The sequence below is a fragment of the Aphelocoma coerulescens genome, chromosome 2, assembly GCF_041296385.1.
Source record: "Aphelocoma coerulescens isolate FSJ_1873_10779 chromosome 2, UR_Acoe_1.0, whole genome shotgun sequence".
NCBI lineage: Eukaryota > Metazoa > Chordata > Aves > Passeriformes > Corvidae > Aphelocoma > Aphelocoma coerulescens.
In genome coordinates, this window is record NC_091015.1 from 117,652,248 (window position 1) to 117,724,336 (window position 72,089).

Genomic DNA, 72,089 nt, shown 5'->3' on the forward strand with positions numbered 1-72,089 from the left:
GCACAAATTGTTATCCAGCTCAGAACTAAAGGCTTGCATAGGCATGCACTGCTGTACATTGGCAAAACCAATGAGAAGGGTTCCAAAAGCCTCATACAAGTAAGCTGAACAGACACCGCAAAGTTAAAGCCTTAGCACACTCAGGTTGCCCCAGGGAAGGTTTAAATTGGCTGTTAGGAAAAGTTTATTCACAGAAGGGGTTGTCAAGCATTGGAACAGGCTGCTCAAGGAAGTAGTTGAATCACCGGCCCTGGAAGCATTTATAAGTCATGAGGATGTGGCACTCAGGGAGATGGTGTTGTGGTGGACTTGGCAGTGTTGGGTTAATAGTTGGACTCAATGAACTTGGAAGCCTTTTCCATCCTGAATGAATCTACATGATGCACTCAAGAAATACTCCGAAAAAGAACTATCAAGTTCTTGACAGTGGTGAGAGTTTCTGACAACATAATAAGAAAAAACAACATACCCCAGGGAAAAGAAGAAAGCTATAGACAGAGTTCCAGCATGCTTCTACAGCATCAAGTGTTATTTTTTGTAGCTAAATTAAAAAAAAAAAAAAAAAGTAGATGCAAGAGTGGTCATGTAAAGGAAATAGTAATTTAATATTAAGATAACAAAATGTTGGTTGGTGAGATTATTGCCAAAAGAATACCACATCAAACATTGTCAAAACAGCTTGGCACTATGTTCCTAAGAATTTTTAAAAAGCCATCTATTTTTAAAAAGGTTAAAGCAATTTTTATTCCTCTAAAACTTGCAGGAAGAAGATGTTTCTGTATTTTATTTTTCCTCTACACAATGCATGTTCAACGTTTATTATTTATTTCCTCGAGGAAAGTCAGATTAATTGGGTTCTTATGTCAAATTTCTACACTTCAGTAAGAATCATAGAAAAATGCATAAGAAATTTTATTGAGTATAAAAATACAAAACCTTGACACATGAAACTGTACAAAAGGTACACTAGCACTAAATGAGGTGACTGTATCCGTACAAAAGCCAAAATTTACAAATGACTCATACTACTGAAATGTACAGGTGCCATGGTACATTCTCATTCAGATTTATATTCCGATAAAGAAACAGAACCAAAAGCAGTAATTATGTTCTAGTGCCTACTGCCTAAATTTAAAAGCTGTATTCCAGAATACAAATCAAAAATAACTTCCAAAAATAACTTCCAACAGAGGACACATATTCAACAAGGATTAAAAAATTCCCTCCATTTTTAAATTGTGAAAACACACTACCTAGTAAACATTGGCTGATGTTGATCTGTTAGATTAAAACAGACATCCCTATAGTATTTTACAGAACCTAGGCCCAAGCCTGCAGTGGTTCTAAAGGCAGTTTAGCTTCACCAACATACAGACCAATAACAAAAACATGTTGCCAATGTTACAAACATGGAATTTTTTGGGACTACTTTAACTTCAGAATGTTACATTGGCCAGTGCATTAAGGGAAGGCATTGTGACTTTGATTCTTTAACCCATTTTCATTAGGGTTAATATTAAGTCCTTGGAAATGCCATTTATTTTACTTTCATTTAATCAACTGAATATTGCACATGGCAAGGAACCTACAGCTGTTAAGAAATACAAGATCAGTTATAGAAGCAAAGACAAACAGGTATGGGGGAGCCAAGAGAGAGCATAGCCCCTAAATAAGCACATACTTTAAAGGAATGTGGTTCTCCTATATGGGTCATAGTTTTGCTACATTAAAAGAACATTGCTTTAGGTAACAAAAATGTTAAAGAGATCACAAAAGCAAAAAACTTCTGAAGAGAAGGAATGTAGTAAAGACTAGTTTGTTACAGAAAACAAAAGGAAGAGTCTGTAAAGATAAAAGAGGACAACAAAAGAAAGCATAAAAACTTCCCACCTGTCAGAAAACTTTTCTAGCTGTCAAATCAAAATTCTGGAGTATGAAAAAAGAACAGAAAACTAGAAGCTTAAATAATGTCATCATTATCATAATATCTGGAACAAAATACTCATAACCAGAGCCAGAAGATTCACACACTATATTAAGGACAACTGAGTTTTAAACTCATTCTGCAAAAATAGCCTAGAATTAGACAATTCAGTTTTTAAATTCAAATATTGTAGAATTAAGGAGCAACTTCCGTTATCAGCTCTTAAAATCTAAGCAACTGCAAAATTGTTTCTCTTTATATATTTAAATGTCTGAACTCTAAAAACAACCCTCAAATACTTCAATGCTTTTATTAGGATACACCATCATAAACTATCCAAGAAACAAATGCTGGGTTTTATTTATTTATTTTTTTAAACACAAAATTATAGACAGAGTAGATAACAAGATACTACTTTCACATAGCATTGAAAACCTTTCTTCAAAGTATTTGGATCAGAGCTCCCCATATACTAATTTTACTGTTACTTTCCTGAGGAAGAAAAATAAAACAGCGTCTGTCCAACTGGCCTATCAAGAACAATACAGACATTTTAGACCATTTTGATGTATCTAACATAAACCAAACCTACAACTGATTATATACACAGCCAGTATTCATCTGATGTCCTACTTAGAGCTTTCTCTGGCACACATATTCAAGAAGTTCAGTGAAGCTTCATCTGGGATTATGAGCACCTAAAGGCAAAACTTTTTTTCAAACTACTATCTTTCTTTTTCTGGACTATTTACAAGACTGCTCTCTAAGGACTAATCATCTTTTCAAAGAGGTTTTAATTTTAAAAAGAATTGCTTACTTATGTGAGAGGGGTCTCTAGGCAGTTTCATAGGTAACTAAACAAGCAGGAGACAGACATTCACATTTAGTCTTGCTAGTAAAACAAAGGCTTGGGGAGGATGTGAACTGTCTGTTATGCATGTGCCCTAAATGCATACATATACTATGAAATGCACAATCTATACTCTAGAAATGAAAGCATAGCTGTTATCATTTAGGAATCTTGCATATTTACAAAAACCATAGCAGTATTTCAGTTGTCAGTAAGCTCTGCATTTGTGTTATCACTTGCTGTTCCATCTTGGTGTTCACTCTGCCTTATTTTAGCAGTTTAACTGTGTGCCTGTTTGACTGATGTTCCTGGAAAGTGATTTGATTATACAGAAGGAACAAAATGCAGTTGTTCCACAGTCGTCCTGTCACACTTTTTTGTAAGCATGTATAAGATATTGAAAGTATGAATGTAAGCAAAGCCTTTTTTTAAGAAAATGCAAATATATTGCTTAATTCTTTAACGTATTTGTATCAACAAAACAAAGAATGTTCATAAATACTTCCTTACACTTAAAACCAGTTTCAGTGCTAAACACAGGTAGTACCCATCCTTTTAGAAGGCACCATACCAGAGCTTCCGAAATGCAAAATTTTCATCTTCACCTTTCTAGTAATTAGAGACTTTCAGCCTTCTTTTTATAACTGTCTAGGATGCTGGTCAAGTCTGACAATAGATCTTCAGACATGAATTCTTCATAGTCTCTGTAAATTTTCACATTCTGTTCATCAAGGTATTTCTAGAAAATAGGTACAGAAAGCTTTATTAGCTCTATCATGGTCTGTATTGTACTGATTCTGCTAAAGCATTTTAAATAGTCATTGCACAGGTTAACTGATTTCAGTTAAACACTTTTCTGAAAGACATCTACCAGAAGCAGGTTTAACCTGACAGGATGTTACTGCTGAAACTTAATGATCAGTTCTGATTATTTATACCAAAGGTTTTGTCAACAAATTTAACTAGAATCTATGGACTCAGTGCAGCAGCTAAATACTCTTTCTAACGAAGTATCAGTTAAGTTCTAATTTCCAACTGCAAATGTCTCTAGAGAGATTTAACTCTGAATATGAAATTTTAGCTTACCGCTATGGATGCTACATGAGTAGCAATTGTTTCTATAAGACGACTCAAGTTACCACCAACTTTTCTGTTCTCTTCTGTTGTTGCTTGCAAAACAACTTGATATCTAAAAGGTAAAGATACTCAGAAGATGATATCCATAATTAGAGAATTCCTGGCATTTAAAACAATCACCTCAAGTCTAATTTATCATCGCGTTTGCCATACTTTTTTCTCTATAAGTATTAATTTGAACCAAGTTAAAGTATATTAATATTCAACTTAAAAAAAAAAAAGACTGTGTTGTGCTAACTGATAAGAAACAATGCATCTTAGAGTCAGAATACTCTTTCCAGACTTTGAGGTATAAAATGCAGTTGTCATGTAAGTTGGAAACAAACTAATTTTCTTGCTACAACCATATATATATATAAAAAAAAATTACATGGAAAACAGGAGTTCTGATATAGCAGACAAATATTCTAGCAAAATACTGTTGAGGAAAAACATCTTTCAGTTGTTAACTTGTGAAATTAATATGCTGAGATGGATACATGCTGAAACAATTCTATGTTAGGTTCAAGAGAATATCTTTAAAAACCAAAATCAACAGGGCAAACATTGAAGTTACGAGTCTTACTGTCGTTGGAGATCATGTAATTCATTTGTGGCTTCACTGAGACCTTCATTGACACCACTCTCAAGTAATTGTTTATGCCTTTTTAAGGATTCCAGTTCATTTGCACATTTTTGCTCTTCCTCTTCTGTCTCCTATAGTCACAAGGAAAGAGAGGGGAAAAGTTGCATAGCTCATGAATAGTTTGGATTTTTTTTCTTCTTTCTATTACCCGATTACATCCTAATGCTTGAATTCAAAATTAACACAAGTAACTCCAAGTTCAGAACTGAATAAAAAATCCCCAAGGACATCCCTCCCAAACCTAAAGTTTAAGGTATTTTCTATATCATCTCCCTTCCTGAATAAGCCTAACCTTCTCTTTATGCCTTTAACCATATTTAAAGGCCTATGTTGCAGGTATTTTCCCTTCAAAGTTAAACTCAGGAAGTATTGTTTAGATAATCTAAATAGCTTAGAAATGGCACATCATGAACAACTGTTTCTAGATTAAAAAAATAAAATCCCATTTGAGTAAGAACATGGCTTTTCCTTTTTGTGTCAGAGAGAGTAAAATTCTAAGTAATTATCTCTTCAAGGAGAATGACACTGTTGACGCTATACAATCCACAAAACCAAACAAAATTCTGCCATCAATTCAATATGCAATTCTGGAAGATTACTGAAACATCATCCTTCAAAAGTAACTTTAATACTTAAGGCTTACAAACAGCATTTTAAAAATTACAAGAGGAATTACACGACTGTGTCTTATTATAAACATCCAGTGGCAACTGTGTATTTTACAAGCTTACTTTTAGAGAAAGGTACATGCAAGAGCACAGATCAAAAGCTAAATTTCATGTGGTTTGAAAAAACTAAACTAAATTAATTGCCTTTAGCCAACCCAGCAGGTATTAGCAGTGAAATAACCCTGTTTCATGGCTATAGCACAGGATTTTGGATTTACAAGAGCATTTATGGTAAATGCTATCTTAGTTCAAAGAACATTTTTCTGGAGGCACCACAGCCCCACCAAAGCTGTGCTGTCAGAGAAGTTTGGAGGTACCAAAATAGCCACTCAGTTTTTAACAGAGAGGGCTATGTTTTGTTGCTGAACTACAAGTGAGGAAAATGATAGGGACTACTCCTGTGCTAGGAAAGGAATCTAAAGCAAGCCAACAGTTTCAGAACGTTAAAATATTTAACATGCTTTTGGTCAATCAATATTTTCCTTAGTTTTTACAGAAGCTGATTAAACATGTTTACTAAAAACTGTAAATGTATTTATTATATATAAATTGATTAGACAAGGCAGATTCTGTTAATCCTAAAATCTCCTTCAAGCACATGCTCTGAGATATCCTGAGGTCAGATGATTGCTGCTTCTTTTATTACTAGATGCAGTAATTTATGATTTACAGGATCTGCTACAGTATGATGCCAGATTCTCTTACAAGAAAGTGAAAACTGATTCAATTAAGGTAGCAGTCAAATTGGTTTCCTGAAAAGAATGAAAAAATCCTGTAAGAGGAAGGGAAGAAGGCAAAGGCAGAGGCCCAAACATGCAAACCAAAAACTTACCTATAAATACAAAGATTAAGGATAAGGATATCACTAAAGATAAGCTGTCATCAACCTGTAAGAAATTCTACCTTAAGCTTCTGATGATAAAGATCATCCAGCTTTTCAGCTTCTTCTGTCAGCATTTTCACACTGCGTTTCTTGTCCTCTACCATTACATTCACCTAGGATGAAAACATATACAAGGAAATATAGTTCAAAAAGAATTCTAACATACAAATCCATGCCATCAGAAACAAAACCTGGTAGCTCAGAAAAAAAATTAAACCAGGCTATGTGGGATATGCCCAGCCCCTGCCCTGGAGAGAGGCCTGCTGATAATGAGGTTGCACAACCTCCCAGCAGAATCCCCTTGGAAAAAGCAGCACTCTTCAGTTACGGCAAGAGAGGACACAGACCCACGATCCTCTGGGAGACCCTATGTAGATCCTTTGTAACCCATTGGCTTTTACCCTCTCACACCCACCTCTGTATCCCCATAAAAGAAGCCTGGCTAGCTCAGTCGGGAGAGTGAGCCTGTCACTGGCCACCTGTCACGGGTGCAAGACAATAAAGCCACCTATGCGGGAATATCACACGGCCCTCTCGTCTCTCTCCTCCTGGTCTGGCCTGGAGACTGCCTGGCAGAGCAGGAGCTGAAATCACCAGCTGAAAATCACTAAAGAGCTGTTAGCCTCTCTGCAAAGGCACTCCAGTGGCTGAGGGAAAGCTGCACAGGCCTCGGGAAGACAGCTCCTCGCAGGGCCATCTCTCTGGACCGGTTACAGCTTCCTGGGTCTGAGCTACAGACCCCACAACCAGCCGCCACAAGGCTAGGCTGGGATGGCATTAACTGTCTTCATAGCAGTCTGTATTGTTCTTTGTTTTGGGTAAGGGGCTAAAACAGTGTTGGCAACACCAGTGTTTTGGCTGTTGCTGAATAGTGCTTGCACAGCATTCCAAGGCTTTCTATCCCTCCCAGGGCCCCTCACTGAGTAGCGCAGGGATAGGCAAGAAATTGGGAAGGCGCACAGCCGGGCCAGCCAGCCAAAAGGACATTCCATACCACATAACATCATGCACGGCAATAAAATCCAAGGTAAAGATAGAAGAATGGGGAAATAAAATTCTCCCTCTTTCAATCCATCCCGAACCCAATATTGCTAAAAATCTTCCTGACGACAATTTGTCAGTGATGGTAAGCCACACAATCGACTGGAATGGGCAACTTATGAAAAACAAGTATTTCCCATGTTCATGGTCAATTATATGTAAGCTACATAAACTTTAATTCACGGAATACACAATATTAAAACCAACAAAGACACCAATTCTTTGAAAAACTTCTAGGTCTCATCACAATTAAAGCAGTTTTCTCACAGTTTCTCCCCCTCTACTTGTCCTCAGAAAAACCCCAACCAATCCAACAAACCAACCCAAACAAAAACCAGCCCACCACACCACTCTTCACCCCTGAAAAAGGTTGAATGAAAGCAGCACATCAGGTTTTAGGGTTGTTATCGTAGCCCTAATCTTCATTAACCAACACACCTGTTCCAAAGTATCTTCCAAAGTAATTTTCCGTTGAGTGGCTTTACTAATTTCTTCCTCAGTCTGGTTGATGATCTCCATGAGGGGAGCCTGTAATATGCATACAAGAAGACCTGGTTAATGCAATTTGCTTATTTGAACCAAGATACACCCCAGTACATCTTTTCCTTCTATTTTTATTTAGGCTACTGTATTCTCCAATACCAAATTTCTTTCATATACTAAAATGTCATTATGGTGACTCATCACACAAGCTTTTCGATGACATTTCATTGTGAGATTGAGAGACCTTTCCAGCATTTCCAAAGAAACACATTTTTTTTTGTGACTGGTAACCAAAGCCTTTAGTGTTGACTTTACTTACCTTGATCTGAGTTCTGTATTTGACTAGGCAATTTGGTCCTGCCTCAGGATTAAACTGAATCTCAAAGTCGTGGCCTCTGGAATTCTCAGCACTTACTGGAATTAATTTCAGCTTTCGCGCCAGTTTATGATACTCTGCCAGTTGCATTTCAATCTGCTCAGTGGAGAAGAGGGCAGAAATCATAGAAGAGTTACGAGTGGAAAGCTTTGCAAAAAGTATTCATACAGTACTTTAAACAAGTTCCTGAGTTGCTCTGTATAGACGTGATTCCTAGTTACACCACAGTATTCAAGAGCTGTATGTAATGCCATTCCAGCAGTTTGCTGGATTGGATACTGTTTTATGATTCTTTCAGAGTTTGCTCAGCAAAGTTTCTCAGTGTATACGGCTGACACTGGATGCTTTCACCTGTGGTTTTCCATATTCATCTGCCATAATTTTACCTGCCTCAACTTTCTGAGATTTAGCTGATAGGAAAGTAAAAACATGCTGGACAATAATACTAAAACAATCATCCAACTAAACCAATACTAAACCAACCATCATGTCAATATGCCTTCTCTCATTAGTTTTGACAGGAAACGCCACACAGCCACATATCCTTATAGCAAACTAACTTGAGCATGCCTCTAAACAAAGCTTATTAAATGCTCTGATTTCTAATTCATGAGTGCTATTTATATGCAAACACTAAAGAACCCTAGGTTTTTTTCCAGTTTTATGTGCTTCTTACTTGAACATGAGGAATTTAAGTTAATACAAGTGCTTGATAAAGGGTAACTTTGCCAAATACCAAATAAATTTGAGAGTATTTTTCTTTAGTTCTCCATCTGGCAAAGCATCAGCTTTTAAATCCCATCACTTACAGGACTATATCTTATTGTTCTGTTTGAAGCAATTGAACTTGGACCTTGAAAGATGTTACCACTTCTACATAAATGACTACTCTGGCCCTAAATGCATGCAAAGCAATTGATTCAAAGTCACTAGTTTTGCCATACTTCCTCGCTATGAAATATTAACATCAGCCTGAAATTTCTTGTGTTATCAAAGCATTGGCATGCTAATGTTATCAAAGCCCTTAATGCTATAGCAGTGAGAGATGACAGTGCTGCATATTCTAGCTACATCTCTTATGATCCAGAAAAGAAAAGAATACATTTCCAGTAAGCACAAAACAGAAAAAGGGGAAAAAAAACAAAAAAACAAACCAACATTTTTTAGAGATATTATAAACAGAGGCCATTCTTGCCAGTTTTGCCTGGTTAGATACATGTATGGTGTTGTTAGATTATTTAGGAAAGAAGTTAGCAATACTCCAATTTTAAGCTTTCATGATGAAAACTGACAGCCACCTCAGTGTAGTGGGGTTTTCACATACCGCTTCTTTATTCCTAGCATATTTTAGCTCTTCATTCCACAGCTGATGTTCTTCTGCTTCCACTTCCTTAGTCAGCTTGTTAATGGTTTGCTGCAACTCATTTCTCTCATGATTTATTCTCTGAATGTCCGCAACGGAGTACTTTTGGTTATCAAAGATGTGCTGGAGCCGGGCATTCTCCTGCTTCATTGCTTCTACTTCCATTTCTAAGTTCACAAAACATTTGTGAAATGGACATAAAATGCCAGCCTATATACTTCAACCTAACCTCCGTATTTTATGAGTAAATAATGTAATTATTTATTACATATCATTATCATTTCACTACTCTAGTGTACTAACAGCTATTAGACAAGAAAAATCTTTATTAGCAATTCATTCTGGAAAGTTTATTTGTAGCATGATCACACCCCAAGTATCTCGCTCTGTCCTCAAGCTAAGAATTACAATTATTTTAGGACTATTTCTAGCTTCACTGTCCTGACTGTGATCAAGGCCTTCTTACCTGTTGTCTCAACTTCATCATTAACACTTTCCATTTTTTGATCAAGGATGGCTATATGAGATTCCAGATTAGCCAAATAAGCCTGGTATTTCTGGACATCAGCTTGAAGAGATGATTTCACGTTTCGTAGCGTTACTCTACGATCCTAGGAAGTGAGTGAAAAGAACAACCACTCTTAGATTAATATAAGCTAATGACTTCACTTTCCAGACAAGACAGTAGAGTAATTGGTCAATATCAATAGCACAAATATAAAACTAAAGAACTTTAATAATTTTTTATCTCTGTGACAGCTGAGTCAAGTCAAGCACCTTTAAAATAACAGCATAGAGGTTAAAAAGATTCTTGCATTTCAGCATTAAGTCTCTCATTTGCATTAGACCCTGCATTTAGAAAATTCTTATTACAGGTAGTTCACAACTTAAGTATAATAATATACAGAGGGCAGATAAAACTAGGGCATGGAAATCTGGGAATAAACCCAGCACACATTTTGCTCAGTTGGCAGGAGTCTCAGTTTGCCACCTGCACAGCCACTAACCCATTTTTAAACTCATGATGCATTAAAAGCAGAATCCAGCTTTTCAAGCAAAACATTTTCCCTAAAGTATATTGTTACCACTGAATCCCATGCCTCATACCAACACATTTAGAAAAAATAATTTTGAGATTTATATTAAAAAAAAAAGTGGTTCAAGTATTTTATTAATATTTCAGTCAATACAAAACCTTATTACCTGGAAATATCTGCATATTATTAAACAAATATTGACTGAAGACTCCACAGAAAATGCCTTGTCCTACAATGGTATAGAGTCTGTCCTAATTAAACCTGTCCTAATTAAAATCTCAAAGCACTGAAAATAATTTTCCATGTGTTATGTATCATAAGTATCTTCATTCAGAAATGGTCAATAACATAAAATTCAACTCCACCATAAAAACAGAGATATAATTTACTAACCGGCTCACTTTCCTTTTCTTTTTCTAGTCTTGCAATCTCTTCTTGAAGTCTTTTGTTTTCAGCTGCTAAACTTTCTATCTGGAATTCATCTATATTAAATAAATCCTCTGGGGGAGAGGAGAAAAGAGAGTGGGGTTACAAATTAATCTCACTTAATATCACCACCCGAGTATCTGAACATTAGCTTCAGCACAGTAAATACCCATTATCTGGACAATTCTTTTACACTAAAGAAATAACTAAAAACAACCAAGAAACCCATCAGAAAAACCCTTCATTAAAATCCAACCAGGCAAAAACCCCAAAACAAACAAGAGAAATGGATTTCTCAGTCCTTATGTCAAAAAGACTCCAAAGTCACTCCTGTGAGTTAAGAGTTTCCAAACTCTCATACAGCCCACACCACAGGATAGTATACAAGTCAGACTACCTTGTGATCAAACTTATTTAACAACCTCTTTCTTATCCATATACTTCCTTGCCTCTTGAGAAATCTTCTCCCTAACTTCACTTAGCCTTTGCCAAACAATGGGGTGATTATTTTTTCCTACTAATATCCAGTAGCATTGTGGTAGCTTGTTCCCTCTCCAACTGATGACTCTAGTTTGCAAACAAAGTGTCCTTATTCTGGCTTTTCATAGGAGAGCAAAGAAAGCAAGAAATGTTTTTCTTCCATGTTCTCAAATTCTGTTTGTATTTCTATAGGTGGTGGAATGAGTGAGTCAAAAAAACCTAACAGTTAACAGGAACCCTCACAACACAGTTTGGAACTCTTGCAGACTGTTTTAGAGCTTTAAAAGCTGAACTTACTTTCTTTCTTATTAGGTGTGCATCCTCTGACAATATTTTTCTTTTTTTTTTAACTTGTTAACTTTGTCAGACAGAAACAAGAGTCATCTGCACAGATGGAATTTGCATCTGAAGAATTGTATACTGGTTTTCTGCCAAAAAGCCATTAAAAAACCAGGTGACACAGCTACAGCTGATAGCAGATCATGACCCATCCATCTGTACTGGTAAAAAGTTGAAGTAACTGAAAGGTACTTAGGAATTTAGAGTTCCCTTATCTCAGATCACTTTCACTTGTAAACTGAACAAACTGATGCTAGGAGAAAAGAAACCAGTAACACAATTGAATATTAATTAAAACTTGAAAACTTACTTAATTTTGACTGCACTTCGGCATCCAATTCTTCAAAAGTATCTCTCCCTTTCATGAAAAGCTCGTAGCATTTCACAGAGTAATCCATGAAAAGCTGCAAACAATTTAAAAATCTTTCATTTCAACAATTCCAAGGCCTGTAAAATATCTGGATAGTCTAAAGCTATTCAATCAGTGGAATTTAAGACACCAAAAATACCTTTCACTCTTTTGATTGTACTTCTGTAAAAGTCAACTTTTTTCCTCCCTTTGAACACAGAATGTCAAAAGATTATATTCAGGCAGAAGGAGGCACCTATAATTCACATTAAGAAAGGTCTGGAAATGCTCTATTTTTCTGGGATATTTTACAAGGATTGTAGGTACAATATTAAAGAATTTTTTATCTTGACGCATATGATTCTCTCAGGCTAGTTTATGGAAAACGTAGATCTGTTTAACAGACCTCTTCAGGAAATATGACCATTAAAATTTCAATCTGCAGATGTCAAAGAACTAATCTAGAATTAAAGAAAGGTTACCTAAAAAGAATTTGCTAGACACTAAGTTACAGATGTTTCAGAAGCAATTACACCAGTACTGTGAATTTTGTATCAACATATAAGTGTCAGTGTAGAAGAACATATTTAGTTTAAAAACATTTTTACTTGCCAGCCATCAGGTTGTAACCTTAGTCCAAAATTATGATTTAACTTGATTTTTGAAATTCTCTAATTAAATGTTTTAGCTTATAATGCAACCCCTTCCAAACACCTGTTGTGAGTTAACACTGAGTTAAATCTGAGTAGTACTAATAATCTATGATAAATTAAAAAAAAAGCAAGCTATTGGATTTTTAAGTGCCTGAATTACATTGCCACCCTATTTTGTGTCTCAGAAATAAAATTTTACAACCAATTTTTACATAATAAACTGAGTGGATATTGGCAGAAACAACTATATTTAGAAGTCACTGTCTTTACACTGCACTGCTATTAACCTCCAAAGTCTTGAGCGCTAAAGCAAAATATACCAGAAACTCTACTAAAACAATAAGCAGCATAATGATTCCCTTTCTCCACAAAGGAGAACTGGAGAATGAGGCATTTCTGTTTAATACTCTGTCTTCATCAACAGACAGGCCATGATGCCTGCTCAGGAAATAGTTCATCAGGCTTTTTATAAAATGCTACTCTACTTCCTAGAAAGCGCTGTGAATATAAAAGGGAACAGAATCTATAAATACATGACACAACAATCTAAACTGTATTTAAATTGTGTCATTACAGCACATGGCAAAGTTCAATTGAGCAATTCTGATTCTCATTTACTTTTTATGGTACCTTATTATGTACAATTCCATCATCTGTCTCTCCTCCCCAGTTCTGTCCTTCATCAAACGGTGGCGCATTTTCCCTCATGGCAGTGTACAGCTGAAAAGCAGAGGGGGACACACAAAGAGCAAATGTGAAGACATCCATTAGTTTTCATATTGGTTTCATGATAAGAAGCAGAGTAACACTGGATTAGGATTTCAGCAAGCAGGTTGTAATGAGCTTGTGCTTAGTTGACTAAACACACAGGTAAGGAGGCATGAACTGGACAGCGAACACTGCCAAATTGTCTTGTGTCTTTTCAGCAAAAAAGGACAGGATTTTCATGGGTGCTCAATTCAGCACTGGTGAACTTCTGTCACAGATCCCAAATTTTGCTCAGACCTAAGCTGGCAGCAATGACAGTTACCACTACTAAAAAAAAAAAAAAGCCCAAACCAAACAAAACCAAAATTAAATAAAAACACCCCACCCAAACACAAAACTTGCCACTCTGTATAAGAATTACAGGACATCTGAATAATTTCAATTGAAAATTCCATCCTTCAACTTTAAATTTAGGGGAGAATGGCAGATGTCACAACATTTGCACTGAAGATACCAGTTCTATTCAGTGATTATACCCATTAACTTCTCACATTTAATGTATATATGTCAGCACTTCCCCACCTTTTTTTATACATTAATTTGTCCAGTGCATACATTTAAAGAAAAGAATTATCATAATATAACATGAAAAGCTTATTTTAAAAGTTACTAAAATATAAGGCTAAGGGTCAGCTCCCAGATGACAGCTAAGAACACCTACCTTTTTCTTTACATATATGTTAAACAAGGAGATCTGCAGAAAATATTTACTACATCTGTATTGAAACTAACATTCCAGCCTGCAAAGGGAAATATTTATCTTAAGACAAATGTTACCTTGACACAATCAATTAACCAAACCAGAGCTGCCACAATCTGAGGCCAGGTGTGTGGTGCTCCCACAGTGTACATGGAGCTTTTTGACAGAGGAAAGGGGTACCTATAAGGCCAAAGAAAATACATTTTTAATAGCTGTGGCAAACAGTGATGAAAACAAACTAGTACATTTTGAGAATAAAGAAGCACAATGTAGAAGAAGGCACAAAAGGAAGAGCAAACTCAATTGTACTTTATACTGTACATCAAAGGAAGTAAGTTGAGTTCTTACAGCACTATTTTATTCAATTGTCATGGGTTTCTCATTTTGTGATTCATAGAATATCTTGATTTGAAAGGGACCCTTAAAGATCAACAAGTCCAACTCCTGCTTCTCATAGCACTGCCTACAACTCAACCATATGATTAAGAATGTCATCCAGATGTTCCTTGAACTCTCAAAAGACAACTTAAAGTGAGTTGTCAGAATTAGTCATTTTATCCAGAATTACACTCTTGGCACAGCAGAGTATAATCCTTTTCAACATTTCAAGCTAGGTCAGCAGTTTCAGATGTTACAGATTAAAACAAAATTTTATTGAAGTGCTGAGAACAAAGTGAAGTGAGCAAAAGAGATTTACACCTACATTTATGGAGCCCCAGCACTTTCACACCATCATGGGTTCAAATCTACAGGAGTAAAATACACTCCTTTGGGTTTTTTTTTTTGTTTTTTTTTTTTTTTAAATGAGACTGAAAATTCACAATTATCAACAGGCAGAGGATTTTCTTTCTTGGAAAATGTTGGGGTGTTAATGATTTCAAACACCGAACAAATTCAGCAATAAATCACTTGGCTGCTTACTTGTTTTTTTCACGTCAACAGTCATTTTTGTTATTTCCACACTCTGCTTTGAAAGCAGAATGAGAAAAATTGCAGGAAAACATATTTTAAACTAAATTAACTTGATCCAAAATTCTGGAAATTTTAGTTCTTAGATTCTAACTGAATGAAAAGAAAGGTCTGTAAAAGAAAATTGTGTCTTGTCTCTCAAATTTTTATACAAGTAACCAATTAAATTTTACATTACAAAGCAAGATTTCAAGAGCTAATAGTTCTGCAAGTTCAAATATAAAATGTATAGTAGACTCACAAAGTCAGAGAGTAAACCTAGAGCTAAACAAAAGTGAAACAAAACAATCACAACATTGTACTTTCAGAGTCTCATCTGAGTGAAGAAACCTCTCCATTCTCCCCAACTATCAATGCAGAATTCTTAGCTTTTAAATTTCCAGCCATAGCATATCTATTTAGCCCAGGAGATTAACAATAATCATCTCACCCAAGCTCTTTAAAAACTTTGGGAATTTCCTCTTCAAATTTTGAGTCAGGCAGTTCATAAGAAGGGCATAGGAATCTATACATGAAGATGAAGATTTTTAAAAAGTCCTTAACTGATGGAGATTGTAGCGATTTCATGGAAACATTAGGGGCATAAGCATTCTCGACGAGGAACTGTAGGAAAGAAACATGGAATACCAATCACTAAAGAAAACTTAGGAGTTGAAACCAAGAGAAATAAACATTTTGCTTAGTACATTTTACACCTTGTAACATAGGTGCAGAATAGGTTAATGTGTTACCTCACAAAGCTTCTTGATACATTGTTGGATGAATGCCTTGTCATGAAGGGGCCTGGGATCCTTTATCTTTTCTGTCCCGAACACATTGTACTGGCTGTTGCGTGACCCTCCAGCCCCACTCGCTCTAAGACCAGACAATAAATACAGGTCTTGTGACAATACATATAAAGAAGAACTCTCTTAACGTTTAAGTCACAACAACTGCTATTTTTATGTTTTCATTTGTTATACAAATGAAGTTTTGTTGAAGGTCTCTTAATTTAAGGTGATTGTTTTTCCAATCAACCCAGAAGCCATAAGTCACATGTACCATAAAGGGATTACTGAATCATAGATGAATACTTTCTTCATTTTATTCAAAGAAAGAAACTTTTAGAGAGCAGAAAAATACCCCAAAGATGAAGAAAAAAATCATGTCGGTGACTGTAAATAAAGACTAAAATATTTAAGGAATACTTAAAAGGAATAGACCCCTGCAACATTGGGGTCCTATGAAAGAAGATACCTACAACACAGAAAGTCATGAACTAAGAAAGATTATAGATTTTTGGAAGGTTTGTATCTTAGAGAGAAGAAACTAAGGCAGAGTGTACTACAGATGTTGTTCTTCCTTAAACAGGAAAATGTATTGAGATACTCTTGCGGTCTGCAGTGCACATCGTTCCCAAGAGAAAAAAAAACAGCTCCCAAAGCAATTCCTACTCCACAGCATTATTGTTTAGTGATCAAGGACTGGAGGAAGGCAGACCTGAAGGTCTGCTTGCCTCAGCTCCATTATTCCCTATAATAAAAATCTGCCAAGAAAGAAAAATACCAAAATTACACAGGACCATTTTTGTTTTAATTTACAGTGCTGAGAACGAAAGCTATCCATACCCCTTCCCAAAACAGCTGACTTTTCTTTCTGAAGCTCCAGATGTAGGTTTGCTCATGCTCAGCTTCCCAAAGGTGCTTCTGTCCTTCCTGAGGAATAGAGAGAAGGATTCAAGTGACTATTTCTACCAATTCATGTTTTGCTCATACAAGAGCTATACACGCACTCATATATTCCTAAGCACCTTCATCACAGCAATATCCTAGAAAGGTCAACTGATGCACTCAGCCACCTCCTAGAAACATGTAAAAAAGTGTTACTGTTTGAAATATGACACAGGCACACAAAAAGGTTAAAGGAAGTATTTTTGCAAAACTGGAGCACTTGTGCAAACATCCTTGGCTTGCAAGGAGCCTTCTTTTCACTCTTTCCATTTTTTCCCTCCTTTCCTATTCACACACTCAAACACACTATGATAAATCTCTTCAGAATTAGTTTTATATACTTATTTTTAGCAACCTGACCAGCAAGACTTACATCTGAGGTGTCTGAAGACCCATCTTGTTGTTGTCCTGCACTCTCAGTGCCATCATAGATTGCCGACCGCTGTTTCCAGCAATACTTGAGCTTCGCCTCATTGTGACTGAGCTGTAAATCACAATCCCTCAGTACTGGAAAATCCAGGATCTAAGGATATTTTATTTTCTAAAAGCCACAATGATTTTCCAAAGGCTCAGAATAAACAAGTAGACCTGTACATTAGATCAAAAAAAAAGAAAAGAAAAAGAGAAGAAAGAAAAAAGATTTATTATGTTATACTCCAGAAATATAAAGGAGCAGCCACAGTCTTTTAAATCAACTGTTTTATTGATGAAAATGTCAGTGCTTATTCCAAACCTACTGTTTTGCCTTTCTTTATATTTGGTCACTTCAAGCCTACAGGTTGCAAAAGCAAAAGAGCTTGAGAAATTTTTCAGCTCAGTCCACTGGGAAGAAGGCCAGACTACCACGAATACTGTTTACAGCACTTCAGCCATACATCAGCTCCCGAGCCGCTAATTCTGAGCCTACCCATTCATTTGCAAATGATCTCCCAGTATCACAGCATAATAACTGGAAAGCCTAATCTGAGATAATAATATGGCTCTCTTCAGACTATGCATGCAGAATATAAATCAAACTGGAATATGAATACCATTGTCCCCACAGTGGCATTAGAGGGGAATTTGAAGTAAAAAGAATTAATTCAGGAAAAAAAATGCCAGCTTCTGCCCTCTACAAAGGTTATATTTTATTTGTGGGATGGGCTTAAATGACTGAATTATAACTAATAAAAACCTCCTCTACTACAAATATTACCAAAACACATTATTAATACAAACTGTGTTTCATTTTGCTTCCAGTTCCACTGCTCACGAATGACAACAGAAATTTAGCTCAAGCTCAATTCATAGGGCAGTGTATTCATGACCTCACTGTGTCTAGGGAAGAAGCCGCATTATTACATTACTTTAACTAGGACCAACCACAGAGAGACTGAATTTTCACAAACATAGCAAGTGATTAGCCTCTAGAATCACAGAATCAATTAGGTTGGAAAAGACCTGAGAGATCATCAAGTCCAACTTACGACCAAACACCACCTTGTAAGTTAGACCATGGCACTAAGTGCTACATCCAGCCTTTCCTTAAACACCTCCAGGGACACTGACTCCACCACCATGCTGGGCAGGTGTGGTGGTTCTGTAAGCAGCCCTAACACACTCATTCACGATAGCAGTCCATTCCAGTGTATAGTTACCCTTTCTGTGGAGGAATTTCTCCAACTGTCCCACCTAAGCTTGGCGTAGTTTGAGACTGTGTCCTGTCGCTGGTTGCCTGGGAGAAGAGACCGACCCCCAGCTGGCTACACCTTCCTTTCAGGTGGTTCCAGAGTGATAAGGTTTTCCAGAGCCTCCTTTTCTCCAGGCTAAACAACCCCAGCTCCCTCAGCCGCTTCTTATAGGACTTGTGCTCCAGAGCCTTCCCCAGCTCCATTGCCCTTCCCTGGACATGCTCCAGCACCTCAGTGTCCTTCCTGAATTGAGGAGCCCTGAACTGGACACAGCACTCAAGGTGTGGCCTCACCAGTGCCGAGTACAGGGGGACAATCACTGCCCTGGTCCTGCTGGCCACGCTATTGCTGATATAAGCCAGGACGCTGCAAGAACAGAGTTCAAACAGAGATTTAACAGCAGAGTTTGCCAGAGCCAAAATGCCAGCAAGAAAAAGAAAGGGTAGGAGCGCGGCAGAGCTGGGCGCAGCTCCACCCACTCGCCCTGACAGCGCGTCTAAACCCCACCGAAGGCGACCAGGGCACTCAGCAGCGAGACCAGCCCGGGACTCACCGCCGCCTCACGGACACCGGTGGCTGAGGGGTGGGGCGCTGGTGCTGCTGCCCTGCCGCTCCCCGCAGAGCCCCCGCGCTGTCGCTGTCCCCGCCCGGCCGTTACCGCCGGCGCCGCCGCCGCCTCGCAATTTCAAATCCGCCCGCCCAGAGCGTCACGCGGAACTGCGTCACACGGAATGCGTCACGCGGAACTGCGTCACGCGGAACTGCGTCACGGCGGGGCCGCGGGCTCGGGAGGCGCGGGGAGGAGAGCGGAGGCGGGGCGGGGCGGGGCGGGGCAGGGCAGGGCAGGGCAGGGCAGGGCAGGGCAGGGCAGGGAAGTGAGGGGAAGGGAAGTGAGAGGAAGGGAAGTGAGAGGAAGTGAGGGGAGGCGGATCCCAACCCCCGGAAGGGCTCGGGGGAGGGCCATGGCCGTACGGAGACATGGCGGCGCTCGGGGTGAGTGTGTTCTAGGCGCTGCCGTGCCATGGCGAGCCCCGGGCTTTTTCTGCGGCCGCCCAGAGTTTTTCTGGGGAAAAGCCCGAGCTCTCGGTCACTGTGTGCCCGCGGCGCTGGGAGTCGGCGCCTGGCCTCAGCAGCGCTGGGGCCGCGGCTGCCCCTGTGCCTGTGTTACTGCTCCTGGGCGCCGTCATCATCATCCATGTCTCTATATGCATATATGGTATATATACGGGTGTGTGGGTAGATACGGTGTATGCATGTGTATGTAGTATGTATATGTGCGTATATATTGTGTGTGCACATGTATAGTACGTACATGGAGTTCATATAGCATGTGTGCAACATATCTAGAATATACACGTAGTATATATGCATATATATGTGGTGTATATACAGTGTGTATGTATATATGCATATGTACTAGTCGTATAGTCATAGACATAATCGGTGTGTCGTAGTGCTGTTTTCTAATTTGCTAAAAAGAGCCTGAGCAAGTCCATACTGTATAAAAGTATATTAAAAAGTTATACAAAATTCGCTTACTATAGAAAAAGAAATGTTATAGGGATGAACCTAATGGGGAAACCAGCTGAAGTCAGAAGTTTCAACAGTGTGTCCTGCATGTGCATGGAAATGTCTGTCAGAAGGTAGGTGCTAATTTATGAAACAGCGATAATTCTGTAAAGTGAATTCTTATAAAAATTCCCACAGGAGGAGGTTGCTCCAGGAAGTGCATATGGTTGGTGAAAGCTACAGTATCAGGGAGTTGATTTTTCTTCTTGAAAAGGGGACTTATGATGTCCGTGGTACATCGTCTGACAGCAGGATGGCTCGTGGATCATCTCTCTTTCATCAACCAGTGTGGCTATGAGATCTGTGACTCCTTTGCACACCCTGGTGGTGTCACTTGCAGTTCTTCTGTCACATCTACTGAAGACTGTCACAGTACTTCTACTTTTGCTCCCACCCTCTCGTCAAGTGATAGTCCTACTTATGGTCCTGGAGATGCCATAGAAACAGAAGGTAAACCAGCAAAAATGAGATACGTGTTTCGGGAGGAATTCTTTGATATTTCTAAGCCCCATATAGCTGCAGCTCCTGAGGAGCAGCTGTGTCAGGGATGCCCTGAGGTGAGTCTGACAGAAATAAAGGCTGACAGCAACAGAGAGGAATACCAAGAAGGAGCAAAGAGTGACACTGGAGATTCTGTTGCCACTGCTAGGAAGGTATGTTCTCTATAACACAGTAAATTACAGTAATCCCTTGATAAATAATACACTGCTAACATTGTTTTGCATACCTGAGTCTTCTGAGGTAGTGTAGAAGCGCAGGAACTTCTGAGGATCTTCTTGTGTCCCTTTTGTCAGTAATGTGCTTTCTGTGTCTCATAAGCCGTGGATTGCTCCCAAAATGTCCTGACGCTGGTTGTGGTCAGGTACACAGCCTGAAACTGGTAGCTGTTGAGATTGTGCAGATTAGTGAGTTGGGAAGGACAGTATGAATTTACCTTCAGTGTTGTTCAGTACTGTTCCACGTGGATAAAAGAAAGTAAGAGTCACAGGTCTAAACCAATAAATGTAATCATGAAGACATAGTTAATTTTTTTCTTTTATTGGTAAACTGCACTTGACACCTGAAACTTTTAGTATGGGCCCAAAGGAGTCACGAGTACAAACTATGACATGTACTAGGTACCTTCAGATCCCAGGGCCATGAATAACTTAACACAGCTTTAAGCCTATGAACCTTTGGAATGCCTGCAGCAGCTTAGGTATTTTCAGATCTTTTTGCTTGCTGTTTGACTTGTACTTGTGATAGAAAAAGAGATGGAAATTTTCTTCTGCTTTTAAAAGGGTTAATTTGTAATTCAGGTATGTTTGGGGTTATTTTCCTTTTATTTCAACATGGAAGGATATGGATTATTTTTGTTGTTTTTGTTTGGTAATTCTGCAGAAGCGTAAAAGGAAATGTGTGTTTAACCAAGGTGAACTGGATGCTTTGGAATACCATTCAAAGGTAAGTTGGAAAAAATGTATATTTTGCAAGTACATGATACCTGACTTTGGGCATGTGCAGAGTGGAGGGCATGGTTGCAAACAAGTTCTGTTCTTGCAGCTTGTTCCACTGGTGCAAAGAAGGAAAGGGAAGGGAAGATCAATCTCTCCAGTCCTGAGGTGAATAAGTGTTTACAGAGTAGATCTTCTGTGTAGTTACATGTGAAATTGCATCTGAGACATTACAAAGAGCTGGAAGCTGCATTCACAAAGTCACTTTGACTGTTATAGATAACTGAATGTTATATTGTGATGAGTTGAATATTGGGAAGTGATTGATTGGAAATTGGCAACGTAACCTGTTCTGAAGATCAGCTCATCTTTAGTTTTTCAGGACACTGAAGTGCTGAAGTTATTCAAAGCTTTTGTGACCAACTGTGCTTCAAAATATCTTATTCTGGAACTGAGAAAAAAAATTAATCTTTCTCTAACACTTTATATTCTCATAATAAAGCGTTATGAATGACCTGGAATTCAAGTCTGTATGCTTATGTCAGTGATGTACTGGTGAAAATACAATTGAATTACACTGAAGCATATTAGTAAATCACAGAAATGCAAACTGTAGGTAATGTTTGATGTATTCTTACTGCTTTCCCAAATAGTGGTGTGAACCTGAACTAGGATCTACACTTGCTTTCCTTCCTGCAACAAAGGTGTTAGTCATATTGGGCTCTTTTGCTTAATTCTGCTCCTCTTGAGCTACATTTAGATGACTACACTTTTTTCTTTTACATGGCAACAATCTTGTAGTAAACATGTCCAGTTTGCTGATACACTGTAGAGGTCCTGTGTTATTTTTGTGAATAAGCTATGTGTATGCAGAATCACCTTAAAGCAGAGAATTTTGGAAGCTCAGCATCAATATGAGTGTGAAAATGTTTAAGCTAAAATAAAATCATTCAACAGTAGAAATAAGGAAAGAATTGAAGAGAAGAAGTTTGATGTCTTGGAGGCTTGTGTAACTTCAAATGATTTTTGGTGAATACGTGGAAAAGACAGAGTTTGGAAAAATCTGTGACCCCAGTTAGCCTGTTATATCACTCACAGATTAGAAAGTGTTGGGTTTTCACTGTATTTGTGTTGCTAAAGATTATGGCTCTGCAAGTCAACCCAGAGTATTTTGGCACTTACTTCTATCTTAGACTCATTGTCAAAAAAAACCCCAAACAACCCCAATTTTGTTTCTGCAAGTGAATCCATTTATGAATTTCTGTCAGTGTCAACATAGGGAACAATACAAAATATGCTAAATTCCTTCAGCAGCCATTTGGTAAACTACTGCTTCGATTGCTTGATAGTCAAGAGACTTTGTCCACCTGTGAGTTAACACATGCACGTAAGAAGGTATAATTTCTACAGAATTAATAATCATATCTTTAGAAGCAGTATGAACTTCTCTTATTATAAACCTAGGTACTAAAAATGTATGACTCTGTACTCTCTGATATCTAGAGGTGGCACTATTGAATTATTAAAAAAATTTTTTTCTTCCCCTGTCACTAATCTGGCAATTGTAATAAAGAGTATTTTGAAAAACCGTCTTGTAATCTTGAAGATTTCATAATCAGAAGCTTTTGAAACCATAATATGTATTTGAAACCTTTATTAAAGCCACTGTAACTGACTATATTGTTATTCTAAATGGACAAACCCACCTCACTGACAATCAGAACTCTTAAAGGCTTCACGATTTGGAAATAAAATGGGTCACTAAATTTTGTGAAGGGAAGGTGCTGAAGTGAATGACAGTGTATATAGATCCAAGAATCTTGTCATCCTGGACTAACAGGCTATTCGAGAGGTTTGCCACTTAGAAAAGTTGGAAAAATAAAATTCTGATACTTTAATTTATTGATTGTACTTATGTATTACTGTGAAATGCATAAACTGTTGTTTTATGAAGTGAATTGAAATGTGGAAAATGACTGATTTTTAGATCCCAGTATACATCTCAAATAAAAATATGTTCATGGGCATAGTAATTTGAAATTAGATTAGAATTTTAAATTAAACTTCAGATAATTGCTTTGAAATTTGTATTTGGTTGAAACAATAATATTCCACCTCTGTTGTCTGAAATGTTTTATTGAGTACTTTCTTACTCTTTCCTTCTCCAGCCTTCTAATTATTGTAACTTTACCAAAAACCAACAACAGAAGTTAGCATGGTGTCCTGGTTTTGGCTTGGAGAGAGTTAGTTTTCTGCTTGGGATCTGGACAGCTAACATAGAAATCTATCTATGATGGAGTGGAAATGCTTAAATAAAAAATAAACCCAAATTTTTAAAAAAGCCTCAGAGTCAATATATTAACAGCTAAAGGTAAACACGTTGCCCAAATGTCTGCACCCAGCTGCAGCTGGTTTGTGTCTCCCAGTCTGGTCAGGATAGCTCAGAAAACATCAAAGATTCTCATTTTGGATTTAGTATGAGGATAACAACTGAAGCATCAGTGTGTTAAGTAGCGCTTACCCTAAGTCAAGGAGTTTTCAGTTTGCCACTCTGCCAGTGAGCAGGTGCACAAAGGAAGCTGGGAGGGAACGTGGCCAGAACAGGTGACCCGAATTGGCCAAAGGGCTATTCCATGCCCTAGGATGTCATGCTCACTATATAAATGATGAGAGGTGGTCAGGAACCATGGATTTGCTACTAAGGGAGGGGCTGGACATCAGTGATCGTATTGTGTGTCAGTTGTTTCTCTTGGGTGGTACTTCTCTCTCCTCTCCTAATAATAAAAATAATGGTAATAATTCATTTTGTTTTAATTTTTAAACTGTTCTTACCTCAGCCCATGAGGTTTGCTTTTTTTCTTAGATTCTTCTCCCCATCAGGGACTGGGAGGCATGGGGTGTGAAAGAATGGCTGTGTGGTACTTGGTTGCCAGCTGGCGTTAGACCAAGATACACACCTTCTTGTCATGCCTTTTCGCTTTGAGCCAATGATCTCAGTAACTGGCAAGGATCCTTTTCCCTTCCTGCAGCTTGAAAATGTTTTGATTTTAGTTGCATTCCCTGGTCAAGTAGATACTTGAAAGATCTTTTTTCCTTTGTGTTTTTGTGACCACACAGGTCAGGAAGCTCATTTGGGAAGGCACTTTGCATTTAGTCCAAGAAGGACTCAAAAGTGGTTTTCTTCATCACACTACCGCAAAACTCAATTGCAGGAAGAATAATGTTCCTCAACACATTGTCTGTGGGTTGGCTGAATTATGTGAAATGGCAAAACAGTTTCCAGCTGTGAATGAAAGTGACCATCAAGCTGTACATGTGCTAGAGGATGAAACCTTCCATCCAGAGCAGGACCTGCTCTCATGTGTTATGAAAAACAGCTCAAACTGTGCAAAAATAATTGTGTTAATGGGGCAGAAATACTTGGTACCACCAAGAAGCAGTTTCCTCTTATCTGATATTTCATGTTTGCAGCCCCTGCTGAACTGTAAGTATCCTTAGGTTTTACCTTTTCTCCTGCCTAACAAGGGCAGTTAATGTCAGGATGCCTCAATGAACAGGTTTTAACATACAGCCTTTTCTCCTGCCTAACAAGGGCAGTTAATGTCAAGATGCCTCAATGAACAGGTTTTAACATACAGCATTTCACTGGTAGCAAATGCTGCTGCAGGCTTTTAAAGTGATAGTTCTAACTTTGTGCAAATAGGTAAGGACTTTCAAAGGAATCTTGAATGGTTAGGAGATCATGTCTTGAGGGGATTATTTGTCTCCAGGAGGCTCCTTTAAAAACCTCAGCCAAAGTACAAGAGTTTGTGGGTGTGTTCTGAGCCACTGTCAGCATAGAAGTCACGTAGTTAAGCTGGGACTAGCTGTGCTGCTGGGTCCCTATCTACAGGAGCAGGCTTTAGCACAGGTAAGTCCATGTTGCTGCTGAAGTGGTGGTCCTGCTGTCTTGATTTTTTTCTAGATTAGACCATGGGAGAGGGATGAGATAATGCACCCTAAACCAAATGTTCACTTACAGACTCATCTTGTTCAGGGTCTTTTTAGATTGGAATAAACTGGTTGTGGAACAAAGCCCAGTACCTGCCATGAAAGGTACCAGTTTGAGAGACTGTTGCACCCAGCTGGAGGGGAGCACCACTTTAGCAAGGCCACAAGTAGCAAGCATGACTTGACTTTTCAGCTGCTAGTTGTCTGTCTCTCTTTACCTCCAGTAGTGCAAAACCATTTTTCTAGGGCTGGCTTGAAGCTCTGCATGTCCCTGTTCACCTGATGAAAGATCAAGCAGGACAGGAATCTTAGATTCAGGGCTGCAGCTTTTCACTCAGCTGGGTACCTCATTATGTAGCTTCTGTTGGGAAACTTGGGGAAATTTTTATTTTTTAAAACTCGCACTCTGCTATCCTTTTTTTCCTGAAAGTCCTAAAGATAGTCAAAATTTCTTGGAGGGATCTGACACAGATCACATAAAAGTCCTTTCCTTAGGTAATCAACCTAAAAATATCTGAATTTTCTGGATGTGATTATCTGAATTAAAACAAGCATGTCAAACAGTCTTTTAACTTCTTATTGGAAAGAACTGAAGAAATTTGCAGTTTTGCTGTTTATCTGTTTTATCTCATAGATATTTTTAAAGCTAATTTACTGGTTTTTCTTTTTTTTTTTTTTTTTTTTTAAATTTCACTTGCCAGACAAGAAGAAATACGATGTAATTGTGATCGATCCACCATGGGAGAACAAGTCTGTTAAAAGGAGTAACAGGTATGTTTTACAGTAAAATCAAACAAATTTTGTCATTATAGCTTACAAGGGGCAATTAACATTTTAATGTATTGATGCAATCCAAGACCAATATAACTGTGAGACTGTAGCTTAAACTTTTAAGTATTTTGACACATGCTTACCTTCAAGTCTGTGTAATGTCTTAGGTATTTCACTGAAATGTCTTGGATACTTGGCATACAAAATATTTGCAAGAGTAGATCTTAAATTAGCTAGCTAGTGAGAGAATGTTAGTCCTTGAGACTTACAAAGGAAGTATGGATTCAGCTGCTTTGTAGGGCCCAGATCATGCAGATACTAGTTTGTAATTAATAGGGTTGCTTCAGTGGGCAAAAAGGTAGATAAATGTGTAAGTATTTCCAGGACTGAAATCTTGCTCAGAACTTTGAGTGAGTTTTTATTTAATTTGATCTGTAGCTTAAGCTTCAGTCTAATGTTTAGAAGAACGTGATAATGCCGCAGTAAAATCCTCTAGTGCAATAGGAACTCTTGAGTGCTGTAGTTTGTGAATTTATTAACTTACATTTTTATGGGCTTCCTTCACTGCTGAGTACCATCATGTTTATGCCAGTGGAGTCCTCTTGATTACCACAGAATTGTATCCATGTGAAAGAAGGTAGACAGGAAATACAGCCTTACAGCTTTCGAGAATAAAGTTCACTGCAGTTTTTGAAGCTTGTTATGAAGACATAGTTTGAAGATGCAGAGACTGATTAGTAGGCTTTCCTTTGAAAGCCCTCCAGAAACCTCTAGAAACTCTTGAGTTGAATTCATTCAAATGTGTTTTCTTAAGTATATAAGGTACTCAGAGAAGAATTGTAGTTACAAGCATAAATTAGCCACCAAGATCCTCTCTCCCTTATAAAATAAAGGGAAAAAATGGAGGAGCTATCACTGCTCCTAATTATCTTGTTGGCAGCTAATTGTTGTGCAGCATTTCTCATCTGGGTGAATCTTATTTCCTCTGGACAGTCTAGTCCAGGAGGTATTTTGGATTTTATCCTTGTTTACTGTTTCTCACTGTAGTATTGTGTAGGATCCTGGGTACCCACATGGTGGCTGTGGATTTTCATTAGGCACTGTGCCAATATATTTGGTGCTGCAATGTGTAGATTTCACGAGCTACTGTTTATTAATAGCCTAGAATTGCATCATGAAAAGAAATTGTAGAACAGGATGGGATCTGGAAAGCATCCTGGATTCACTGGTGTAGCATTCAGTTAGCTCAGAAAAGTGCAGAATGGTTTTGAGTAACAAGAGAACTTCTACCATGGCTGATAATTTAAAAAAATGAACAACTTCTGAAAATAATTGGAGGAATTATTATCTTTTATGACCTCTTAACTTGCCATTCAAAGTAGTGTTGCTCTTGCAAGTGACTCACTTGTCATTCTGTAGAGAGTTTATTATGAGAAGTGAATAATATTACATTGCCTAAGAAGCTACTGTTCACTAAATAGCTTTGTTCTGGCACAAAGATGAGAATATTGAATTACATATGATAGTTCTTAAATGAAACATGAGCCTTTAAACTTCTTCAGAGTCACAACTCATAATGCTTTATTTCGAGGGATAGTGGAAATACATAGTTAAAGGTTCTGCTCAGTAAAACTTAAGTACATACTCTAATGATTTTATATAAAATCCATCAGATTTGTCCACTGGGTGTCAGTCTTGAACTATTTTTATGACTTAGGTTGTCAGGAGATAATTCTTGAAGTGACTGGTCTGTGTAATTTCTTTATCCATTTGTGTTGCTTTGCAATTTTTATAGTTGGTATATGCTAATTTGCTTTCTCACTATATTGGCATAGGTACAGCCACTTGTCTTCATGGCAAATCAAGCAGATTCCTGTACCAGCACTAGCTGCTCCAAATTGTCTTGTAGTCACGTGGGTGACTAATAGACAGAAGCACTTACGTTTTGTTAAGGATGAACTTTATCCTCATTGGTCAGTGAAGCCGCTTGCTGAGTGGCACTGGGTAAAAGTAAGTTCTCAGTTTGTTTTGTTGTTTTCTTGGAGACTGAGCAGACTTGCGCTATGACACTTTCTACTCTTGTAATTTGTCTGTTTACTACCATGTGCTTCTGTATTTGAAAGCTATGATATCATCAGTCTCCTCCATTTTATAAAAGAAAAGGTCTGGGAAAAATATGGGATATTAAAATCTTCTACTGTGTATTTTTAACTCTTTTGTGTCAGATTACTAGAGCTGGAGAATTTGTGTTGCCTTTGGATTCTTTGCACAAAAAACCATATGAAGTTCTTGTACTGGGGAGAATTCAAGGAGATGTAAAGGAATCCTTAAGGTATGTCAGAATATTTATGGTAAATGTCTTTCTTGCCAGTGCTAGGATTCCCTTTGTATGTATCACTTACTCATAATGCAGTATAATGTCCCAAAATCTCTTGGCTGACTGCGGACCTAAAAATTATTAAAAAAATCCCTAGGGTATATTACCGTGTCCCACAGCTGTAGGGGGGAGGAGAGAAGATCCAGCAGGCAGAAATTGTGCAGCAAGATTGATTTATTTAATTATTTTACAAACTCTTTTATAGACTTTTTTCTTCATAGTCTAATTGGACGAGGATCAGCCACCCCTTGGGGGTGATTGGCTAAAATCCTAAAACATCCATTGTCAAAATATTTTTCTACCATACCACAAACAAGACTTTTCAAGGCTGCAGGTGTTTCATTGTTTACATAACTCCGCTACCTCTTCTGTGAGAGAGAAAAGTCTCCCATGGGCCCAGAAAATAGCAAGAAAATCCTTGCTAGCAGCATTTCTGTATCCACAAAAGATAGCTTTACTAGCTTTGGAATAAGAGAGTGCCTTAGTGAGATTTAAGAATGGAACCCCCTGTCTGTTCCTTACATCTGCTATGTTGAGAAACTGGCTTGGACAAAAGCCTTGTGGACAGGGCTTCCTTTGCTGACAGGTACTCTTGGGCCATGAGTCCTTGGCGCAGGCTGATGCCATTTTTGGGATGCTGCTGTTGTTCCACACATGAAAACATACAGAACTGCATTGTTTGTTCTTAGTGGCTTTGTATTGCTATTGTTAACCATGTTTTGCCTAAAGCCTCAATGATTTCATAAACTCTCATTTTATATATGACGTCTGAGCAACATTTAACGTCCCTTGGACTTCCCTGAAGTTTGTGAATGAATATTCTGTGTTATCTCCCATCTGAAGTAGCTCTGCAAGAGCTACAGCATCACATTGGGAAGCATTCATTCTCATGTTTCTTTTCTGATTTGTATGACAGGAAATCGGAAGGTCTTCTTCCAATTCCAGAGCATCAGTTAATTGTCAGCATACCCTGCAGTCTGCATTCACATAAACCTCCTCTTGCTGGTACGTTTTGGTTTTTTTGCCTAATGTTTCTGTAGCGCAGTGGACTTGAACATCTCATTCTGGGATGTACCTAGAAATGCCTTCATTTCCCATTTGCCAAGCAATTTTACTCAACAGAACTTAGGGTTCCTCAGCATTTCTAAAAGCTTTCTGAAGCACGTAGTCTTGGCCTCTACAAATGAACGTTAAAACTAGAACTTCAAGTATTACTGTGTGAACCTTTTGGGTAGATATGTGGAAAAAATCTTGTTGCCTTTTTCAAAATTTATCTTTTAAATACTGCACAAACAGTTTTACAGATACTTCACATATGAAGTGAGAACAAATGACCTAAAGTACCTTGTGATGGAGAGAACTTTGGGAATACATAAAAGAGGAAAGCAAAAATCTCTTTCTTTATTATGTCATCCTGAAATAAATGTTTACATATGTCCATGAATTGATTACATGCCTGCAGTACAATTATACCTTTAAATCCAAAAACTTAATTATTTTAAGACAGCTAAAAAGAGGCAACAAATAGGGCATGCCCTGCTTGTTTCTGTGGAGTTGTATTTCACTCACTGAAATTGATGCATTAATTCCAGCCAGCCAGCTAGTGTGGATATAAATTCAGCTTTTTAGAGTTACTCCAAAGAATTGTTCTGGAGCACTTTGACTAATTTCCTCAATAGGAAGTGATACTTCATCATTATAGCACCTTAGAACATTACAAAGCCATGGTAAGAAATATATTTAATACCTCTCACAAAAATGATTTCATCCTCCTCGTGGGGGGAAGCTCATGATGAGCCTGCAAATATTGCAGGTGTTTTGTAATCACATCCGGAAAAGCAGGTAGAAGAAATATTTAATGCTCTTGGAGAGGAGAGATGTCACACTTTGCTTCACTGGTATGCTTTTCTTTTTCTCTTCCCAAGGGGTAGAACAACTTCTATCTGAACAATTATTGTACATTCAGGGATGCTCTAAAATTTGTGTTCGGGAGCTTGTATTTATTAAATTTACATATATGTATATATATATATATATATATATATATATATGAACACGCACCCTCCTGTCAAAAAACTAGTAGAAGGGACATGCTTTGGTTACCTAAAAATAGAAGAAAAAGAAAGTCAATTCTAGGAGGATTTTCTTGCCATCCTGAAGCCACATCTTTATGAATTAGGGCTACAGCACAAGGTATATGTGTTGATTTAAGCTAATGAACACTGGGGTGGTAATTTATGAGGCAGTCACCTAGGGCCTCTTTAGCAAGTCAATACTTAGCAGCAAACTTGGACACAAACAGGAGACTTTGAGGTAGCCAAGGGTGCAACACAGCAGTTTGTATGTATTACAGAAAATTCTAGTGCAACAATGGTCCTTGGAACAATTCTTTTGTAGGGCAGAATCTAGAAACCACATTGGAGAATGCTTTATAAATTATAACCCCGAGTGGACTTGGAAAGAAATTGTCCTTGCTAATTTCTTGTGTGTATTTCTTGAGTCTTCACTTGTATGATGGGATTTGATACCATTGTGCAGCATTTATGTTTGTCTTTGAAAAAATGAACTTGCTGTGGAGCAGCATCAATGATTTAAAAGGTTTTTGTGGAAATCCGTGTCTACCCTACAGTTTTTTGGCAGATCTGGGTAGAATATGGTTATGTAATGAAAAGGTAGACCACAAGGTAAAAGCTGATTGCTGATGCTTTGACTTCTGTGCTGTACAAGGTGTTGCTTTCACGACCAGGCAATATTCTCAAGCAGCCAGTAGAGAGCAGCTGAGTTACATCCTGGAGGGGTTCAGAAGAAATTTGTACAGAAGCAGAGATTTGGCAAGGGGGGAGAAGGACAATTGATGAGTCACACACATTCTTTATGCTTTGTTTAAGTAGTAACAAAGCCAAAAATATTAATATTTACTGATGCTGTCTGGCACTTTGTTTCTTATTATAACAATAAAGGTTGTATGTTGGTACATATGTAGCCGCTTAATGACTGATTATAACAGTTTATGTCTCTGGGGGAAGAGAAAGATGTAAATTAAAGTAAGCCATCAAAAAGAGATGTTTTTGTTCCTACAGTGCATTTAACCATGAAATTGCAACTGTAGGGGTTTTTGGTGATGCATGTGCTGTGTTCGGTGCTTAGAGCTCTAATATGTCATTGTAAATGTACTTAAGCTGCTTTATGCAAATGTGTTAAAATCAAATTTTATTACTCCATGTTTTGATTCAAACAAACAGCAGGTTTTCTTCATAATTCAATTCAATGTTGGTCTTAGGGAACACAAAAGATGTTCTGTTACGGAGATGTATGAAGTTCTACAAAACTTCACATCACCTTTTCTCCTTTTCCTGTATTATAGATTGTTCTTGTTATAGCCATTGCTCTTCCAGTTTTTAAGTATATGCATTTATTGTTAGAAAATAATACTGTTGTGTAGGAGTTTGCCTAAAAGCACTGGAATTAATTCTTGGCTATGTTCTAACCAATTTGCATATCTCCAGCAGAACACTGCAATGAGAAGTCATGGGTACTCCCTCCTCCTGTAGCAATGATGACTTGTTTAGGCCATGTTATGAAAGGTTTTCTTGGAACTAAAAAAGGAAATGCCTTTTGTTTCCTTATGTGCCTTGTGAGCCCTTACTGTAAGACTAATTGATAGGTACATCAGCATCTAGGTTGAACTTGAAGCCCGGGAAAGATGCAGTGCTGTAAAGCCATCTTTGAGCTGGATTGCAGTTTTCTGGTCCTACTCTTTTCAGGGTTTAGACAAATTGGGCAACAAGGACCTCTACATTGCAAACTCTTTTGAAGGGTTATTTTAAACTGAAGCAACTGTGTGCTTTGTGCTTTGCATGGCTCACCGATCAGGCAGTGAAAAAGCAGACAGTCATTTTCACTTTATATATCCAATTTGTCAATGCAGAACCTGCTTTTTAGGCAGTGGAAGTTCAAAAGATAAGGAGAAAGTGTTGCTTGTTTCAAAGATAATTATTTTTTATGCTCATTTAAACATTTTTAGGATCATGCATCTTCAGTACGTGTTTGGGATTAAGAGTACACAAGTATGGCAAGTCTCCTGCTTGACCACTGGATCATGCTTTGGAATGAAATGGGTTTTCTGGAAGTGTTATGTCTGCCAGCTGGCTTTGTGCTGGCTTCACGTGTCCTGGAGCATTAGGTGCTCAAATATAAGTACCTGAGTTGCTATCATAGTGTTCGTGACACCTGCAAGTGATAAAGAACAGGCTGTTTATCATCTATTTAACCTGTTTCCTCTCCGTGGTATCTGTAAGTGGATAGAAGTAATTGTGTGCTGGGTTTTGTTTTGCAATCTATTCCTGTGGTAGAAAAACTCAGTATTTTATTTTTCTACTGATGTAGCTCCTCTAAGCTGTTTTCAGAGGAAAAAACCACAAGGGTTTGCTTGAGGCCTGCAAATCAGATCCATGTGTGTTAAGATAGCCTAGTGGGGATGTAAGGGTCTAACAAAGAACCTATAATTTGTAACTTGAACACTGATTTTTCCTATTTTCAGGAAACCAATGTAATGAGATTTTAAGCCAAAAATTCAGTTCTCTTGATATGGTAATTTTTGTTGCAGTGCAAGTTACTGCCTGATGTGATTATGTAAATGCCTACAACCTAGCAATGAAGAATCACATATATAATGTGATCTTGAATTATATGTGTCTTTTTTTTTAAAAAAAGCCCTCTAGGTTTAAAAAGATGGTCCCTCTGGCAGAAGGAGAGGGGGAGATTCCTGGGACTTCCTTTTTAAATTCTATAACCAAATTGATAGAAAGACTGGCACACATTTCCTGCTTCTGCTGAATTGATCCGTTTCTTGGCTACCCCTTTTTTGCTTTCTAGTGAACCAGTCTTTGAGGTTGGTTGAATCACTGAAGTGTGCATTTTAAATCTGTTCTTTTAGGCATGAAAGTTTTTGGTGCCTGTTAAAACTGCTTTGGATTACTGAACCTAGTGCTATGATGATATTTTTAACCTATGCATTTTAAGGTCTACCACCCCTCTGGGCAATGTGTTCGGTGTTCAGCACCCTCATTGTAAACAATTGTTTCCTTATATCTAGTCTGAATTGATCCTATTTTAGTTTAAAACCTTTATCCCTTGTCCTACAGCTGCAGGCCCTGCTAAAATAAGTTTGTTCCCTTCTTTCTTATAGGCCCCATTTAAGCATTGAAAGGCTACAATAAGGTCTCCTTGGAGCCTTCTCTTCTCCAAGATGAACAACCCAACCCACAGCTTGTCCTCCTGAGAGGGGTGCTTCAGCCCTCTGATCAAATTGGCAGCAAATTATGCACAAGAAATCCTTATCTTAATGGAGCTGGAAAAAGAAAATAAATTTTACCACTTTTTTTATTGTGATGGGTTTGCAAAATGGTATTAAGCAGCTACTCTTAAGTGGTGTCTAATTAGATGAACTCCCATGACACCAAACAGTGTGTGAGTTTTCTGTCAGAATGTACATTTTCCTCTAAACTTCCCAGACTCTTCTCTGCAAATGCTAGGTTTGCTTAAACATTTTATCTTGCCTCTAAAAGAATCAGGTTTTTGGAATAACATTCCTTCTGGTAGCAGTATTTTTTAGATTAAAAGCTGCCTTGATGATAACCCATCTGAGACATTCATGTGACATTTGTTAAAGATTGGAAGAAGGAGAACAGATTTTTATGACATGCCAAAATACAATAAAGCCTGGAAACACCCATCACAAAATATTTACAGAAAAGTTTTTAGTATATTGGAGCTTTGGGAAAGGTGATCAGGTAGGTAGGAAATGCATTTGGGGCTGGCAAACACTAGAAAGTAAAGTGGATGCTCATCTTTCTGCAATGGGAGCAATCCATGACCTGATCAGCTGGAGTCTTACAGGGAGTCTGTGACTGGCAAACTTGATGCAAAAAGTCAGTACTTGGATTGCACCAAAAAAATAAGAAAAAGCATTTCCTCTCATACTTTGGTGTATGCTGACTGGATGTGGTTTTGCTTTCTGCAGTGATCATATCTGAAGGGACTTGAGTGAAGCAGCAAAATGTCAGATTTATGAGCTGTGTTTTTAAGTGTCAGAGATTCAGAAATCACTGGCATATCTGATCTAAAAATGACCAAGATATCCTTTGTAAAGGGAAATGTTTCCATAATTTTTCTTCTTTTATCTTCAGCAACAAAACCAAAAACTTAACATGCAACTTTTAGTATAGATAAGTTTTTCAGTCTTTCTACCTTCTCTGTGTTGGAACTGTGTGTTGCTCCTTAAAACTTTGCTTTTTTCCTGCATGATTTTGTACACAATAACTTTGTAGCTATTTCATGAAACCTAGTTAAGGAGTTGCTTGAACCAGGCACAGACTAAATGACTCTGTATGACAAGTAACACATTTAACAATAAACTCTTTGCAATAATACTTTTCAAGCAAAATGCAAGATCTTTTTCTGTCACTCCAAGAATACCAGTCATGATCAGTGACACAGTTGATGTTAATGACAGGCATCTTTAGATTTAGGCAGTAAAAATGCCTAACTGTAAAAGAAAATTGAGATTTATGTTGCTGAATAATAGTAACAGAGTTATAGAAATATCTCTTTAGCTGCCAAGTTGATATTGAGGGAAAAAGTAGTTCCTGCCTTTTATAGCCCTTTTAGTGCTATGCTTATTTAACTGGTGTTTGTTATTTTATCTTTTAACAGTTGTCATTACTCCTTTAAGGTACAGAGGAAAAGAGTGTGGTCTTAATTAAGAAAAGGGTTTATTTATTTATTTATTTTTAGAAGTGTTGCCCCCATGTTACTGGAGCTAAGTGAGGCTTTAGGAGGTGTTTGGTTGATATTAGTAAAAAATTCAGAACTCATCTATGTAGAAGCTGAAATAAATCCTCCTTCCCTTTCTCTAAATGAAAACTAATAAATCAAGGCTATTGAAGGCCTTGACAGTATTGTTCAGAATCTCAAGGGCACTTATTTAAAATTACTTTCTCACTATAAATAGTCCAGCTGTTTGATGAAACCTCTGAAATTAATTTGCTCTCTCTTCCTTTTTTAATGAAACATTCATTTTTTCATCTGCTAGCATCACAGGGGAGGTTTTACTTGTTTACTATTCTTATTTGTACCATTGTCATTGTTGTTGTCTTCTTTTTTTTTTTTTTCTCTTGCACAGCAGTTCTGGCAGAGTTTATCAAGCCAGATGTGGAATGCTTGGAGTTGTTTGCTCGCAACCTACAGCCTGGCTGGACCAGCTGGGGAAATGAGGTCTTGAAGTTTCAGCACATTGATTATTTCACTCTTCTGCAGAATGAAAACTGAGCTGGGTCTTAGATATCTATATCTTCTGAAATTCCACACCTTCCCAAGGTGCTCTTGAACTTAACTATTACTGATGGTGCACCTAAAGGTAACAGAAATAAAACCAATTGCATTTTAGTTAAAATTCTTTAAATGACAGGATATCTGTTCAATGCTGTCTTCCTTTTGTGCAAGGTGGTCCCTTATTTTGATGATGTGAACATATTTAAATACTGATGTTGTTACCAAAATCTAAAACTCCTTAACAGCAGTGAAGCATTAAGAAGCAGGCATTCTTTATTTGGCTGGATGCATGAGGGAGTATCTCCTCTGAAATACTGTGCATGCTGATTACAGAGAAAGCTCCTATTTATATACTGTATTTTACATACATATTCATTGACCTTTCTGAATAAACATATAGATGATAATAATTTCCCCCAAATCATTAATATATATGCCCTCCTCTTTGCACACGTGTTCTTCTGTCCCAGGGGTTTCTTTGGTGGTCCCTGGTGGTCAGCCACTCCAAAATCATACTTGACCATCCAGTGAACTGGTAAAAAGTTGGCATAACTGGGCTGGTTACTCTGCAATTTTTCTTCTTGGTCAATGTGTAACATGATCCTAGAGAATAAGCATTATGTGGTTCTATAGGATTGTGGTTTTTGAAGAATAATCATATTAACCAACCAGGTGCAGTCAGTTCTTCATCTGCCAGCCATGTTAGAGTGTAAGTTCATCCCTGTTCTTTTTTAGACCTCAAGAAAAGAAAGATATTTTAAAGTATTCTCACTGCAGCTATCAAATCTGAGCTACTAGCACATCCCAACTGCTACATTGTAGCTCTTGTGTTATTTTTAAAGAATTATAATGTATTGTTTTTAAAGAGTGTCAATGGAAGTAAACAGTTCTGAAATTATGCATGTTTTGTTAAAGATTTTCTTTTTGCAAAACAATGGATTTTGAATTAAAATAGTTATGAAGGGAGTGTATCTTCCTACATGTTTGTATCTGTCTGTCTACCTCAGAGAAAATAAAAGGAGCAGTGCTTATGTTTATTGGCACATGAATTCTTGACTGACCACATTCTATGTAAAATTATACTTTTAAAACAGTTGGCAATTCTATCTTTGTGTATATGGTGTTAATTCTTTGAATACATTGTAAATGATCAGTCTCAACATCTTACAAACTCTAACAGATTATATGTATTTTTAAAATTTTCTTTCCTTATGTTCTTGGAACATTATAAAGTCATGCCAGTGAGCTGTATTTTTCAGCTAAGATAAAAACGATCCCTTTTAAATTTTTTTTTTTTTTAAGAATGGTACACTTTGTGTACCCTTTGCTGTGCTTAGATTGACTTTGAAAAATACAAAGAAAACGTAATGAGGCCTCTGCCACTTACTTACTTGCAGCAGCAGAGGCAGAGGTGCTGGACGAACTGATTTTCCTGATGGCAGACTCCTGAGTTCTGACTGTTTATAATGGAGAACAAAATACATTGCATTACTTCTTTACTGTCATTTCCATTTTGGTAGCCTGGTGAGCTGAGAAGATTTTTTAAAATTAAGCTGTAAATGTTAGCAGATGATTTTTTGATAATTTTGTAAAAAAATTATAATAAAAACTTGTGTCTTATTTTCAGACCCAGTTTCTATATTACTGTTCAATTTCATGTTTTGCCTATTGGAGCAGCAAATAAAACAAGCAGTTAATAAAACAAAGAAAATGCTTTTTTCTCCCTCCCCCAACAGTTAAACATATACTCAAGTAAATAATGTAACAGTGAAAGTAGTTACCCAGGAAAACATTTCTTGCTGCATGATTGTATTTAGTCTGCATTTTAAACTGTCAGTACTGAAGCAATCTTGCCTACAGCTACAAGGGCTAGAAGGTTCTTTATTTGCTTTTAGTTTTATAAGACATTCCCTACCTGGGGCTTCTGCAGTCCCAGTCAGAATTCCCCTGCCCTCCAAAGATGCTCTCATCTAGTACTAAATGATGTATGAGACTCAGGTGGAGAATAAATCATAGCTGCTGTCCCTATCTTGTTTTCCCTTTGTACTCTACAAAACAGCACAAGAAATGACAATATTGTCTGTTCCACATCCGCTGCTATGGACAACTCCAGATTATCTGTGTAATTACAACTAAAAGAAAGATGAACAATCCCAGAGATCAGGAAACCACCTTTCTCCTTTGAGCTAAGCAGCAGAACCCTTCTAAGGGAATGACCTTCTTTAGGCTGTTTAAGAATTGATGACCTTATTAATTTGTCTTTTCTGTGGAAACCCTTTGCAAATAGTGGCTTTCTAGACCTAGAATCATTAAGGTTGGAAAAGACTTCTAAGATCAAGTCCAGCTGTTAACCTAACATCACTGTGTTCACCACTCAACTGAAGTGTCTAAGCAGCTACTTCCAGCACCTGGGAATCCAGCCTCCTAAGTATGGCTTGTCTGTAGAGGACTTGTGCAGGCAGACTCTAAGCTTCTCAGGGTAAGTCAAAAGTTGAAGATTGGAACTTATGTCATACCTGATCCTGTCATAAATAGTTACAAAATTGTGCCTCGGACATCTGTTTGCTGTTTTTCCACTGCTCTGGCCATGAAGAAAACCTTGTGAATATGACAAGAAGTGGTGCACATCTGCAGCCAACTTGGAACCATTGTGTTTTCTGAGGTGGAGAAAACCTGTTGCTAGCTTGAAAATCTCATGGTGGTATTAGCAGTTGATAGTTTCATTTGATAGGGTCATCTTTTAAACATAATTATTCACCTGCTATGCTTAATTCATAATTTAAATAGCCTCTTATACTTTTCCAGCTGTCCAAGACCCCAGCTGTTCCTAACCAGCCATCAGATTGTTCAGTGTCTGTCAAAAGTTTCTTCTGAGGCACAATCTGCAGCATTCTGAAAAATCAGTGATGAGTGAAACCAGCTAATATAACAGGGCAATTTAAGATCCAGTTTCCTTTTATATTATATATGTCAATTGCTCTATATTACTTTTGCAGTGGAAAAATACCCTCTGTTGTGTCAAGCCTTGTATTAAAAAGAAAACTTGCTCTGAAGAGTTTACAAAGTCGGTAAGAAATGAAAGAAAAATGGAGAAGATAAGGATGGAGGAAGACAGGATAGTAATGAGATGCCAAATGTATATTTGATAAGTATCAGCCTAGCTATTATGCACATCTTCAGTGTTCCTAAGAAATTATAAGGTTGTTTTCCCTATTTTAAAAGGGATTTTCTTCTTTTGTATTCTGGTATCACACATTCAAAGAAAAAAATAGATGGAGTGTGTATTTTACTTACAACATTAACAAAATAGAAGGATTTTTTCTTGTGGAAGGATTATTGTAGAAGGATTATTCTTGTGGCAACTTGAAGCAGTGACAACTGTGATTACTCAAGAATTTTCAGAAAGTATGTTATTTGGTACATCTATTGTTATTTTAGCAGGACAATGATAAAAGTTTCTTTGCCTAGGTGTTCTCTACTACTTAGCGCCTTTTAAAATTATGTCGTATTTCAAAAAAACTCAGTTACATTACAAAAATAAGTAATTTTAAGCTTTTTCTATACGTAGAGTACATCAAGTGTCATAATCAAACTTACTTTTATGAATCTTCAGGTTTGAGTATGATTTTGAAATGTCAAATTAGCATATGACCTTTACTTGTATTTTTAAACTTCTGTGAAGTAAAAAGAATTATACCAGCAAGATATGTTTTTGGAATAATGATTGCTAGGCATGTACTCCTGTGGAAACAGCAAAACTTCTTTTGCAAGATTAAACATTATTAAAGAAGTAAGTGAGTAGGTCATACCTCTTCATAGCATTCAGCTTGGAAAGGTGTCAGCAGCAGTAAAGGGTTGACTTTTTAAAATAGATTTCCAAACTACATAAACAACTGCAAAGTTACAGGAGATAAATGCTACTCTGCCTTGATAATTGCATTCATTAGCCTCAACATACCATTTAAGACTTGGCCTGTGCTTGTTTTGGGTTGGACATAACAGGAAGAGAATGGAAGGTGGCTAGAGAATAGCCAAGGGATGAGGTATGTTACAGTTGCTGAAAGAAGCCTTGTGGTGTCCCAGCTGGCAGGTTTTTTCATAGAATCATAGAATAGTTTGATTTGGAAGGGACATTTCCAGGTCATCTTGTCCAGCCTCCCTGCAATGAGCAGGGACATCTTCATCTGGTTCAGGTTGCCAAGAGCCCTATCCTACCTGACCTTGAATGTTTCCAGGGCTGGGTCTCCCAGTTTTTTGTAGAGAGAATTCTGTATGTGCATGTGTGTGCACACAAAGCTGAGCTGTTGGAGTAGTGTAAATCAGTGGTATACAGTGCTTTGAATAACAGTGATATGTGCATTGCTAGAAGTTAATATCACCATATTTTTACTTGTCAGTGTCCTAATGTTACCAGTTTATGGGAAAAATGTACTCATTATTTGGTTAGAGATGCCCCAGTACCATACCTGGTTGGAAAGCTTGCCTGGGGTTGTGTGATAGATATGCTTTTGCTTGGTATTCTTCTGAAAGCACAACATTGACACTGATGAGTGAACAGCATAGCAGCTGCCAAGGTGTGTTCCCATGACCTTGGCCACATCTCAAAAGCATGGGAAGCACGCAGAGGGTTGGGCAGGTGCATGGTTCCACGGGTTCTTTGGCAGCTTCAGTGTGCCTCGACATCACTAAAATGTCATCAAAGCTGCTCTGATGAGGCTGGGTCACCTTCCTGGGCCTAGCTATGAGGACTTTCATTGCTGGCATAAAGGAGTTGAGGTTATCACCTTGTCAGGGTTGTTCTTCGAGTAGACTGAAAATTTTCTAAAGAAAGTTGCTTTTTACTTGCAAACATTTTTTACTCAACTTGCTGAACACTCCTGGTGTGCTGCAGAGCCTGGACTTTCAGCTCTGGGCCTGAGCCTGCCAGATGGGCTGTCTTGGGATTAAAGAGTTACGGGCTGTGCTCTTGAGGGCTGAGATTCAAAATGCTTCTGGTATTGAGACATCCAGGCATTCTTGGAAGCACTGTGGCTGCCAAACTGCAGGCAGAGCTCTGTAGTGGTCCTCCCTTCCTGCTTTTTGGCTTTTTAGCTACCTGTCAGTCTTACGAAAAGAAGGGCTAGGAGACACTGTTGACACTGGGGTTTTGACACTGAAATCACTGTGTTTTCTTAAGAAATGTGGTATTTTTCATCTTTTCCCTGTGATGAGAAAATCTGAAATTTCTATTACTCATTTCAGAGCATTTTTATATTTCAGTTAGTTTGCATTTACTTACAACAAAGTAGGTCTGACTTTCCATAAGCTCTGGTTTTTGCTGCTTAGTTCTTCTTCCTTCCTCCTTTTTTATTTCTCAACTGGTTTGCTTCAATCTAATATCCATTTATACATTAGTAACTTTATTTTGTTATTTATTTGTTATTGGAGATGCCTTTAGATTTCTTTTAACTGTTGGGAAGGCTTGGCTGTAAAATTGCATGGTTTGAACTTGTTACCCGTTCCCACAAAAAACTGTGCATAACAGAGTGTGGCATGGGATTGGATCTGGAGGTTAGGGAGGAAAGAGGGGCTGCTTCGTAAATGTCAGCAGGAAGATGGGAAATTGTGGCAATAGCGAAATTCGCTGCTGCCACGAGAACATGAAAATGTGAGAGAAAGGTGTGATTTCTCTGTTATGTTGCCTAATTTGCAAGTAAAAAAGTTAAATAGGACAACAGGACCATAGCAAGACTACTTTCCATAAGGGGAATTATTTTTATCAGTTCTCTGGTGCTACCTGTTTGATAAGAAAACAACAGAATGAGGCCTCGTTGGATGACCTTAATGGAAAGGATAGCTCTGACTGAGTACAGGAGCCTTTTTTCAGATCAGCTAGGGAGATAGTATTAATATTTAAAATACTACTACTAAAATGCTGTGAAGGCAAATATTTGAGAAAGATTTTTCCCCCCGATGTTCAATATGCAGTGGCATGTCTTCTTTTCTCCCATGTCAGTAAGTAAATTGTCTTAAAATAAAGTAGCATTATTGCTTATCACTAGTGGGAATATTTGGCACCCTTATTCAATTTTCCTTTTCTTGTGTAAAACCCAAACAATAACTTCTGCTGAGGGAGAGGGAGGTCAGACATTCTCATTTTGTCTGTAACACTGCCTCCATTTGCCTCATATTGTGGAGCCTACAGTCCTCTAAGCACCTGGGATCAGTGGAATACTCCTTACTTTGGCCTGTCTTAGACATCCTCTTTATTCCCTTCTCTGCCCTTCCTTAAAGAGTATTTCTTTAACATGTACTGTGTAATAAAATGAGGGTCTGCAAAGAGGAAGTAACAGACAAAGTGGAAAACAGTGCCCAAAATGCAGTGGAATGATGAGGATTGTACACTTCACAGCTAGTGCCACTGCAGTGCTCATGGTTCTCGAAACCATTGCTATGGACCAGCTCATACACACGTTTGAGACTTTACAATCTGTAAAGATCCATCTCTTCTCCTTTTTGGAGATGGAGATATTTTTCAACTCAGAAGAGTGGGTGCAGTTTCCCTGGTCAGCATTTTTAGCACAGCAGACATTGCACACTGCTGGTTACAGGTCAATTGCAGAATTGTACAAACATCTGAATTTAATTTCTGGTCTTTTTTTCAGCACAAATACAAAGCATAGCCACACACTGGCTACTATGTGGAAAATGAACTGCATCCAAGTTAAAACCAGCACAAAGGCAGAAATAAGTCAGAAATTTAAGAAAAGCTAATTGTGTAATAGGCTAAAAATATCGGCATCATGGGTGATGATTTTACCAGGATCATTAACTGAAGTTTGTAGCTAAATTTTACCAGTTTATTTAATAGCATTGTCTTGTAACAGCTATATGCTATTAATTCAGGAAACAACTTATTGGAAATATTTTTATGACACCGTTACTGCCCTCACACTATTCCGTGTGTGTTTTAAACAATTTTTATCTTTCATTACTCTGTGCACTCCAAAAGTTAGTTGAGTTCAGAAAGAAAGTATGTGTCCTTTTCTGAGGTTCATGGTTCATCTATTGGTTCATATAACTGCAAAAGGATAGTTATGACATAAAAATTACATTTTTCCACATCAAAGTGACCCGTCAAAACTTCTGTTGAAAACTTTATGAGGCCTACAGCCTAACTTATTAAAAAAAACCAAGAGAGTTTACATTACAAAGAGCTATTTTTGACCAAGTAAACTGGCAGGCAAAGTTATGAGGATTTCTAAATTTCTAATAAGGTCAAGGAAGTGCAGAACATAAGAGGAGTCTAAATATAATTACGATTTTCACTGCATGATGCAACCCACATATATATTATTTTTTTGGTCCTGTGCTCTTCAAGGTTAATTGGGATAACCCTCAAAGTAAAAAATGCCACAGGAATCAACAATGCTAACATTACCTCTAGCATTAGAGGAGGAAACTTTCTGGTTGTACAGTGCTGAAAAGCCTCATTTACAGAGACTGGGAACTGTCTTACACAACAATTTCATTTTGTTGATATAATCGTGGCTTTGTATAGCCATTTACATAATGACATTATAGGTCTGTAAGAGAAGTAGGATTATATTATCCCATAACAAAGTTACTGAGGTTTTGTTATAATACGAAGACTCTGCTTTTACATATGAAAATCAATGTTCTTTAAAGGAAATTATTTACCCATTATCATGCTGCTCTTTTTAAGGTCTTAAGTAGACCTGCACAGCCTAGGCCTTTTCCTGACTGCTGGTGATAGGCAGCAATTTCACTCCAAGCCACTGTGGTGAACAAACTCTTCTTTCACATGAGTAGCTTGTCTATTCCTCTCCTCTGTGTATATTTAGGAGGAGATGAAGCACAACAAAATTGAGTATGTGGCTTTGTCACATATCTTTCTTTATAGGAGGATTTGCTTAATGTACACAGTGTGTGCAAAAGAGGAAGATCTCTTACAAATCCTGAAAGGAGTCATGGGCAGTGAATAGTGATCGGACAGTGGGATGGTTCCTTTGAAAGGGGGATGCCCTTCCTTGTAGTTGATCTCTCCATAGTGGTGAGTACTCTGATTGGAAAGGTTGCATCAATAACAGGAGATTCATTTAAAATGAAGATGTTGCCTCAGAGTTTTTAATTCTCAGTCATAAATCTTTTCCAGAAATCTAAATAGCTCTCTCAGTTTTTCAGATCTGTTCATTATGCAAAACCTCTTTGATGATAGTATTAGCAAAAGCAAGAGAAAATAAATCCAAATGCACTGGTAGAGTAAGACTCCCTTTTCAGCCCAAAGATGTGAGATGATATCTGTTATCTTCATCATTTTTTACTGTCTAGCCCTTTATGAAATGCTTACCCACTGAAGATGTAATAGTTTTCATTTAAAATCTTGGTACTAGATATTTAGTTTGAGACCAGCTGTGACACTTAAGTATTTCCTGCTTTGATGAACCAGATGATGAAATAATCTAATTAGTCTCCTCATGAGAAGCAGTCAGAAGTATGATAGCTTTCCTATTTAAGAATCAATATAATGGCAAGATGGTAAAATCTGGCAGGGCATCTGTAATACGAATGCTTTATTATGAAAAAATGAAAGCTTCATACAGATTTGATTACAGAGGATTACTTATCTTCCTTTGCAATAGCCAGGGATTAGCAAGCAGTCCTTATTCTTCCGCATACTCTATGTGTTTGTGAGAGAAAGGAGTATGTGGGTGAGATTTAGAGATAAAAGTATTTAGTTTTATTTCTCTGAGTGGGTACTATAGGTGATTATTTCATTTTTGCAAGACCTTTATTCTTTCTTCCATTTCTTCATAGCAGGAGTACATGTGATGGTCCTCAGCTAGTATGAGCTTGTGAATTTTCTTGGAAGTTGATGAAATGGTGGTGCTAGATTACACAAACAAAGCCTTTGCCTTACAGCTTCTGGTGTCCACTTTTCTCATCACTGATCATCCATTCTGTGAATTTCTCAGCTTATTCAGATTGTAGAAAACAACAGATAGCTCCCTATAAGGCAGGCGTAGTATTTTCTAAACCATCTGTGACTATTTTTTGACTCATTTTTTCCATGTAATCCCAGCATTTCTCCTCACTGCATCAGACAGGGCTCCTTCCATGTCTTACAGGGGTATCAAACCAAACCATAATTGCCAGCTACATGTGTTTTTTAATTAACTCCTTGCCTTGAAGGAACTGAGCTGCTGATATCAGCTAAGGGTATTTGAGTTCCTTGTCTTGTGAACATTGTGGCCTCGTGTTATAATCCACATTGATAACCCACCTCCTTTAGAAATGAACTACAGCTGCTCTTGACATCTAACATTTTTAACTTCTTTTGTATCTTTTATTGACCCCTAGAAACATCACAGACCACAATTTTAGAAATATTGAGCGAAGTATCTAACAATTCTTACTTCTAGGTCACATGGTCTGTTGGAGTTTGGTAGCACTTTCACCTGCAGATGTTCCCTTTTTTCCTGCTTGTCCTAGTATAGCATGCTCATGTTGAGATATAAATCTCTTTAGATTGAAAAAGGCAAATAAATCAGGTGGCTTTCTAAAAGCAGCCAGAGCATTTATCTACCTCAGTTGCAAGTATTCCATCTCTACGTAGCAGAGCTCTATGTCTGGGGAAAGCTTAATATCAGATACAGTTTTCCCACTGGATGGGGATCTTTAATGTATCACTTGTGAGTAGTAACTCTCTTTGCTGACATTTACAGTTGCTGTTGATATTTCTTACCTCCTAATGTTTCCAGACACAGCCTTCCAGGAGGGCCTAAGCCGACTCAGGCTGGGGGCACATTTGCCTCCTCTGGGAAGCTGTTCTGCAGTTTTGAATATCTCAGCTATTCATAAAAAGGCAATGTGACTTTGCTAGTCCTCAAGAGTACATCTGTCTCACTGACTCACCACAGAGATGCTGAAAACAAATATACTTGCCAGTCCTGATAGTGGTGCTTGGCTTGTTGGCTGTTTCATGCAGTTGGAAGAACACAGCCAAGCCTTTTCAGGAAGGGCTTTGGGCAGACAGGTCAAGATGGCAGAGGCACCCAGCCAGGACAGAAGCTCAATGGGAGTGAGCTCTGTGCTGCTGCATCATCTGGTTCATTAGAGGATGAAGCATTTAATTATCACAGCTGGTGTCATAGGGAATCTCTGGCACCTTGGAGAAGAAAGAGAATTGTTGAGTATGACCAACATGGACTCTAGGAAGAGATGACTGGTAGCATGCAATGAAGGAGCTTTTACGAGGATATCTAAGATAAGAGTAAAAAGTCTACATAAAGTTGGAATTCCAAAATAATGGGTCAGTATAAAGCTTAGGATTCCAGGTGAAAACCTGTAATGCATGCCAAGCTTATTTCAAAAAGGTAGGCTCCACTACTAACCTTTAAGATATTTCATGAACTTTTAACTTGAAAATTTGACCAACGATGAAGATTCTCTTTAGTTTGAGAGGCCTGATCTAATTTCTGAGTTATTTTCTCTTCCCAGTTTTTGTTGACAGTATGCTTAGCCGAGCATGATGCAAAATGCTTAGCCATGTATAATGTAAAAGATCAGAAAGGCAATTCAGGCCTTTAGCTGTTGTTTTTAAAGAACCACCTTTTACATGTTTATTACATAGTAAGGGACTGAGAGTCATGTGTGCTAAGTCACTTTTCTGGCTTGTTTACTCCATCTTTGGGAGCATGATTGTAGGTGAAGAATGAAAATGGAGAGTTCAGAACCAGATGAGAAAAAGCAGCAACTATTTCAAAGCACGGCAATGAAGAAGAATAATATCTAAAATAATGTCATGATCTCCTATCTTACCTAGCATGTTCTTCTAAAACCCTTTTTTTTGTGGCAGGGGTGGCTGTTACCTGAAGAAAAGCAGCAAATTCTGCAAACCACTGATGGTGGCACTAGAGCCCTATCCCTCTATTCTCCTCCCCAGGAAGCTAATAAAGAACATCAAAATTAGATGTTATCAGGCCATCAAGAATTAACAACATGCAGCAGATGGTAACACCTACCCTTTGCTATGCACCTAATTTTAGCCCAGACTATTTACCAGCAAGTTGTGGCAAAGGTTAAGGAATCCAGCGCCGAGCAGTGGGAAGCGAGTAGAGGCAGGAGGGAGCAGAGAGGTTTTCTCTCACTTCTGGCCCTCTTTCAGATTGTCATTTTAATCAGTGGCTTTGCACACCATGACTACCCTCAGTGAAATGAATGGAAGTGTTTCCTTCAGCCTCGAACTATCAACTGGTAAACTGCCAGTTGAAATCTATGACATACCCCAAAAAATGGAGCTATATTTCATGGCAGAAATTTAACTATTGCCATGAAGATGTTATCATGGGAAATGCAATTACATTATGTAGTGTGAGTGTGGGATGGGCGCATGTGCTTATGGATGCACATATGTATTTCCATTCATCATATTTTGTCCTTACCTCTGCTTTATTTGCTTTTCTTTCCTGACACTAGCAACAGTGTGATTTAGGACAGTGCATTGATGCATGTTGGGTCTTGTAATGGAATATCTAGACTGAGAGCATGTCTTCACCACAGGCTTAACTCAGGCTCCCACCTACATTTTAGTACAAATCTCTCTGTCAGCAGCACACATAAAAGTTTCACCTGGGCTTATGTGAGCTCTGAACAAATGTTTGCTGGCCCAGTGAGGGGCACACTCTAAAGTCAAGGTCTCTGCTGAAAGGTGACCCAACTCAGCAATGCAGCCTGTCCAATGCAGGGAATGGCTGAAAAGTGCTGGGCAAGAAAGAAAGAAAGACATCAGGATTTCTCCACCTGGAATGAAGGATGCCACAGTCAGGGTTAGCAGACCCTGCACCATATATCTTTAAGACCAGGTGGTCTTGTTTCTCAGCTGGAGGAGAAGCAAGTGTCACTGCTGGAGGTGTCCACAACAGATGCTGCAGCCCCCCAGCAAGTGGCAGCTGGCATTTAGCAGCCTTATCTCTGTGTCCCTTCCCCTCACTGTTCACCGAAACCAGACCACACCAACTGTGCAAGAGACTCAGCTCACAGGTGTGCACCCTCACATCCTACAGCACACGACTGCTGCCATGATGCTAGACAGGGGGCTGACTGGATTCCCTGTCCAACCAGCACCCTTTGATGTGTGTTTTCTTGCTCAGTCACTGCTAGGTCTTGTGGCCATAGGCTTAAATTTACCCATGAGTCCATACAGTGAAGACACGGGGAGGGTCTGCAGATCAGAAGAGACCTGAAAACTTCTGAAAGAGGATGTAAGCAATGGGAGAATTTTCCCCAAAGCACTGGCAGACCTTCCTTTGCTCTGCCTTTGAGAGGATCATGTATAGATTTAATTTATTTTTGTTGAATTGCCATATCTCAAGCTGTGTTTCCTAGTGGGAAGTTCCATACACAAGATGTTTAAAATGTTTTTCTGCTGTGGATGCTTTGTGTAAACAGCATTTCAGTGATAGACAAACTGCCCTGAGTTGCACAAGTGAATAAAAATTACTTGAATCCCTGGTTCTGATATACTGACTAACTGCTGTGAGTTTTCTGTATTTTGTGCCTGATTTGAAGTGCCTGAAAGTTATTGGAGTTTATATTTATTATTTAACAGACTTCATCTGGAAAAACAGCTCTGACCTCTCTCCACTATGTTTTTCAAGAATAAAAAGCTCACAAACCTATTCATTTTGAAAGTTATATTAATGGAAAAAGGACTGTTGATTTTTTTTTAAGGTTGAGTTTTCACATTTACAGTTTGAAAGCTCATTCATAAGGAATCATTTTTATTTATAGAACTGCTGCCAATTTCACAGGTACAAGCATTAAATTTGTGTATGGGATGCAAATGTCTATTTGTGAGTAGTCAAAATCTGAAATGATGATTGTATTAGTTAGGTAAAGTATAATTTGTTACCCCTGAGTGAATATAGTAGCACTGGTCATTACAAAATATGCAAGAAACCCAGTGATGCCAATGATTCTTACATAAATGCTAACCTATGTGAGTATTTAAGAAGGACAGATGATTAATGAAGCAGCGTAACTGTGTATCCCAGGATTCTCATAGCTTCAATATCTCTTCAGCTTGTATTTGCAGAACACCAAGCAAAATCAGTTTCTGGGCAAATAATGCTGTTACAATGGAGCACTTTTTTTTTCTTGTTAGCCAATACAGATAAATAGAGAAGAGAAAACCCCCTAACTTTGAGGTTTCTTTTTCCCATACCCCTTTACTTATGATTTCAATAAGTTAATAACTTCTAATAAACGCTATAAAAAAATCCAGTGATCATATGGTATTTGATTGCATAGCAAACAAAGATGGATTTTTGCCGTTATCCAGCTGACTACACCATCTTTGGGCAATGAGCAGTGAGCCAGAGTCTGATTCGCTTCCTCAGAGCTGCCTTAAACTGCAACAGGCCTTAAAAAGAGACTTTCTAGCACTAGCAGTGTTGAAATTAAACTTTCAGAGTATTCATTCAAGTTTAAAGTTTGAATATCTTGACACACAAGAGACAAATGCCCTTTCTCTGAAGGACTTTATTCTGAAGCATGCTCAGGAACTTGCAACAGCCTTGAGTTAATTGAATGCAGTGTATGAGAGAAGTGTAAGGTAGCATCCAGACACAATACAATATATTCAAGTGTTTGTCCATATGTAAGTAGTTAATTGATTGTGCTGCTATGAAGCACAATTCAAGGTTGTTGTATTATCTTTAGTACAAAGCTGTACAATTACAAAATCATACAGGTTGCAAAATACATTTAAAGGGAGAATAGGCTTAACTACTATGTCAGAAATGACAATGAATTATTTTTCCTCTCTTTATCCTACTGTACCCTTCACAGCTCAGGGACATCATCTGGTACTTGGTGAAATCCTAGTTCTATTCAGATTTTCTGCTAGGAGGATTGATGATAAAAGAAATTGTGTGTGGTTTCCAAGGGCATGCATTCATTTTAAATATGTTTCACGTTTAGAGTCTTGATTCTTGACCAGTTCCAATCATTCATGTATTATGCTTTAAGCCTCTCAATAATATGTAGATGTTAAAAAAAGCATACAAGAATCCTATACAGGGCTTAAGCATTTCTGTCCTCTCTTTCTAAACCTTTCAAGCACCTTTTCTACATGACCATGAAGTCTAGAAACTTACATAAAAGCTGAAATTCTCCTGGAAATCATTATTAAAGGTCTGGCTAAGTGCTGACATTTCCAGAATTTTAATGAGATTATCAGAGTTGGATTCTCTTTTTTCTTCTGTCCAAGCATCCATCTGGACCTTGTGAAGCTCATGTGAAGATAGATTTGAAAGTAACATCTTACGTTTCCTTTATTTAGGTCAAAAAAACCCATAAAAACCTCACAACAAATTGGAGGGGTCTTGCTGGGCTAGAAATACTGTATTTTTTTGGATTGGATTTCCTGTTTTTTCTCCTGTTCACCATCCTTGCAGCTGCACTAAATGAGGAGCAACCTGAGGCAGCAGGCAGAGGACAGACAGGACCACAGGGTGTGTGGATACTCTACCAACCTCTGTCACCCTTGTGGTACAGTGGGGAGGAGGGGATGAAGGGATCAAAGGGAAGATTTTTGTATGTTCATGAAAAAGCTAAACCTCATTAAAGGCATATGGCATTTCTAGTAGCCAAGCAAATGACATAAGCTTGCTTTACCCTCATTCCTGTGCAAGCACAGATATGCCTCAAAATGTCCAATTTGTGTGTGTGTGTAGCTGGGGGAAATGACATAATGTAAATTTTATAATTGCAGCTATAGCCTAAAATGGTGAGGTAGCTACAAATATTGTCATCCAGTATTTGGCATCTTAATCCCTTGCTATTTAAGGCAGACAAAAATGTTTGTGAAATGTCTCAAAAAGCCATTATTTTTAACAAGTGATAGGCTGAAGCTAAAACATAATGGCCAGGAGCTTTGTAGCAAAATAAATAACATGCTGTTCTTAGTGTGCGTGTTAGATAGGAAATACTTCCCAGGAACAACTATTTGAGGGTATCCCATTGGGGAAGTAAAATTATTGTGAATTTTGAGTAGCTTTGTGAAAGGAATTTCCAGGCAGAAGAATTTCAATTACCCTATCTATCTTATCTATTCATTAGATGTATTCTGTCTGCATAGAACAGAATGTGTATAGATGTATTTATAGAGATGCATATATATTTCTGTATATACCAGAATGAAATGCCTTCTGCATGTTCAGTTATGGAGCCTGTATCAGCTAATCTCCCTGAGAGTGCCAGTGCCATGGTTTCCTCAATGCATTAAAAAAGAATACAGATTGCATGCCACTGTATGTGTTCTTAGATTTCTCCTTTGAATTTGATAGGAAGTTATGGGTTTTCACATTAGTGCTGGGACCCTAAAGCACTGTACACATGCTGAAAAATGCCTCAGACCTAATGAGACAGGAAATTGAGAAGCTGAAACGGAACAATAAAGGAAGAAAAACACTGATGCTTGCCTGATCCTGGTTACAGAAATTAAAATAACTTTGGCAAGGATTGACTACTGAAGAAAAGTAGACATGGGACTAAACCTAGGGTAAAAGAGCAAAACCAAAACATCATGTCAAACAAAAAGCCTTTGGAAGAGAAGAGACACCAATAAAGATACAAATTCAGTTTTAAAAGTATTTTTAATTAAAATGTTTCATTTAATATGAACAATAATACAAGAGAATTATATCTGAACTTCAAAGCAGGAGAGCTTCTAGATGCTGGTTAAGGAATTATAATTTATATTATCCAAAATTAACACAACTATAAAGATGTCTATCTGTTAGCAGTTTTGAGAATGCATCTACCATTTTGGTGCCTAAGCATAATTTTCTCTTTTTATCTGGTGTAAAAGACAACAACCAAGGACCTGTGGAGAGTTCTCATTTTTTAAGGGTGTTCTGGTCCAAATTGTTTGACACAGCCACCTGCAGTAATTGCCCAGCCTGGCTATTCATTAACCATTTGTTGAATTTTGTTTCCATGACAACTTCCTATATTATACTATCTCAGAAACTCAGTAGAATACAGACATCAGCTTAAAACACCTAAATGTTTCTCTGAGTTGCATCTCTTGTTTCCTTGGCAACTTCCTCTCAAGTCACCCTAGGATATTTCAAGGCACCCAAGACAAATTTCATTGCATTGATCTTTTTAATGAATTTACACTGACCTGCAGTATACACATTGTACCAAACTTAAAATATTAGATGACAGAATCTTTATTGATTTCATTCAAATGCTGCTTCTCAGCCGAAATCCAATTACTTTGCCCCAGTGCGTACATTTTCCCCAATAAGGCTGCAAAAACAATGCTGTAAGGTGCTATCTATACGTATGCAGACCAATCTGAAGATTAAAAACAACTTTGTGTACCAAGTACAATATTTCTGACAGAAACAAGGGCGCGTTTTTGGAGTAATGTGTGATTATTAAAATAAATTCTAATGAGAAAAGGTAAATGCAGAGGAAATCTCAGGAAGTGTTGGCACCCGTGTTATTTTTGGTACATTGCAAAGGCAGTAGTTAAAGAAATCATAGCACAAGAAAATCATCCCAGATGCTAAATCCTATCCTTCAGCCCCGAAGAAAAAAAGCAGCTAACACTGATTCCATGCTGGTCACAAAGTTTGGTGACTCAATGGGTCTTCCCTAATTCTGCACATGCTTTTCCTATCTTGGAGCAGTGTAAGAGGCTGAGGCTGAGGCTGAAACAAACAAGATGAGTCTTGTATCTTGATTGCAGTCTCTTCCTCCAAAGTCCCTTAAGGAAAGAATGGCCAGTTCTGAGCAAATACTTAGCCTCTACAGTGGGTAAAGACCATTTTCATCTCCCACTTTTCTCCTTTCACAGTGACTAGTCCCACATTGGTCTCCCGGATTTCTCCTTTCACATTGACAGCCTAAGGAAGTGAAACCAGGATCTGCCATATATGAATGGAAAAGTGGAAACCAGACCAGACCCTGAAAATTAATCTCTTCTGGAGAAAAGAAAGGACTGAAAATCTAAGATTCTCACACTAGAGTCTTATCTCCACCTGCATTATTTAATCCTCCCATACGTGGTTTCTCCAGTGTAAATCCATATCCTATTATTTTAAATCTGGCCCACCTTCTTACATTGGCATCTGCTCTTTGCTGACCTCAACCCTGTGAGACGATGAGCTTAGGGATAGCTCGGAGGGTGGCACAGCCTCTGGTTGCTGACAGCCCTTGGCAGGCGAGTCACAGCAGCTTCAAGGGAGAACCCCTCACTCTGAGGAGCAAGCCCTAGGCTTAGGTGGTAGAAGTGTCAGCAGAGGTGAAGAAGCAGGAGGGACTCTCCATATGGGTTCCCCAAGCAGGTTTATTGCAGGCGAAGGGTCCCGGGACAGAAAACCCAATTTCACAAGAGGGTCCAGGGATTTTATACTCAGGGAAAGAAAGGCGGGGATAATGGTAACAGCCAATCGGGTAGGGTGATGGGGGAGGGATTAACCAGGAGGTAACCAGTGGGGGTAACTCATAGGAGGAGTCAGGAGCAGTCTACCAATGGGGCATTGAGTAACACAGAACGTTCTAGAACTAATACATATTCAACAAAAGAGATAAATATTTACTTATACTTGAAACTAGGAGGGAAGAACAATAACCAATCAACTCTTGACAACCAAATTAAAGAAGTGAAGTGCTATGGGAACTCACCCTAACCAGTTATCTCAGACATCAGTGCCTGACCTCCAGGTCTCAGATGCTGTTCTTCTCTCTGAGGTCATGCTTGCTACAGCCACTCAGACTGCAACAACCCTGGTTTAGCATCTTCTGATTTCTCTCATGGCTTCCTTTTACCTGGTTTACTGAGCAGGCCTCACCCTAAAATAAAACTATAACCAAGCAGACAACACAATGACTTCTTCACAAAGGTGCAATAGCTCTTCTTACATGGCAAGGGCCATTTCCTCCTCTGACCATGTGTTAAGGAGATGAGTTGGCTCAAGCAAGAGCATTTTTCCAGGTGTGTCTGGATCTGAGGTTTTAATCTGAACCAGTTGGCCCTACCCAGGAAAAGATGTCTGGGGTCTCTTTTGGTGAAGACCGTTTAAGTCTAGATCCAGTGAGATCCATGAGATCCAAAGGAAGGGAGGAAGCAGTGGAGGACAAGGACCATGTTTTTACTGCTATGCAAATTGGCTGTCACGGTGTCAATAAACAACACTATTGGTTTAAAAGAAATAGAATTTCTGCTGCCAAAACGATGAATGAAGGATGTTTTAAGAGAGGAAAGAGAGATTTTACTGTTTTGAAGTTAAGCTCAATGCTTAGGAGCAGTCTGAGAGGATATTGGCTACTTTAAGCTCTCATAAAGCCTAACAAACAGAGCCTTGTATCACAATACTGCTAATTGACAAATATCCAACACTTGAATATAAACATTTGAGGCATACAGTTATATATAAAAACTAAGCAGCAATGGTTTCATAAGAGGTAAATGGAGATTATTAATTCACACCTTAAAAAAAAGAATTAGTGAGCTGTTTGTCTAAGCCAGAACGATCATCCCTCTACTGTGTGTCTGCTGCTTTCTTCCTTTTGCCTGGCAGGAAATGATCCTTTGAAGACATAACAACTTGTCTAATTTTCTGCATGTTAGAAGTCTCATTAAGTATAATAAATTATTAATTCCAATGAGATTATGGTGGAGAGAATTTGTTGGATCAGAGCTACAATTGTTAAGCCCTTCTGCAAAAACACCAGTTTACTGGGACCTCAACCTAGACAGCATGATAGCTTTGGGTAGGATAAATAATAACATTTGTAAGGACCAAATTATATGATGTGTGTGTAATTTCAGGCAAACCTAAAGTGCTGGGCAATTTGAATGCTATTAAACTTCCTTGTCTCTTGAGATAAATGATGTATTTTTTAAAAAAGAATTGTACATGCTCCTTTGAAATTTCAAATGCACTTCATAGTGTTTTGTAGATTACTTGCACTGCCAAGACTTGCTGTAATGCAGAATGCACTTTAATTAAGATTTTAATGGATGTCTTATGTCAACATTCATGGTTGTAATATGCTGTTTTCTCTCGTGTTCTAGCCTAGTGGTAAAAGACTAATATTAAATTTTTAGTAGAAACTGTTCTTTGAAAGTATTTTTTGTTCTCGCTTTTATCAGACTAATTGTTCTTTGATGCGGAAATATTTCAGCTTTATTTAGGTGGGAGTATCAATGCAGGATAGAGTGTGATGCCTGGAAGGGATTAAGACTAAGTTCAGGAAAGACTCTGAAAGTCTTTCCAGTGGTTTCAGTTGGTTTTGGATCATGCTGAAGCAAACATTTTCAGATACTTTTCTCCAGTTCCATAGGGACACCAGTGTAATAGCAGGTTGTTAGTAAGCTAAGGTATTTTCTTTGTCAAAATATATGATGCCAACACATATCATTAGAAAGGAGATGTTCTTGAATGAGATCATCCGTTAGTTTTGTCATAGTCTAGCTCTGAGCAAGCAGTGCAAACATATGTGTGTTTGAAATAAAGGATGTTTGTTGTACATATGGAGTCAGTTTTTGAGATAATATCTTACTACACCACTGCTTTCAAATCATTGACAGAACTGTGGGTATTTTTTAAGAGAAGGAAAAAAGTAGAGGCTGATTTATTTACCCTGGAGACAGCTAAAAATCCCACAAGGTTAGAGACAGTGTGTTGATCTGTACTTGTACTTTTGGCGTAAAGGAGTGTAAAATATACTGCCTTTGTCTGTTCCATTTTGTTTCATTCCTGACTTAAATTCAGAGGGATTGCCAGAAACAACAAAATGCTGCCTGACACAGTGGTACCTCTTTTGCGGCTGGGCATGTGCCAGTGGCCTGAGGGTTACATCTGCTTTGCATATGAATTTGCACAGTATATTCATGAGAGCCTAATGTGAAGGGTTAGCCTTTATATATTTGTATGAATTATAAAGAAACTGCATAAAATATGTTTCAAAGGCTGCAGGGGAAAAGGGTATAAAATGGGAAGCTGACACTTCTTGTGTCCATCCTTCTCTTCATGCATTATTTAACATGTCTTCCACTGCCAATATCCATCAGTCTGAAATTCTTCGGGGAAAAAAAAAAGCTAAGGCTTTGTTTGGAAGACAAAGAACCTCACAAGTGAGATGATATTTGTTTGGAAGCTGAAAGCTGAACATTTACCCACCTAGGTGAAAGCAACATCCCAGTAAAACAAGATGATTTTGGTGCCAGCAGCACTTTCAAGTAAGGAAGGAGTTCTTGGAATCTCTTCCAAGACTGCTCAGCCAGTGAAATGCAGCATTTACACTCATTCCCTATTATTTTTTATTTCCTGAAATGAAGTGTTAATGCAGTGAAGACTTTGGTGTGTAGTTTCCAAACAGTGATGAGACTCAGGTGATCCAAGTTTTGGCTTCTCTCATGCCTTCAAAACCAGATGGACTTTCCATCAGAAGTTCCTGGTGGCCGAGGATTTTCCCCCTTCTCCCCCCTTACTTTGGAGAGGGTGGTATGAGAGATGTGTTGAGGAAGAAATGGCTGTGACCATTTCACATTGTGTTCGGGTCACCTGGGGCTTCTGCAAAGATTTGCATAGAGAACTTCCTGTTTCCCTGTAGCATCTCTTGTGGGGTTCAGAATGGGCACTAGGGATACTCCAGGGAGAGTCCATTCTTTGACCAGGAAGCTCAACAACATCAAATCACTTCAGAGAATTCAGAGACAAAAAATGTAGACATGTCCCTTTTGTCTGGATTGGTTTTGATTGATTGGTTTTGTGTGGTTGTAAACCAGATCTCCAGCCCAGGTGAGACCTCAGCTTGAGACCAGCACCCCCAACCCCAGGCCCACCATACTCATGAGGCCTGAAGAAATAGATATATTCATCACAGCAAAGTCTTGCTGCCAGTAAGGCTGCACATGGTACTCCTTTGGGGAAGTCTATCTGAGTTATAACCTTGTCAAATATTTGCCTTTCACTTTGAAAAATTCCATGGCTGTTGTCAATCAAAGTCTCTTTTTCTTTTTTTCTCTTTTTCTTTTTCTTTTTCTTTTTCTTTTTCTTTTTCTTTTTCTTTTTCTTTTTCTTTTTCTTTTTCTTTTTCTTTTTCTTTTTCTTTTTCTTTTTCTTTTTCTTTTTCTTTTTCTTTTTCTTTCTTTTCTTTTTTCCTTTTCCTTTTCCTTTTCCTTTTCCTTTTCCTTTTCCTTTTCCTTTTCCTTTTCCTTTTCCTTTTCCTTTTCCTTTTCCTTTTCCTTTTCCTTTTCCTTTTCCTTTCCCTTTCCCTTTCCCTTTCCCTTTCCCTTTCCCTTTTTCCTTTCCCTTTTTCCTTTCCCTTTCTCTTTTCAGTTTTTTCCTTTTCCTTTTCCTTTTCCTTTTTCTTTGTCTTTGTCTTTTGGCAAGGGGTTCAAGCTGTACCAGATCTTCTTTCCTGTGAGGAAATTTACCTCTGCCTAAACCACTCATATTGTTGCAGTGCTAAAAGTAAAGCCTTAGCAATTTAAACAGGAAAGTGCTTTATGATTTGCAACAGACACTAAATCTGGTGGGAACCAAGGGGGTTTGTGTTATGGATGTGTGACCCAATAGATGGTGAAAATCCATTTTGATGCATCTACTTGTAAGGGTTTTTACATCACACTTTCAACTCAGATGTTCTTTTTTAGAAGAGAGAAAAGGTCTTTATCTTTTAAACTAGTGATATACCATTATTGAATGAATGTGAGTTCTATTTATGTTTGACTGAAGTGCTTTTGTCGTGGTCTGATCAATCCTTCCTGAGGCTCACAGAAGCCTTCCAGCTGGCTTTGCTGAACTTTGCACTGTCTTTACTGTATGACTGCAGTTTGTAAGGAAAGGCTCCAGAAGGCTTTGCTTACCTTAGATATTATTCCCCCATTTAGATACCCCAAGAGTTATGAATCCACACGACTGTAATATCATTTTTTTCAAGCCCTTGTGAAGATTATTATTTATTATAGGTAGGGTAATAGGACAATTTTTTATAATACAACTAGCAAAATCATTGAAATTGAGTGCCTTATTTTTGTCAATACTTCTGACAGATACTGCTGTGCTTCCTATACTTTTTATTGCACAAAATAGCAGCATGTAAAATGATGGAGTGTATAGTCTAGTGACTCCAAATGAATATTTGCTCAGTCTGGGACTTTAATCCATGTAAAAATATGAGGTTTTTATACTGAAAGGTTTCAACTAACTTCTGATTTTTGTCTCTTTCTGTTCCGTGATTGTATTTGGAAATTATCTATCATCCATGGAACAATTATAAATGTATAGAAATGAAATTCTATTGTAATGGGTGGTAGCCTGGTGCTGCATCTCCCTTCTCATGTGTCTAACAGCCCCATGCTTAACTTGCAGCAGTATTTTTTCATTTGTCTATCTGAGGCAGATGTTGATGTGTAACTAATATCACTGAAATACATATGAATGCATTTCCATAATTAGTGTCTTGTGAGGGTAGATTTGGATTTAATGGGGGATTCAAGTCTTTAGTGTCTTGCAAATTGCAATATACTGATTAATACTATCCTCTCAACCAGAACTTAGTTTAACAGCCACCTGTTTCCAAAATATCCAGAAATCCACAACTGGAGTAGCCCAGCAGTAAAATCAGAAAAATAAATGAAGTTAGATGGGCACACTGAAATTTAACTATCCTTGTAAAGGAATGTTATTAAAGCTGGGGTTGGTAAACATTTGGAAATAATTTTGAATATTTTTATTCAAGATGTATTCAGCCATTAAAATTGGCCCTCCAGGAAACCTTTCATACAGTACTAACATTATTTCAAAGTGGAAAAGCTGAATATTTAAATGACTTTAGGGCACAATATTTACCAGATATAATCAAACAGAGTTTAAGAATGAAGAACAATCAAGATTTTTCTTTTCTGTATAACTGCTTCCTGCAGTAATCACGCAAGCTTCTAAAACTGAAATCAGAGTACGCATGCTGGGCAGGGAAAGGTTTGCTTTCATTGGCCTTCCTTAATTAAATTCTCCATGTATACTATGCTGAAACCACAGCCACCCTGAAGTAGCAAACCTAGACAAGAAGAAAGTAAGAACACTGGAATTTAATATCATTTCTCCTCTTTCTGTTGTGCTTGCTGTTGCAGTGTGCTTGGAGCTCCATCTTACACATTTCTTAGGGAAAATCCAGCAGCAATTATCAGAGGGTTACCACTGCTGACAGAGGTATGCAGGAGGGAGAAAAATGAATGGTAGTAGCCAGAGCTTGCTTGTTTTTTGCTGTGGAAATGTCAGTCAAATGTCAGTAGCCTGTAACCCTGTAATGAAGCAGCTGCCCAGCTCTCTCACTGTTGCTTTTGCTATATATCTCTGTGTCTTGGTTTGCTTCTGGATTGGAGATTTTTCTCACCTGTTATTTCACAGTGAGAAGAAAGTCAAAAGAAAATTATTACAGAGATAGTGCCCTGCCAGGCAGTATCCAGTTGATGTATCGATCAGGCTTGTGAGGGCTCCACTGGACCAGAAATTCTTTTATGCCCGGGTTTGCTGCTCTAGTGTCTGGAACAACTTCTACCTGCAGTAGAAGACAATGTTACTCATTTCTTTTAACAAGATGCTTGCAAACTGACTGGTCTTTGAAAGGCAAGTCAACAAATTTTAGCCACGTCCTTGGACCAGCACTATGTGGTCTAAAATGACTGACTGTGAATGAGCAAAATTTCAGAAGCAGAAACATGAAGCACTTCCCTTCTTCTGTTTTATTACAAGAGGTCTGAAAACAAAGTCATAGGATTGCATTTAAAAATAGTTTTCTTTCTGAGTGGAGTAAAGAAGCAAGTGTGTTGTGTGTAGAAAGTCTGCAGTAGTTGACTCAGACCTGTGATTCTCCTTCAGCAGTGACTAAGATCACCCTATCGGGGACTGCAGAGCAGTGATTGTCCTCTTCTTGCAGACAGATGGCCTCCCACACTTTATCTGATTGTCAGGAGAAAAAGAAGAGAAAGAATTGCAAGGGCAAATTACTATTACTTGGATATGGAGATTTTTGTGTCCTTTCATGCATTGTACTTTGCTTATTGCTACACCATCTGTGATCCTGTTGCTAATAATTGCCCATCAAAGTTCATGCATGGGCACAGCTTTCTTGGACAGTATGTCTCCTCACACTGGGGGATGCCTTCTTCTGGTTTGCTATCAGCCAACATTAGTACAGCCCTGAGACAAATGTGAAGAGAGGGCACACTTTTGGTTTTGTTTCTACTTTTGAAAGGGGCCAGGAATCTCAAGGAGTAAAGCCCTCCTGTCTGATTCTGCTTGCAGCTCAGAACCCAGGCTTTGTCTCCATAGTACAGAGAAAAAACTCGGCAGGGTCAAGATCAAACCCCATCCTAAGCTGCTTTTCCTGACAAAAATGGAAAAATGCTTCAACAGCTCCTTGGATTTAAGTGGACAATATTACATTTTTTCATGTATAGTCTTAAATAAGTGCATGCAGTTTTGAGTATATATTTTAGAGTGCTGCCAAAAGAGTCACTGTATTGCACTAAGTGAATGCAATGGCAAAGAACTAAAGCCTATCTCCTTGTGTCAGATAGGACTGCAATTGGCTAAAACCATTCCTGGCACTATCCTGCATCTCTCCACCTCACTGCTGAGTCTCTGAACTTTGCCTTTGACTCTTCCTCTCTGGTTCTCATACAAGCATGAAGGAAAAGCACAAACCTTGTTGTTCTTAGGAACATGTCAGGAATGTACGGTTTTCAAGTAAAATGTTATGCAATCCTTCCCCCACCCCATCCCCTTATATAATACTTTTTTTGGCTTGCATATGATCAGCCAGTGGAATTTCATCCATAGGAAAAGCAATAAATCTGCCAGGAAAGCTCATTAGTTTAATTTATTATGATTAAATACAAGGATTGTTCACTTCCCTGTTTCATCAAGGATTATAATCAAGATTTTAAATGTGGCCAGGAGGGACATTGCAGCTAGTGATTCAGTCTGTAAGACAGAAAGCAGGTCTTGTATAGGAAAACATAGTTAAATATTCAAGCACAGTACGTCTGTGTGTGAATTTGAAATATAATTGTGTAATGATCTTGACATTTAACATGAAACACTTCTAGGAGGGATTCATTTGGGGATGGAGGTTGAATGCCATTATTTTTCCTCTCATTAGTACTAAGTTTTAACATATAAACTTTTAATAGAAATATGAGCAAAATAAACAGCTAATTCTTTGTGATCCAGAACTGTCTGGACAGACAGATGGGTTTTAGGGAAGATTGTTTTGTGTATTTCTCGAATGACCTAAAATATTTCCAAAGCAAGTTAGTGTTTTAAGGGACCTTTCACATTGTACTCCAACTAGCAAAACATCATCCCTCCTAAAATTACTGCTTATAGTGCCCGTGACTCAGCATGTGTTTTCTAGCAGTGACTCGTGAGAGAAATGATTTATTGGTGGCTGAGGATTGCATCTTTCTTCTTTAATCTGCCTTTAACTGTTCCCTGAACCTGTGGGTTGAATTCACTCATAATTTTGTCCTATCGTCCTCTTTTTTGTCTTCTTCTTTTCCTTAAAGCTTTCCCAAAGTAATCCCCACCTCCCCTCTGTGTGGGGGAGCTATCAGTGAGGCAGGTGTATGCCAAGGACTGGCATTTTACCAATTGTTTGTGCATTTCAGTAGAAAAACAGAGGAAAGTCAGGAACTGCCAGAATGAATCAGACCTGTGATTTCTCTAAACCACCACTCCCTGACATTAGATACATATTCCTCTGAATCATATGAATTTTCTGTGCTGGTTTCTTGTTTCCTCCTCCTTTTTAGAGGTAAATTTAGCACGGTCTGTGGAAGTATGGGAAAAAAAAAAAAGATGTAGTAGCAGAATACAATAGGATTTCAGTTGAAGGAGAAACAAATTTCTGGGCTGTTCCATTTTCATAAGGGATTTTTGTTGAAGCCTGAACGGTATAATGACAAGTGCACAACACTCTTTCCACTTTTACATCTAGCTTGGGCACTTAGCACCAGTGACTGTGTGAGCACATTTAGGATGTTTTGGGACATCCTGGAAAAAAAAAAATCTGGAAACACAAAGCAAAGGAAGCACAGAAAGCAAGATTGCTATAGGATTTGAGGCAAGAACTTTGACCCATGAAATCCAAAGCTGAAAATCAGATAAACCATGATCAAACAAGAGGATAATATGTGAGAAAGAAATGCAGTTACTTGTTGAATGTCACTTAAGAAGAATTAAGACTGAAAATGAGCAAAACTTGAAGAAAATACCCTTATAGAAAGAAAGGATATATTATATTTATTATCAAACGTAGCACATTAAACTTCATTTGTGTTGCAGAGGAGAGTTGACAGAAAAAAATCCAAGAAAATAAGACTTTGCTGGAAAACTTCAGTTTGTGAAAACTTAACTTTGGAGGGTGTAACTTAAGGCCCTGCTTCATCAAAGCCAAAATTTTTGTTCCAAGCCCAGCCAATCTCCCCAGATACCTACTAATTTGGTGATTAGGCTACCCCGGGAACGGGACTGCAGATGTAAGTCCTTCTGCTGCCTCCCTCAGGCTGGGGGCTTCAGCCCAAGTGTGTGACTGTCTGAGGAAACTGTTCCTGTGGAGGTCTGGGACAGGAATGAAGTGGCCACTGCTGCAGAGATAACTTCTGGGCAGCCAAGAGCAGTGTGACTGCACTGCTGTCCATCTCACCAGACACCTGTGCTGTGCAGCAGCTGTGGAATGGCCTGCCATAGGGCACGGGGACATGCTGCCCATCCTTCTGTATGGCCATCCTTCCGACCAGCTCTGTTTCTGCTTGAACTATGCAACTTGAGCAGCAGGTCCCATACTCAGCCATCGGTGTCAGGCCCATAGGGTGGAAAATGTGGTTGCCCTTTTTTGTAGGCTTTTTATCAGATGGAGCCAGGTGGCATACATTCTACTGCCATTAAAATGCAATTCTCTTCAATGAATCCTCGCATGTAGGCAGGGACTGCCACATTAGATCATTTGCAAGTCCTGTCACCATGTGGGATTTATGTGGAGTGTTACTCAAATGATATATGGTGCAGCCCCAGGAAAATGATGGCAGTGAAGAGAATGTACATTGAATGCATTCATCGACCCTATTCCATCTGAAGAAATGCAATCATTCCTTGACACAAATTTTCTGCCTAGGAGGAGAAGAAGAATCTGTTAGAGTCTTCTGGTAATAGTGGTTTTTTTTCTTATAATAATGACTGTTAAAAAATAATTGTGTGCATTAAAGTCAATTTTACAAGAGAGTAAATGTCATGAATATATTGGTGAAATATTTTCAGGTTTGGGCCCATGTATCTGTCTGATTAAAGAAAGCTTGAGTTTTTCAGGCAGTCTCACATGTGATGAGGTGGTTGTTATGGCAACAATACATTTTTTATGAGTTGTAATAATGACAGAGCAACATCTTTTAAATTATCAGGATTTAAAGTTACAGCTGCTTTGTTTTGCCTTCCATTAACCCCTTAAAGTATTGAAATATTTTCTTGGCTCTGTGGTAACTTCGGTATGCTTTTCTTGAGTATGTAAAAATAAAAAGGATCTTTAAGAAGGTGCATACATCAAACAAATAACAACTTTCATTGTGCCTCAAGATTATTGCTTTTTCCATCCCCACGGTGATTACTTTTTACTATTTTTTAAATGAGTATGTTTCTCACAGTGTGATAGTCTTAAGTGTAGCCAAAGTGCTGGAAGGATTCCTAGGCGTTCCCAAAATTAATACTGATGTTGCAGTAACTTTCAGTTAACCTTGAAGGTAATAGATTTTTGGGTGGTTTCTGGGAAGTTCAGGAAGCAATGGAACTTCAGTGATCCTCGTGACTTTCCTAGATATCCCTGCAGGAAAAATTTGATTTGATTTGAGATTTATTCTTCACTTCAGCCTGCCAGCATGTGCACCTGCTCATGACCACTGCTCACCAAAAGTCCTGATGATACTGCAGGAGTGCAAAGAGAGACTTTCTTCCAAATGAAGGAGGATTTTTGCCTTCTTCAATGGAGAGAGAGCAGGAATTGCATTCACACATAACTTACATTTGTCACTACTCATGTATGAAGCAGAAATATCCAAATATTTCACTCCTAAGGTGTCTCTTAGACCTGGTTGCCCTCAATACATCCAAATCATCCGCTTAACCAGACCATCCCATGGCTGTTGTTGACCAGGACAATTTTATTCCTTTGGATGAGATAGACTATACTAACGAGAAATCATGAGTAGCTTTAAATAAACTAGGCATGTTTAGGATACTTCTGGAGTCAGTTTCTGAGACTTTATTCTGGAGTGTATTCCGTTCACACTCAGGAGCACATGTTTTTGGTCTGCACTGAATGCCGGGCTCCTCTACTGGCAGCCTGAGGAACGAACGTTTCAGCTCAGTAGTTCTCCTTTCTACTGATGTAGCTAATACCTGAAAAGGAGTTGTGGAAGAATAGCACAAATATAAGTTATCTGTAGATAAAACCAGACATAGAATTCAAGAAGAATCCACTTGTCCTCACTGTTAAGGAAGCCACGCATTTAAATTATAAAAAAATACAATGTATAGTTTGCTTTTATGTGTCTTATGCATCTAAAAAATTGTTTTGCTTGTTTCTGAAAGTATTTGAAAGAATATTTGGTCCTCTATTACTGTCAAACTTCTTTACCCCTTAGGCCATTTGTTTACAAGCTTCCATATATCATTGCTTCTAAGAGACCATTTTAAATGTTAAAAAAACCCATACCCATCTGTTATTTGAATAAATTTTAATGAAAAGAAAAAAGGCATTTTTATGTAGAATTTGACCATAAGTGGACTGTGCTTTGTTTAACACCCTTAATCAGCTTTTCTGTCCCCTCCTCCCCTGTTTGAAAGTGAGGTCATACTCAGTACTCACACTCCTTCTGCATCTAAAGAAAAGCATTACCCTTGAATTGGATGAGATTGCTTTTACAAAATAAGAAAAATCATCATCAGAATGAAAAAGGTCCATTACATGGATTTATAATTGGAGGTTTTATTTTCCTTATACTTTCAAACAAATACTACATTAGCATATTCACTGCTTTAAAAATAACCATTTTCTCATTATCTTCAAGGGATGGATTGTTTGATTGAGAAATACCAGGAAAGACTTTATATGTAGTTTGTGGGTAGAACAAAATATGCCTTTGTCTACAAAATCTTGTTTTAGTTTAGTTCTCAGGACTGAATTAGTAAGTATTGCTCTAGCATGCCTGAATAATTAATTTTGTACCTCATATGATATGAATGTCATCTGATATACACATGAAACTTCATCAGTTTGGGATTTTTTTTCCTCCTTCCCAGACTTTTTTGAAGGAAGACTCTTTGGAATGTGACACTAAGATATGAAAGGATTGCAAAGCTTTGTCTTTGGAGGAAGAGTCCTTAAACATAGAAGTTACTAAAGCTGGAGTTCCTAAGGCTTTCAAACTTGTTGAAGGATGGGAGTACAGTTTTTTTCTCTTTTCTTTTTTCTTTTCTTTTCTTTTCTTTTCTTTTCTTTTCTTTTCTTTTCTTTTCTTTTCTTTTCTTTTCTTTTCTTTTCTTTTCTTTTCTTTTCTTTTCTTTTCTTTTCTTTTCTTTTCTTTTCTTTTCTTTTCTTTTCTTTTCTTTGATTTAGAAAAAAGTAGAATGCATTTTAACAAAGGGAAATGCAAATGTAGGTTGGAATAGTCATATACAGGTGCAGAATGGAGAGTAAGAGCAACACAGGAACGCTGCAGAGGAGGTTATTAGTTACTAAAGTTCACAAGATGAACATGAGTCATGGTGTTGTGGTAAAGCAAATATCACATTATGGTTAGTATAAATTAATGCACTACTCCTTAGATATATGAAGTAATAACATCCTGTGGTGGCATAGCATCCACTGCAGAGCTGTGGCTTGTATGGGTATTGAATTTAATAAGTGTATGAATGACAAAAAAAATTAAAAATGATATAAATAAACCATGGAATCATGTAAGATGTAAGATTGACCACATAAGGTAATAGAATTTGCTGCATTTTTCTCCTTTTCTACAATCTTCTTCTTTTTTTTTAAATCTCTTCTCACAGGTTTCCAATTCAAAACTGCAAAAAAAAAAAAAAAGAAAATACAAGAAGGAAGATCAATTCTTTTCCACATCTCTTTCTTTTCTAAGACAGGGAATACTAAGTTGAGGAATTGACTTCAGGATGAGGAATATCCTTTTAACAAAGCAACGAAGTGCCAAAATAAATTGCCGGGAGAATGCTGGAATCTGTCAGATTGCCTTTAAGAACAGGCTGGAGGGAAATCTGTCAGGAAAGAGAGTTGATCCTTAGGGTGAAGAAATAACATAAATAATCTCTTTGGCTCTGTTTTATAGATTTCTCTGTGTATTGTGGTGTGCTGTTTTGACTTACAACACAATACCACTCATGGCCTGTACAAAGCTAACCAGGTCTGTGTGTTTTGATTTTCTTACACCTTCCTTTATTTGTGAATGTTCAGGAACAGCTAGTAGATCCTGTAGCTGGTATTCCAGGAGATGGGGTAAGCGAATATTTCAAAAAAAGGATGTTTGAAAAAAATGCACTCATTAAATGACACTAAGACTTTGCAATGAGGTGATGCTATAGAACTGGAACAAAATATTCCAATACACAGACATACTAGCTTTAATCTATGGAACCTTAGCTACCCAAATGAAGACATTAGGCAAGTGGGTTTTGGTTAATTTAAAGACTCCACCTTTCTTAGTAATTAGGCATGAATAAACACACAAAATCCCATCCTACAGCTGAAACAGTCAACTGTAATAGGGGTTTCTCTAGGGTGCTGAAGATGTGCTGTAAAAGGTCCTTAAGATGAGTGGAAATACCTTATTTCAATTTCGTCTACAGTGCCTCTCAGATAGGGCCAGCCCTCTGTATCATTTAGTGAATGCTTCACTCACTCTATTTGGTGACCAATTAATCTCTTTCACACCATTCATTTTAGTAGTAGCACTTCTTTGTCAAGTAGTTCTTCAGTGATTTGGGCAGGTATTGAAAACATGCACTTTGGCAGTAACTGGAGTACCAGATACTGATAATTTTTTGCAGCAGAAAAAGCACTTTCACCATCATCCTTGGAATGTGTGAAATGAGGTGCAATGCAAAAGCAGTGAGTTGACCTCCACTTTTCAGGGCTAGGGAACAAGTGAATGCCCATAGAGAGCTGTGGCAGGTATAGGACGTGTCTGTGCACAGGATATGACACCAAGGTCCCTCTGGGCAAGGCTCAGGCATTGGCTTGCCTGCTTGGCTTCAGCCACATGTTCATGGGCTACACAGATAACTGTAGAGGATGGCAGACAGCTGATTTCCTGGGCTGTCAATGACAATCCTTTAGGTATCTACAAGGTGGTTATGGCATCAAGTGAGAGCTCCCTTCCAAAGCAGAGCTTTGCTCATACACAGTGGGAGTGTGATGAGGACCACCCCCAAGGACTTGGCCCTTTCTTGGAGGGCAAAGAGGGCATAGATGTGCCTGTATCTGGCTGAAGCTCTTTCTGTTTTCTTTACCTATTTTTCATTTATCTGTTACCTGTTTTTCCTCTCCACCTCTCTTTTTATCTGCAGAGGTACTTCAGTTCAACTTGGTGTTTGTATTTTCATGAAGATAATCTTTCTGGTTTGATTCGTATCTCTATACTAAACATTATTTATATTTTTTCTCTTTTCACTTTTCTGTTCTTTTTTTCATTACCTCCTGGTATTTAATAAAATCCTAGGAAATTCAGACCACAGCTTTCAATTCCTATGACAAAGCTTTTTTTCCTAGCTTAACTTGAATGGGTTTCAATATTTTTTGTCAGTGAAATGATATAAATACATGATTTTATGGAAACTTGGTTCACCTCAATGCAGATCATGTGGAAATATTGCTTACTATGAAAATACTAGTAAGACACAATTTAAAAATGGTGATACAGATCTGTTCTACAGTGAACAGGAAATCCAGATCATCCTGTTACCTGAAAAAAGAGTGCATACAGAGCTTATTCTTGAGTTATCATAGAATCACAGAATAAACTGAGTTGGAAGGGACCCACAAGGATCATCAGGTTCAGTCCTGGCCCTCCTCCTGGCCCAGGAATCACACCTTGTGCCTGAGAGCATTGTCCAAACACTTTTTGACCTCTGTCAGGCTGGTGCTGTGACCACTTCCTTGGGGAGCTGTTCCAGTGCCCCACCAACCTCTGAGTGGAAAACCTTTTTCGAATATCTAACCTAAACCTCCCCTGACTCAGCTTCATGCTGTTCTGATCTGGATTCTGTCACTGATCACCCTGTTTAAAAAGGGATTAAAATGGACTTGTTCATTATTCCCAGTGCTTAATAGTAAAGAATGTCTTCTTTTTAGGTTTTCCTTTTTTTTTAAACCATAAATAACAAAATTTAGAACTAGATCTCAAAATTGTCTTTCCTTGTAAAAATAAGGATGCCATTTTAGAACAACTTTTCCCAAAAGCCTGAAAAACATTTATATAATCTGATTTTTCTAAAAGATTGTAATCGTCCTAAAAGTTCTGATGTTAATCCTGCTTCTTAAGTACTTTTCTCCTACTTGGGACTGCTTTTTCAAAGCAGCTCCAAAATACTGAGTCAGCCAACTCGTATGATATCTCACACATATTGAACTTAAAATGTCAAAACAAGATCCATGTTCCTGAAAAACAGCAAAGACAGAATCATTTTTTTCAAATTGTATAATTTATCAGTCTCTTTTTTTATCCTGTAGGCAAATAATGAAAAATTTAAGTTTTGTGTGCTTCTGCCTGGGAACTGCTTCACATCATCAAGTGATTACATGCAATGGTATGAAAGGCCAAGCTGTTGATTTCATGAGATAATGCTGTGGCTGTTTGAATTGCTGAGCAGAACCGAGTAGCTTGCTGAGAAGAAATGAGGAAAGGTATTTTCATATTTCCAACTTCCTTAATTAGTTCAGCCAATAGCTGTTTTTGCTTTGCACTACAAGATAACTTTGCACTGTTTTATTTATTCACATAAGAAACATCCTGGTTTTTGGTTCCTTTGACATGTAGCCTAAGAAGTCATATTCATGTGTTCCATCATCATAAGAGCAGATGATGTTCTATGAAAGAAACAGGAACTGACTTTCAAAGGTGCTGGGCAGAGTATTTGAAAAATCAGGTACTAGCAAGGAATCATGAATATAAAACTACAAAATATAAACCTAAATCAACTGCCATAGGAACTGCTTGCACTGAAACTGAAAATATTGTTGTGGTAGTTCCAGCACACTGGAATAATGGAACATTTGAAAACTGCTGTACTGAGACATGACTTGAGGTGTGGGAGCCACAATTATTCCACAGTATTAGCTTTATAAGGATGTCTTTGATGATCTGTCAGCTCCTGAAGCTGTGAGCAACCCACAGGACACTTCTTGCTGACACCAGAGGCACAAAAGGGTAATTAATGAAAATCTCCAAGTGCTGAAACAATGAAGCTAATGAGATTTTGAAATTTTGCATGCCTGGGGTCAAGACCATTCATTTTAACCTTCTCCAGAGAGTTAAGAAGGCAAAAGGGATTAAAGCTGTAGGGAGTGAGAGCACCTGAACTGTGCAAACATGAGAATTTGGCTGTCCATGTCTCCCAGATGATGAAGAAGAAGCAGTATCAGGTTTTAAAAAATGGGGGTTTTTTTGTTAGTTACCCTTACCACGCTTTGCATCAGATCTGGCTGGTGGCTGAAGACCAATTGACACTGAAATAAAAGACCAGGACAGGGCTAGTGATCTCTTACAAGGATCATCAATGCAAATCTCAGGGTGGCTGTGACTCAAAAACTGAGATACTCTGCAAAACCTCCATCTCTCAATCTTCCCCAAGCAGGAAGGAAGATGGGCAGAATCTGAGAAATGACTGTGATGCTTTGCACAGGCCATAGAGGGATTTGTAAAAATACCTATTTTGTCATTCTCCAGTTAATTTCAATATTGGGTACTTATGCTACAAAATGACAATGATTTGCCTGAATGTTATGGTACGAATATATTATAATCATAAAAAGCACCATAAAACCTGCTTATAATAAAAGAAAAACTCTACAAGAAGGTCAGATAATCACTTACTAGGAAAAAGTGGCAGCCTTAAAGTCAGTTGTTGAAAAAGTAGATGTATTTTAAGAAAATATATTAGTTTGGGCATAATTTGTTATACAAAGCTTTCAGCCAAAGATAAAGGGTTTATCCACAGCTAAGTGTACCTTCATAACTCAACTAGCAAAATAATTCCAAATGTCTTGGGTTCCAAATATTTGATTAGGACCTTGAGTAATAGCTAAAACACATTTTTTATTTCTTACAGAAGTGTATGGCTTCAAGAGAATAACATGACATTGTCACCACAGGCACTGTGGAGTTCTGAAAATCTGAAAGGATTTTGTGGATTCTATTTATGTGTAAGTTGTTTCCAACCCTTCATACCCACTGAGAGCCCTGTACAATACTGAGAACAGCCTGGAATCCCTGACAAATACCTGGCAGTGCCAACAGCTGGAGTAGGCAGAATGTGAACTCCCTGAAATGGAAAGTCATCCAAAAACATGCTTCTTGGATCCCAACTCTCCTTTACTTCCTAGTAGCTAATTAAATATTTGCCATCAAAGTGAATTAATAAAAGTAAGTTAAAAATTAATGCTGGTAAAGTGCTTCACATACTCCTCTATGCAGGGTTTTGTATCTGTCCCTTATGGGCAAGAATAGCTGAACCAGATATTATTTCCACAGTGATTTTTTATGCATTTTTGTGATGTGACAAATATTTGTTGACAGTTTGTTACAGGTTGTCATTGTGGACTCATGGGCTTTTAGGAGAGACCCTGCAGAGAGAAACAGGACATGTAGAAAATGTAACTTCAGCAGAAAAATGGAATAAACTTGGTTGATTTGCAGAGAAGACTGGGATGGAGATTGTGGCAATCTTCAAGTATATTAAAAGAGTCTGCTAAGAGGAGGAGCATTTTCTGGTACTGAATTTAAACAATGGCCATGGTGGTCCAGTTTGAGCATTGATAAGACATATTTATTAAGTATATTTAACCTCAACAATAAAATGCTTAGCTGAGCTGGAAAAGCTCAATTTGGGGATTTAAGGAATTATTTAGACACAAATTGTCAAGACTTCTGTAGATGACTTGGACTGGGGCAGGGGATGGACCATCATTTTAATAGAAAGAGAAGCATCTAAATTATAAGCAAGAGTTTTGCTGTTATGTTTATTCAGGGGGGAAGTGCAGAAAACATAGCATTTCTTCCTTGGGTGAAAAGAGAACAACTTTCTTTGTGTGAACTACTTCTCTCCCCAGCTAGTAATATAAAAAAAAAAATCACAATACCCTCACCATTACATTCACTGAATTCAGTAGAGCTGATGGCTGATTTTAGGTCAATATTAGAATTAGTGTAGTATGGTACCTTTTTATTTTAACCTTGTGGAGAGCTGAAGCAAAGGTATATTCAAAGTTGATTAAGCCTGCAAAATTCTTTAATGAAATGCAGAGTAGAAATGCATAAATTTTGCAACATATTTCAATTATTTCAATGGGAGGTATGTGTTACAATGTGATTTAGATTAAATATATTCCAAATGTATTGGTATTCATTATAAAGAAAACAATACAGTCAATGAGTAATTTGGATAATCATGTACAGAACATTGGCAGTATAAATGAAGAAAACAATGATACTAGAAAGCTGACTCAACTCTTCTACACTTGATGTGTAAGGAGGTAAGAGTCCATGGTACTCAATCAACATCTCCAGAAAAAAACATGTGGAAGACAGAAGAAAAAGCTCCACTTCTCTGTGGTGCTTGTTGAGCACTTGTGCAGATACTTATATTTTATGGAAATGGCTGTCCTTGATTTTCCCAAAGGGGAAGTTCATTCATGTGTCAAATTTTGTGCTCAGCAGATCAAATGTTCTAAGTTCAAAGTGTGTATTAATTATGTACTTAACTATTTGCAAACAGTCCATCACGAATTTTAAATTGCTGGCATACTCTGAGGAAACATGAAACTGTGAAGTTTTCTCCTGGAACTCTGGG

General features: G+C 38.0%; 2 protein-coding genes across 6 annotated transcripts; one reads left to right on the top strand and one right to left on the bottom strand.

The window, feature by feature from the left end:
- Positions 1 to 676: 676 nt before the first annotated feature.
- On the bottom strand, positions 677 to 19,139 carry NDC80 (NDC80 kinetochore complex component). Its single transcript, XM_069004558.1, has 17 exons — positions 19,004 to 19,139; positions 17,154 to 17,368; positions 16,679 to 16,765; positions 15,803 to 15,926; positions 15,502 to 15,674; positions 14,180 to 14,282; positions 13,265 to 13,354; positions 11,943 to 12,036; positions 10,781 to 10,887; positions 9,817 to 9,961; positions 9,312 to 9,517; positions 7,931 to 8,083; positions 7,567 to 7,656; positions 6,108 to 6,200; positions 4,477 to 4,607; positions 3,861 to 3,963; positions 677 to 3,513 (listed from the first exon to the last, which is right to left on the bottom strand). The coding sequence occupies exons 2-17, from the start codon at positions 17,252 to 17,254 to the stop codon at positions 3,391 to 3,393; spliced, it is 1,923 nt and encodes a 640-aa protein (XP_068860659.1). The 5' UTR covers positions 17,255 to 17,368; positions 19,004 to 19,139; the 3' UTR covers positions 677 to 3,390.
- Positions 19,140 to 19,331: 192 nt separating this feature from the next.
- Positions 19,332 to 37,550, top strand: METTL4 (methyltransferase 4, N6-adenosine). 5 transcript variants are annotated; one of them, XR_011148357.1, is made up of 10 exons: positions 19,332 to 19,443; positions 20,158 to 20,672; positions 21,400 to 21,462; positions 24,570 to 24,936; positions 26,144 to 26,213; positions 28,049 to 28,223; positions 28,439 to 28,545; positions 29,507 to 29,595; positions 32,615 to 32,883; positions 35,774 to 35,862. XR_011148357.1 is itself a non-coding variant. In XM_069004559.1 (9 exons), the coding sequence occupies exons 2-9, from the start codon at positions 20,241 to 20,243 to the stop codon at positions 35,917 to 35,919; spliced, it is 1,449 nt and encodes a 482-aa protein (XP_068860660.1). In that variant the 5' UTR covers positions 19,332 to 19,443; positions 20,158 to 20,240; the 3' UTR covers positions 35,920 to 37,550. The 5 variants fall into 5 exon arrangements, 3 of the variants coding, with proteins under 3 accessions (XP_068860660.1, XP_068860661.1, XP_068860662.1); XR_011148358.1 differs by lacking the exon at positions 35,774 to 35,862 and adding an exon at positions 33,779 to 35,759; XM_069004559.1 differs by lacking the exon at positions 32,615 to 32,883 and having other exon boundaries at positions 35,774 to 37,550.
- The last annotated feature ends 34,539 nt before the right edge of the window (positions 37,551 to 72,089 follow it).

Coding starts and splice junctions, on each gene's coding strand:
- NDC80 (XM_069004558.1), bottom strand. CDS start 17,254: ATGAGGCGAAGCTCAAGTATTGCTGGAAACAGCGGTCGGCAATCTATG. Junction 15,927..16,678: donor GTCAGCTGTTTTGGGAAGGG/GTATGGATAGCT, acceptor GTCTGGTCTTAG/AGCGAGTGGGGCTGGAGGGT. Junction 9,962..10,780: donor AAGAAAAGGAAAGTGAGCCG/GTTAGTAAATTA, acceptor CTCACTTCCTAG/GATCGTAGAGTAACGCTACG.
- METTL4 (XM_069004559.1), top strand. CDS start 20,241: ATGATGTCCGTGGTACATCGTCTGACAGCAGGATGGCTCGTGGATCAT. Junction 28,546..29,506: donor GATGTAAAGGAATCCTTAAG/GTATGTCAGAAT, acceptor TTTGTATGACAG/GAAATCGGAAGGTCTTCTTC. Junction 29,596..35,773: donor ACATAAACCTCCTCTTGCTG/GTACGTTTTGGT, acceptor TCTCTTGCACAG/CAGTTCTGGCAGAGTTTATC.